At 39.7% G+C, this 72,089-nt stretch overlaps 1 pseudogene; it reads left to right on the top strand.

Moving 5' to 3' along the window:
• Nucleotides 1-51,942: 51,942 nt before the first annotated feature.
• LOC145506569 (cyclin-dependent kinase 4 pseudogene) lies at nt 51,943-52,817 on the top strand (annotated as a pseudogene).
• The last annotated feature ends 19,272 nt before the right edge of the window (nt 52,818-72,089 follow it).

The raw sequence follows: 72,089 nt of genomic DNA, 5'->3' as shown, positions 1-72,089 counted from the left end.
AAACTCAAAATACATGGAAAAGATTTCTGTCAGTGGACTTGTTAAGCTTCAAGAGCCCCAAATGTCCCAGAGGGAAACTTACACTCTAGATTTTCTGGGACCAAACCATTTATGCTATAAAAGGAAGGGGAAGCAAGGTGAATTTCTTCTGAATAAGAGGAAAGCTGGTTTTATGTGCTATGATGATGGTAACAATGACAGCCATTTCCCTAACCAAGCTGACTATTAACTCAGACGTGAGATTAAAAACTACACATTTTTTTCCCCTGAGCCCTGAAAACCTTGAAGTGAGGACTAGGGAAAGGAATGGGCTTGAGACCTGAATGTCTACAGAATGCTCTTCCAATTGTTACGTCGCTACCAACTTAATGCTCACAATGTGTGCACATTTTTATTTCAGACATGAAATAATTTAATAATTTAATTATGGTAGACAATTAAAAATGGTGACTACCATTTTCTGTTCAGAAATCTGAATTGACCAGCTGCTAGTAAGGAGATTGAATCTGTAATCAACAACTTCCCAACAAACAAAAATCCAGGACCAGACCACTTTACTGGTAAATTCTACCAACTATTCAAAGAATGTATAATACCAATCGTTCTCAAACTCTTCTAAAAAATAAGAGGAAGGAACTCCTGCAAACTCATTCACTAAGGCCAGGAGTACCCTAATACCAAAGCCACACTAGGACACCATAAGCAAATGAAATAACAGTCCAGTGAAGGCAATGGCACCCCACTCCAGTACTCTTGCCTGGAAAATCCCATGGACGGAGGAGCCTGGTAGGCTACAGTCCATGGGGTCGCTAAGAGTCGGACACGACTGAGAGACTTCACTTTCACTTTTCCCTTTCATGCACTGGAGAAGGAAACGGCAACCCACTCCAGTATTCTTGCCTGGAGAATCCCAGGGACGGGGGAGCCTGCTGGGCTGCCGACTATGGGGTCGCACTGAGTCAGACACGACTGAAGCGACTTAGCAGCAGCAGCAGCAGCATCCCTGATGAACATAGATGCAACATTGTCAACAAAATATTAGCAAACTGATTTCAACAATACATTAACAGGATCATACATCATGATCAAGTGGCAATCATTCCAAGGATGCAAAGATCTTCAACATCCACAGATCAATGTGATACACCACAATAACAAAATGAAGGATGAAAATCACATGATCATCTCAGAAATAGCATCTGACAAAATTCAACATCCAGTTACGATAAAAGCTCTCAGTGAAGCAGACATAGAAGGAACATAACATAATAAAGGTCGTATATTACAAGACCACAGCTAATGTCATTATCAACAGTGAAAAACTGAAATCTTTTCCTCTAAGATCAGAAACAAGATAAAGATATTTTGCCTACTCTCTCCAATTTTATGGAACATGGTATTGGAAATCCTATTTGGAGCAACTGACCTCCCTGGTTACTACATTACTTTAAAATTGAATTTTTAAAGTAAAGTAGTAAACCAAGGAGAATAAAAAGAAAAAAAATAAAGAACACATGTAGTACAACGATATAAAAAAACACATACATGGAAATAAGCAACTGTGGTAAAGATGGTTACCTAGCTAAATATGAGAATCAGTATAACACACTGTCTAATATAACTTCATATTTTATAATGGTATGCAGAATAATAACAGGCTTTCCTGATGGCTCAGATGGTAAAGAATCTGCCTGCAATGCTGGAGACCTGGGTTTAATCCCTGGGTCGGGAACATCCTCTGGAGAAGGGAATGGCTACCCAATCCAATATTCCTGTTGTGCCTTTGGGCCTGTCCTTTTAGTACTGTATGATTTTTTTTACAACATGCATAATATATATAATCTAGTTTAATAAATAAAAAATGTATAAATATGCAATTGAGAGAATAACAACATGAAGGAGGTGAGAAGCTCTAAATGTGCTGAGATTTAGCATCCAATTTAAATTAAGTTGGAATGTGAAAAAAGTGGTGACTACTATATTTGTGTCTCCTTAAGAAACTTACCAGTTTTCTTATCCATTTTGGCATATTGTATATGTGTGTGTGTGAGAGACAGACAGACAGACAGGACAGAAGGAAAGAGAGACAGAGGAGGAGGGTGCAGCAGGGAAAAACCTGAACGTCAGTCAGGCAACCTTCTGCCACGCTAACGGGCCAGAGAACATAAAAGAACTGAAAATATACTCTTCTAGGAACTATATGTTTTAAAATTTTCATAGCAACCCCTATTGCCTTAAACAATACAAGTTTAAGGCTTTTCTTTTGTTTTTAATTTTAACTCTTTTTTTTCAAAATAATACTTGTGCTTGGTAAAAAAATCAAATAATACAGAAAAAATCACAAACACTGATAGTTTCCCAGCCAGCTCTGGATATATTGTAATTTCTTTTAATTGTTTTTGTACTTAGTTCTTTGGCTAGTAATTTCCACAAGTATTGTTACTATAAGTATAACTATATATCCAGATTATCATTTATCTTTGTCAGTTAACTCATAGGAAATGAGAAGTTATCTCACATTAACTTCTTCTTTCCCATCATCTTGCCGATATTTAATATCTGCATTATTTTAAATTCTTCTATTAGTCACTTTTGTAATATTAAATAATACGATTACATGTTTGTTTCCATCAACTTTTGATGGTGTCATTCCAACTTGGAAAATCAGCCTACCCATCCTCTACATACTTCCCCTAACCCCACAGGCCACCTTCCACCAGGTACATATTATTTTACATCATCAAATGTTTTTTGACAGTTACATGTTGTCCTAAAATTTCACCAATATTCCTCCTGTGTCCTTGAATTGACTCAAATTTGAAAATTAAAAAAATAATGTTTACATTAGTTTAACAATGCAAATATTGTTTACTGCTTGGCTAGGTAATATATTAGGATTGCTTTTCTATAGGTTCTGTAGTTCCAGGTTTGAGCCACTATCAAGAGGCTGTCCCTAGCATCAAAGCCAAATAGATTTTCTTTTTTTACTCTAGGTCATTTGCTTAAATTGACACCATATTTGGTTTGCCTCTTATTTCACCCCACTTTTCTTACAGTTTTTGTTTTTCCTACCCCTCTTTTATTTGATAGGAAGAGGAATTTCAGTTTCTTATTATTCCTTGATTATTTTGATCCCATGTTTTATTTCAATGCCTCTTTTCTCCTGGTCCTGTCTGGGTTCTTGTTCCAGTCAGGACTGGAGCTCTCTAGATCTGCTGCAAATATCTGGAAACTCCCGTCTTGTTTTATTTGGTTGAATTAACTGTTTCTTGGATCCTCTATCTTCCCTTTTCTTTTTTATTCTAATTGTGCTGGAGTGTATCCTCCAGTAACTAAGAAAAGTTGCTTACAAATTACATTTTCTGAGTGTTTTCATGCTTTAATCTTCTCCCATTATTGGCCAGATAGAGAATTTTAGGATGAAAATAAATTTTTTTAGCATTCTCAAAGCACTGTAGCTTTTGTTTTCTAGCATCCAGCTGCTCTTTAGAAGCCTGATGACAGAGTGATTCTCATTCCTTTGCACATGAACTGTTGTATCTTTCTGAAAGCTTTGGGGAATCTTCTCTTTTTAGTGTTCAATGATTTTATGAGGATGTATCCAGGTGTAGGTCTTTTTAAATTCATTGTGCTGAACACATTACCCAGTTTTCAGTTCCAGGAATTTCTCTTCTCTTTATAATATAATTTCCTTCCTTATCTCTCCTCCCCTTTTCTAAAGTTCTTATTAACAGGACAATGGCTTTCTTGGATTGCTCTTCTAATGTCTCACTTTAAAATTTCATATATTTTATATCTCTTTGACTTATTCTACATTTTAAGATACTTTCTCCACTTTGTGGATCCTTCAGTTGAATGTCAGTCCCTTTTAATATTTGAGGGTTCTTTCTTCTTCTCTGATTGTTCCATTTTGTAGACCATCTGCGTCAACTATGGAGGTGCCCTGTTCAAATCTCCATTCAAGAAGAATCTGCTGGAAGGAGTGCTATTTACTAAGAGCCTCCAGGTGCAGTACTGATGGAGTCCACGGCAGCATTCGACCCCAGCCCCCCTTCCTGGGAAGCTCCCAGGCAATGCCTGAGCACAGTGGAGTGATCACTCACCCCAGTGGGCTGGCTGAGATCTTCTTAGATTGCACTGCAGTCTGGAAAAGAAACTCTTTCTCTCCAATCCTCTATTCTTCCCACTTTCCTTTCAAAGTTGGTGAAGGTTCTACATCACAGACTGAAGTTTCTCTCGGCTTATTCCCTCTCCCCTTTATCTTTCATAGGTGTTACCCCCACTACATCTTTTACATCAATACTTCTTACTTCATCTTGGCTTCTGCTTCCCTGAGGACTGAGGTTGGCAGAGCATCCTATTCTTGCTTTATGGATATACTATCTTCTCACAACTCTCTGAATATATTTTACTTATTCTTATAATGTCCAATACAGCTAACAGAATGCATTTTAGCTAGTAGGCTCAAATCATATGTAGTAAACTGAAATTAGGAACAAAGAAGCCATTAACACATCAAAAAAAGTAAAGAAGGGGGTTAGGTGCACACACACCCCAAGTTTCCAGAGGAGGCAAAATTTTTAATAAGTCTAAGAGAAGAAATAAAACAGCAATAGTATGTGAAAGTATGATCCTGTTCCATCTGCTACTACATACAATTTCCAGATTTTGTGGCAAGGTATGCTGGTACCTCATTCAGATAATTTTCAGCAGGAATCACGCAGTGCCTTGCACTTCTAGTTATCCCAGTCCTTGCCCATGTCTTGTCTTGCCACTGAATTTTAGAATTGTTGAAGGCAGGGACCTCATCCCCTCTTCAGTGCCCTGTAATACTAGCAGTGATTATTGTTGCTCTTAATTGTCTGCTAACCATATGCCAGGTAAGGTGGTAATATTTTACAGCCATTGTTTCAGTGAGTCGACACAAATATCCAAATTTGCATGAGAGAAACACTAAATCTCAGAGAGGTTATATAAATGGACCACATTACACTAGTCAGGAGGAGACCCACACCTGCTCCCCGGGCCTTTGCTCTCAGTCACATCCATGCAGTGAGTCTACCTGTGACCAGCACATAGAGGAAACTCAATAGCTTCACCCATATGTACAAACAGGTCATCAAAACCTCACTGAAAGCCCAGAAATAAACCCATGCACCTGTGGGTACCTTATTTTTGACAAAGGAGGCAAGAATATACAATGGGACAAAGACAGCCTCTTCAATAAATGGTGCTGGGAAAACTGGACAGCTACATGTAAAAGAATGAAATTAGAATACTTCCTAACACCACACACAAAGATAAACTCAAAATGCATTAAAGACCTAAATGTAAGACCAGAAACTGTAAAACTCTTAGAGGAAAACATAGGCAGAACACTTGATGACATAAGTCAAAGCAAGATCCTCTATGACCCACCTCCTAGAGTAACGGAAATAAAAACAAAAGTAAGCAAGTGGGACCTGATTAAACTTAAAAACTTTTGCACAGCAAAGGAAACTATAAGCAAGGTGAAAAGACAACCCTCAGAATGGGAGAAAATAATAGCAAATCAAACAACTGACAAAGGATTAATTTTCAAAATATATAAGCAGCTCATACAACTCAAAACCAGAGAAACAAACAACCCAATCAAAAAGTGGGAAAAAGACCTAAGCAGACATTTCTCCAAAGAAGACATACAGATAGCTAACAAACACATGAAAAGATGCTCAATATTGCTCATTATTAGAGAAATGCAAATCAAAACTACAACGAAATATCACCTCACTCCGGTCAGAATGGCCCTCATCAAAGTCTACAAATAATAAATGCTGTACAGGGTGTGGAGAAAAGGGAACACTCCTGCACTGTTGGTGGGAATGTAAATTGATACAGCCACTATGGAAGATGGTACAGAGACTCCTTAAAAAACTAGGAATAAAACCACCATATGACCCAGTAATCTCACTCCTAGGCATATACCCTGAGGAAACCAAAATTGAAAGAGACACATGTATCCCATTGTTCATTGCAGCACTGTTTACAATAGCTAGAACATGGAAGCAACCTAGATGTTCATTGACAGATGAATGAATAAAGAAGTTGTGGTACATATATACAATGGAATATTACTCAGCCATAAAAAGGAACACATTTGAATCAGTTCTAATGAGGTAGATGAACCTAAAACCTATTATACAGAGTGAAGTGAGTGAGAAAGAGAAAGAGAAATACTGTATTCTAACACATATATACGGACTCTAGAAAAATGATACTGAAGAATCTACTTACAGGGCAACAATGGGGAAACAGACATAGGGAATAGACTTATGGACATGGGGAGGGGGAGGAGAGGATGAGATGTATGGAAAGAGTAACATGGAAACTTACTTTACCATATGTAAAATAGATAGCCAACAGGAATTTGCTGTATGGTTCAGGAAACTCAAACAGGGGCTCTGAATCAACCTAGAGGGATGGGATGGGGAGCGAGATGGGAGGAAGCTTCAAAGGGAGGGGATATATGTATACCTATGGCTGATTCATGTTGAGATTTGACAGAAAACAGAAAATTCTGTAAAGCAATTATCCTTCAATAAAAAATAAATTAATTAAAAAAAAACCTCATTGAATGTCAAGTAACACATCCTCAATATATTTGTGTGGGATGGGAATACATGAGTAGGGCTAAGGAAGCCGCATACATTTTGAAATGATCTTCCTAAGAAGCATACTGTTTATCAATATCGAATCTGATCTCATTTGAAGTTTCGTAACCTTGTGGAGCTTGAATAATGAGTCACTTTTTAATCTTTGAGATGCAGATGCAGAACATAACAAGTCTTTTATTTTCCCTCTTCTGTTGTGTAGGGCCTTGGTGAGAGAGGAGGTAATACGTTAACATTCACATAACATATTTTCTTACAGAAAACCATCTCTTTATTTATCTGAGCTTCTCCCCATGTCCCTGGAGAAGTAACAAGACCAAATCATTAACCTCTTCTGGAGTCGTTAATAAGTCAGTTTTCTTTATATGAAAGAAAGGTTTTGGGAAAAAGAAAGTGTCACTGGTTCAGAATTAGAATAAATAAGTTTATAAAGAAAATATGCACAGGAGATTTGGCAGCAACTTTTGTGATCTTTTCCCCCAATATTCACAAGTATGAGCATTTATAAAAATAAATGTTTTCGTTTTTGTTCTTGGAATTCCTTTGTACATTATACATAGCTCATCAAGTATCGCTTGTCATGACAGTTATAACTTTGCATCGGTGTTTTTTAAAAGTTAGGATTTGCCCAGGAATTGAATATGTGTCTCCTCACTCCTGGAGTTGTATAGTTATTTGGAGGCAAAATTGCTTTTGTTTTTCCTCATAATCTTTGTTACTACCAGCCCACAATACCATAACATGTGTATTCAGCTCCCTTAACTCATCCCTTCAGAAGTTATCAGAGATTAGTAGTCATAACCCCAGAATATAAAGTGGTGATTCCAATCTTTAGAATTGAGCCATGACTTGAACAAGGGACTGGTATGCAAGGAATGCTTGGAAACTAAGGCAGGGTAGTGCCAGGGTACTATTTCAGTTGTAACCAACCTAAGGGTCCATGAAAAACATATATACTAATGCTCTCTTGACTCCAATTACTGATGTTTAGCTTGTCTGTTTGAAAGTATCACATGCCCTAATACGGAGCCAATCAAGTTTGCTTTTTCCCAAAACTGATTTAATGCCAACAAAACTTTCAAAATTTAAAAGATTTTAAAAAGTTATTTCTTTATTTTCTTTTTGGCTGTGCTGGGTCTTTGTTGCTGTGTGGGCTTTTCTCTAGTTGTGGTGAGCGGGGGCTACTCTAGTTGTGGGGCACAGGCTTCTCATCACGGTGGCTTCTCTTGTTGCAGACCACAGGCTCTAGGCATGCAGGCTTCCGTATTTGCAGCACATGGGCTTACTAGTTGCCGTGTTTGGGCTCTATAGCACACAAGCTTCAGTAGTTGTGGCAATACAGACTCAGTTGTGGCTCATGGGCTTATTTGCTCCATGGCGTATGGAATCTTCCTGGACAAGCAATCAAAACTGTATCTCCTGCATTGGCCACAGACTGGGAGAAAATATTTGCAAAAGATACATCTGATAAAGAGCTGTTATCCAAAATATACAAGGAACTTCAAATAACTAGCAGTAAGAAAATGAGCAGTTCAATCAAAAATGGACAAAAGATCTGAACAAACAATATCACCAACATAGATATACAGATGGCAACTTTGCACATGAAAAGATTTTCAATGTCATCAGATTGTTTTATTTGCAAATTAAAACAATAATTAACAGAATCACATAAAAAGTAGAGATGCTAAAGGTAAAAGGAGTATTAATAGACTTCCACAAGGAGAAGCAAGATTTTGTAGTATACAACATATTTTGAGATATGCTATAAATATATTCCTTATAGGAGTCCTTTCTCTTTGCTGTTCTCCCTAGGCATCTGACTAATTAAAGTGTAAATAAATCAATAAAACAATAATGAGATACCACTACACACCTATTAGAATGGCCAAAACCCGAAACATTGGCAACACCAAATGTTGGCAAGGATATGGAGCAATAACAATCTTCATCCTGATGGGAATACTAAAATGGAACAGCTACTTTGGAACTTTGGAAGGTAATTTGACAGCTTCTTTCAAAGCTAGACTTACTCTCACAATATGATCCAACAATTTATCTCTTTGGCATTTACCCAAATGAGTTGAAAACTAATGTCCATACAAAAATTTGCATACAGATATTTATAGCAGCTTATCATAATTACCAAAAGATGAAAGCAACCAAGATGTCTTTCAGTAGGTGAATATATAAATAAATGTGTGGTATATCCTGACATTGGAATGTTATTCAGCACTAAAAATAAATGAGGGCTTCCCTGGTGGCTCAGATGGTAAAGAATCTGCCTGCAATGCAGGAGACACAGGTTCGATCCCTGGGTCTGGAAGATCCCCTGAAGAAGGAAATGGCAACCCACTCTGGTATTCTTGCCTGGGAAATCCCATGGACAGAGGAGCCTGGCAGGCTACAGTTCATGGGGTCACAAAGAGTTGGACACAACTTAGTGACTTAACAACAAAATAAATAAATAAATGAGCTCTCAAGCCATGAAAAGACATGGAGAAAAAAGCCAATATGAAAAGGCTGCATAGGCTGCATACCATATGATCCCAAAGATATGAAATCCTAGAATAAGGGAAACTACAGAGATGGTAAAAATGTCATTTATCAATGGACATTTAAGTTGTTCCCACATGTTGCTATTACAAATAGCATTAATGCCGCAATGAGAATGAGAGTGCAAATATTTGCACTTGATGTCAAGATTCCAATTTCAATTATTTTAGATAAATATTAAGAAATGCAACTGCTGGATCATATGGCACTTTTACTTTTTTAAGGGGCATCAATACTGTCTTCCATAGGGACTGTACCATTTCACAGTCCCACAAACAACAAGGGTTAACTTTTCCCAACATACTCATCAATACTTGTTACCTCAGTTTTAAAACATACAAAGTTGTCTCAGTTGTGTCCAACTCTTTATGACTCTATGGATTGTAGCCTGCAGGGCTCCTCTGTCCATGGGATTCTCCAGGCAAGAATACTGGAGTGGATTGCCATGCCCTCCTCCAGGGGATCTTCCTGACCCAGTGATCCAACCTGCATCTCTTAAGTCTCCTGCATTGGGAGGCAATTTCTTGACCACTAGCATCACCTGGGAAGCCGCATTTTTAAAATAGGATCGCTTTTATGCCTTTGAATGGAAGAACTTCCTTGTATATTTTGGATCACAACCATTTATCAGATATATGGTTTGTATATATATTCTCCCATTCCATAGGCTGCCTTGTCATTTTGTTGTTTCGTGTGTTATACAGAAACATTTTAGTTTGATGTAGTCTCACTTGACTATTTTTGCTTTTATTGTCTATGCTTTTGGTACCATGGCCAAGAAGGCATTCCCAAGAGCATTGTTTAACATTTTCCCCATATATTTTCTTCCAAGAGTAACTTTTTCAGGAGTTCTGTTTGTCTTTAAGCAACTTTGTAATAAGTATCTTCATTAAAAAACTAAAAACGGTCCATTCTCTCTCTTGAACACTGCCCTGTTTCTGTAGCAGGGAAACCTCTGCCCTGATTCTGGCTTTTTTAGATAACCTGATTCACTTTACACCCTTTTTCCTTGATTCACTCTTGGTTCCCATTTATAAATCCTACTCCTGGTTTTAGGATCCTAACTTCAACCCTAACTCTGACCTTTAGGACGAATGTTTGCATTTGTTTACTATTTGAACTTTTATGGTACTTAAACTTGAGTATGAATCCCACCCTAGCTTTGTCCCAGGAAATCACCCCTAACAAAGTACACTTGCCTGTCACAAGGGCTATACCAACACTGGCTATCCCATAAATTAGGGGAGGGGATGGCAGGTGGGAAGTTAAGATGATTCACATTTTATGCAGAAAATATATTTATTGGCACAATAAGAGGGTTGGCATCTGGGAATGATTTCCAACCAAAGTATAGAATTTGTAAAAGAACCATTTGACTTTCTAATGTGACATGATAAGCATGCCTCCTTGTAAAAGCATTTTACAGAAAAACAGAAGGGCACAACACCAGGATGACAGTAAAGACAGTTCTGTCAATAACCACTGGAGCTATTCCACGCAGCATTTAAGAACTGCTTGGTTCAAACATGCAAATTATATATATATATCCATATATATATACATATATGGATGCAAAAGCCATACTATTGGTTGGAACACTGAGGAAAGAAGGGCATTAGGGGTACATTTCCAGCCTAAGGAGCACATGGATTTGACAACCAGAAGTAACTCGTCCTGATGTTTGGTCCTATCCAAGGTCTCTGCTGTGCATTCTCAATGTTTCCAAGAGGCAGGGGAAATGAGGTGTCATTACTGTGTTTTATATTAACAGGCAGAATTTGTGCACCCAGACATGCTTAACATTCAAAATAATTCACTTTACATTGACATAGGAAAGAGAAAAGAAAAGATTTTTAAAAAGTGAGTATGTCTACTGAATTGAAAACTCTATAACCTGGCATTTCTAGCCACTAGCATGGAAATGTATACCTTTGTATCCCTCAATATCATAGTTCTGCTTATTACTCTAGAAAATGCTTAACTTTAGACTGGTAATGTAATGTTCTTTTCTTACAGGTATATTTCCCCCTGGAATATATGTAAACCCATATATTATGAAAGCAATAAACATTTTTATTTCTTTTCCTCCTCCTCTTCTTCCCCCTACTTCTTTCTAATGAGTTGTAGAAAAATCAGTAGAAAGTGTGCTTAATATAGAGAATCAAGATCAAAAGAATACAAAGTCACACAAATTCAGTTTTGATACTCAGCTAATGATCGTAGTTATAATTAATCAACAGTTTCAAAATGCCCTGTAAATGGCCCTATGTTACTCATATATGTGGACTGGGTAATTTATTTTGCTTTACAGCTATGTCTTAAGGGTCCTCCAAGGAGCAATAGAAAAAGCCACAAAAGAAAAGATGAAAGGAAATAGCATTTACAAAATACTCATATATACCAGCCCTGTGCTAGATGTATTACATACCTTAACTCTTATTCTTCTCAGGGCCTTATAAGATGAGCACTCATGTCCCAGTGATGATGAAAGTGATGACAGTGACCACGGTGGCAATGATGGAGACAGTTACTAAGACTGTCTTTGTGACAGGCACTGAACTATCTTCACCGGACTGACACTCATTTATTCAGTGCCCACATTGTGTGCCAGGCACTGTTTTAGGCACTTGAGATACATCAATGTACTAAACACACAAAAGTCCTGCCCATCATGAAGGTTTACTTGGGGGTGAGAGTGACGCTGGAGACGTCCAGGCAAGACACAGATACATAGGGAAGTAGAGAGTGTGTTAGAAGGGGAAAGTGCTTTGGAAGAATGATAGATCAGAGTACAGTGGGCCAAGATTGTGAGTGTGGGGTTCAAGGTACAATTTTAAATCAGATGTTGGTTGTGGTGGTAGGCTTACTGAGACCATGACACTTGAAGCATCTGAAGAGGCTGGCCACGTGAGTAAAAGAGGACTCCATGCAGAGGAACAGCCGATGTAAAGGGTATTTGGAATGTCCAGTGAACTACAAGGAGACTAGTCTGTCTGGGCAGAGGAGAGCAGTCCCATAGGCCAGATCCTATAGGGTCCTGCAGGCCAGCAGGAAGAATTTGACTTTTACTCTGAATGAACTGATAAATCACTGGAAATATCTGAGCAGACAAGTGACGTGGCCGAATATAAATTCTGGCAGAATCGTTAAAGTTGTCATGCTGAGAATATACTCTACCTTACAATAGTTCTCTGAGGTTTCTAGAATTCCCACTTTACAAATGCTAAGTTGAGAAGTGGAAAACTCAAGTAACCTTTAAGTGAGTGATAGAGCCAAGGATCAAATCCAAACCAAGCACTGGCTGTCTTCCAGACCTGGGCTCAGTTTAGGACCACCCTGAAAGAAGAGCTTCTAGGTTCATGTCAGTTCAAGTTCATGATGACTGAAATATAGGTTTCAGGTATAGGAAGAGGCTGTCTGATCTATATGGCCTGGTAGACTGAAGGCCAAAAAAAGAAAAAAGTATTATTTCAGCAAATAAGGGGTTGAGTTCCTATGTTTTAGTCACCATGTGAAGGCTAGGAGACACAGACTTAGCCCTTAGGTGGATTTTGGTCTGAAAGGGGAGAGATGGACATTAACAAATACATGCAAAAAAGTATTAGAGGAATCATTTAAAAAGAATCTACAAGCTGCAGTTGAGACCAAGGTGGAAGACTAAGTGGGTAGGCATACTGTGTGGCTCTTGGCAGTTGTCAAAATCCTTTCTCATATTTAATGTTTTGTATTGTCTCATTGTCTACTGGCTCTGAGTTTGGTTTGAATAGCTTGAGAAGAAAGATTTCTTTTTTCTTGAGGGACTTTCCAGGAAAAAAAAAAAGTGGAGATTTTCTCATTTAAAGCTTCCTCTCTGGATGCTGCCACTTGCTAGGTTTTCAATTTCAGTCTGTTGAATTCTTCTGTCTGGGATACACTGTAGACTGCTGGAAATTGAGAAAACAGAAGGGAACGGAAGGCTGTCTGAGCCTTTGATGTCAGTGAACTCTATTTCACGGTATGTGTCTGCATGTCTGTTTCAGGGAGTGTGTGTGTGTGTGTGTGCGCACGCGTGCATGCACGCACCCACACATGCACATACATCTCAGATTCTTAGAGTATGCCAGGGCCGAGCAGTCCCTCCATGGGTCTCCCCGAGGAAATTTCTTGGTTTAAGAAGCTTAATTGGTGTTACATCACCATTTGGGAGCTGGTGCTCTGTTGGGTAAAGCATTCATGTTACCTTTCCAGTTACCTCCAAGTGAATTCTTGACTCTTTGCTACTTTTCCATCCTGCTGCCTTGGTGATGCCTTCGGATATAATTCTTCCAAGATTCCCAGCCAAGGCAGCACCATGAAATGGAAGCAGGATGGCTTGTGGACCCCTGGTCTATACTGGGGTAGAATTTCCAATCGCGAAATTTATTAAACTTGATGACAGGGAAACCCATGTACCCTTCTCATCTGTAATTCAGACATGAAAGTGCCTACTTCACAGGGTGGTCTTAAATAAGATAACCCATGCAGTGGGCTTGGCTCAGTGAGTGTTAGCTAGTTGTAGGATCATTTCAGGGACAATGTCTTCTCATTTATGAACTGGCGGCAGTTCTGAGCACTGGATCATACATAGCCTTGGCTAATAATAATAATAATAATAATAAGCTGTCCCCCTGAGCAGGACTTCCAGAGGGCTGGCCACTGGCTTGACTTATCTCCCTGCTGGAAGGGAGCAGGTAGAAGGCAGAGGAACCACAAGCCCCCCGCTGAGATTTCACCTGGGCTGCTTCCATCAGTAGCTTCACCCCAGGGATTGTAGAAATATTTTTGTGTTCCCGGAACCTCGTTCTGGGCTCCATCCCGAGAGAGCTCAGTGTCTAGAATGCTGTGGAGCTCTGATATTACAAGGCAAGAGAACTGCAGCAGTGGAGGGGAGCCTTCCTTGGAGTGTTTCAAGGGAGGGTATGAGGAGACCATGGACACAGTCACTGACACACACTTTGAACGTGTCCTTCCTCTGCGTCAGTTTACTGGGTGCCGAAATTGTCCAGTCCTTGGAGTCAGCTTAGTGCCTACTTACTCCCTGCTCCATTCTGCGGTAACAGTTGCTTAGATAGCATCCCTTTACCATGAGACAGCAGAGACAGTCATCGACCCCAAATGTCTATGATGGCTGCTCCCTGGAAAAATCAATCACCAATTCATGGGCTTGAGGATGAAGCAGAATCCAAAAGCTCCGTACAGGGAGTGCTTTCTGTCTTCCTAGGATGCACCCGCGGGAAAGCAGAGTAGAGGCACCTAGAGGTGGGGGTGGGGACCCACAGAAGGGGCTTTCTGGAGCATGCATTCATTCCACAAACAAGCATAAAATGGACCATCCCCATTTCCTTCAAGCTATGGAACTTCTAGCCTGGAGTGGGGAGGAGGAGCGCAGCAGGTGAGACAGGTAACTGGGTACAAGCCAATGAGATACATATAGCGACGATAAATAAGATGCTCAGGGAACACAGTGGAGGGCCTTATAGGAAGGTAGCTTGATAGGATCTAGAAAATAAACAGGTTTCCCCATTGATTTAAAAATTGCTGACTCACAAACTCCTGCAAGGGCAAGGCTAAAGCATCTGGAATTTGCTTTGTATCTTATCTGCCATGGAGTTGAAAGCACATGAGCAATGAATGTGGAGGAACTGCCTCAACAGTGAAGAAAGAGGCATTGGCTGGCAGTTGTGAGCAGAGCAGGGGAGGGGTACCCTAAGTATGGAGTGATTGGCTCAGTGCCAACTAGGGATAAAGTGCCCTTTCTTCCCTCCAGAATAATTTTCATCCATCTTCATAGGTGATTCAGGCTAAATCAATTTAACTTTGGATTTTAATCTCTCTAACCACAGAGTGGGAATTTGGCAGCCTTCCCTCCCCTCCAGAATTATCAAGGAGACTTAGAATGGTTCTTAGAAAGGTGCTTTGTGTTTCCAGAAAGAAAGATGTTTTGAGCATCTGAGGTGTTATTCTCTGCAAGGCGTGCTCACTAAAGGCATCATTACACTTGGGGAAGAAAATCAGACCTGAGACACGTGAGTCAGGAAAGCAGGTTCCAGCATGTCAGAAATAGACCAGAAGGTCATCCTCATAAATAAACCCCTGGAGCAAGCAGAGTACTGGAATGGATCCCTAGAATGTAGGAACGCTAAAGCAATCTTGTTTATGCTCAGATAACATCGGGTCCCTCTGGGGTCGTGTGTCTAATCCCAGGAGCTTCAGAGAAAGGGCAGCAGGAATTGGACAGGCTTCAGAGCAAAGTTGTCAAGATGATTGAAGGGCTGGAAAAGAAGACTTACCAGAAAGGTTAAAGGAGGTAGATCTGGTACCAAGCCAATGGCACCCCACTCCAGTACTCTTGCCTGGAAAATCCCATGGACAGAAGAGCCTGGTGGGCTACAGTCCATGGGGTCGCTAAGAGTCGGACACGACTGAGCGACTTCACTGTCACTTTTCCCTTTCATGCACTGGAGAAGGAAATGGCAACCCACTCCAGTATTCTTGCCTGGAGAATCCCAGGGACAGCGGAGCCTGGTGGGCTGCCATCTATGGGGTTGTACAGAGTCAGACATGACTGAAGTGACTTAGCAGCAGCAGCTGTGCCACTTCAAAGTCACTTCAGTTTCGAGGAGCTCCATTCCCTCTTCTTTGAAATGAGGATGGTGGACTGGTTGAGCACTCAGGACCTCCTAGGTTTCACAATACTTTTGTAGTCCAGAAGGAGAGAGAGAGAGAGCTAGGCAGTAACTTAACCATTCATTTGAATTGTATGCTACTTGTTACACATCTCTGTCTTCCTTACAGAAACCGAATAAGAGAACAAAGTTTGAGAGGGCAGAAAGAGAGATGCAAACAGAGGGAACAAACTTGTGGACCCAGGGAAGGAAGCAAGGAGTGAGACAAGTCGAAAAAGTGCCATTGACATATATATACATTACCATGCATCAAACAGATAGCTAGTGGGAAGCTGCTGTATAGTACAGGGAACTCAGCTTGGTGTTCTGTGATGACCTAGAGGGGTGAGAAGGGGGCTTAAGAGGAAGGGGATATATGTATACACATAGTTGATTCATGTTGTGATACAGCTGAAACTAACACAACATTATAAGGCAATTATACTCCAATTAAATAAATGAATATTTTTAAAAGATACTTTGTTGAAACAAAAGCAAAGCAGTAGAGGGATTTTCCCAAACATAGCAGAATTCAGAAAAATAAATGGAGTTAACCTTTGAAGTTTTTGTTTAAAATAACCTTGCAGTTCTCACATCTTCAGAAATTGTAAGCCAATTTTCTCACATAGAGCCCTTTCCCCTTGCCCTAACCATGCTGCCATGAGAGCTTCCAGTTACCTCTGCGTGGGTCAGGTGAGACAGGAATTGATCTTTTATTTACTCCCAAACAGATGCCAGTCTTCTGTGCCCACAAGCAGAGACCACAGGTCAGCTTAGGGCAGGAAATCCCTGTAAAAGCGAGAAGGGAAGAGCTCCTACAGGAAAACCTTGCCCTTCCTTTAATGGTGCTCCCACAGTCAGAGGCCGCCTGCTCCCTGTAGTCAGCACGCCTCATGGCACTAGCCTCCGAATTCTACCCCCATCTCTATCCTAATCTGTCCTTCTGTCTGGAGGAGCTGTGGACTGGGAGGGAGAGCAGGAGACATGAGGGAAAATCTGAGACCCAATGGAAAACTAAACTCTAGGGCCTGCGGTTCCTGCTCACCACTGCCTAGGGCGTGAGTAACTCAACCTGATGCGAAGGCTCAGGGTCATGTTGCCTGGAGGATGGAGCCCAGGCCGTGCTGACTGGGGCCAACACCCTGGGTCCCACTGTCCACCTACTGGTAGGGCTCTAGGTCAGAACGGTGTTCAACCTTGGCTGCATTCTGCAATCAGCTGAGGAGCTTTTTAAAAATACTGATGCCCAAGCCTATTCGGAGATGAATCAAATCAGAATCTCTTGGATTCCAGGAGGAATTGCCTTACACTATAGACTGGACCATGAACCACTATATGCTTCCAGTGGCAAATGAACTTAAAACACGCAAAACATCAGAAGAATCAAAGGAATAGAAAATCCCCAGTTTATAATGTCCTGTTCTTAACATATATGTAACACTCCTTTAAAAATCCTCTTCTGGAGAGGTTATAGAGAAAAGGGAACCTTCTTGCACTGTTGGTGGGAATGTAAATTGATACAGCCACTGTGGAGAGCAGTGGAGAACAGAGATTCCTTAAAAAATTAGGAATAAAACTACCATAGGACACAGCAATCCCACTACTGGGCATAAACTCTGAGAAAACCATAATTTTAAATGACACATATGCTTCAATGTTCAATGCAGCACTATTTACAATAGCCAAGACAGGGAAGCAACCTAAATGTCCATCAAAGAAGATGTGGTACATCTATACACTGGTATATTACTCAGTCATAAAAAGAAATGAAATTGGATCATTTGTAGTGATGTGGATGGACCTAGAGTCTATCATACAGAGTGAAGTAAGTCAGAAAAACAAATATCATATATTAATGCATATATATGGAATCTAGAAAAATGGTGCTGACGAACCTATTTGCAGGACAGAAATGGCAATGCAAATGTAGAGAACAGACTTTTGGACACAGAGTAGAATGGATAAGAGGGGACAAATTGAGAGAGTAGATATACATACTATGTGTGAAATAGATGGACAGTGGGAAGTTGCTGTATAATATAGGGAGCCCAGCTCAGTGCTCTGTGATAACCTAGAGGGGTGGGATGGGGTAAGGGGTGGGAAGGAGGCTCAAGAGGGAGGGGATACATGTATACATACACTTGATTCACATTGCTGTATAGCAGAAACTAACACAACAGTGTAAAACAATTATCCTCCAATTAAATAGCCTCTTCTTGCGGAGATGCCATATTTGTTATGCCTATGAAAAGCATGCTTTTACACACTATCCTGTTATTAGCTTTGATTATCTGATGAACATATGCTCTCAGCGAACTGTCTGCAGAAATAATTGGTTGCAGACCAGTCTTGATAACCACTAACTCTGTTGCTTTTTCCCAACGAACGTGATTTCGTCATACAGCCTAGCACTTAGTAGGAACTCAGTATGTTCTTGATAACTGATGAGCAGTTCTTGATCCTGCTCCTGAAAAATCTCAGCTCTCTAGGCGCTTAGATGCTATTAGGGTAATTTATTCAGAACTTAGAATGGTGGTAGCACTAAATCAATATTTCATATCCATAGGGGCTACTGGCTGTAGTGTAGATTTACAGAATTTCATTTCCATCTACAGTTTTCCTGCCCTATCTCATCTATCAGACAAAGGGCTTGCATTTGTATTCTCCCAGCAGGATGTTTTCACCTTGTCTGTATATGCATCATTAAATAGTTCAAGATCAATTGCAGAAGAGGTAAATAGCAATCTTTCTTGCTGTTTATGGCAAATTTCAGAGCTGGAGTCTTTGATTCCACTTAAACCTGGTTTTTTGTTGTTGTTGTTGTTATTAAACATTCCTTTTCAGCTCTCCTGTAGGTGCTAGATGATGGATAGAGCCAAAGTACCATCTATCAAAGCATCCTGCCGGCATACAGATTGCAAAACCTGTTACGCCCATCATTGGCACCCACTTGGAACCCCTGTTTCTCAGCTCTATTCATCTTCGTTCAAGCTTCTGTCTCTTGAAAGGCTTCATTCACAACCACCCTCTTTGCCCCACCATCTCCTGATCATTCATCTTGGTACCTCCTTTCAGAAAGCCTTCCTTAGGAGGTTTTATCCTGGTAATATATGCTGTTGCTCCCTAGGACCAACCTACCACTGAATTTGAACTCATTGAGGACAGAAATTGCACTTATTCACTTATCAAATGTCTAGAATCTGCTAAGTTTTTGGTTAATATGTACACCCCATATATAATTGTTTAGCCATTGTGCAAAAATACCATCTTCTGAGAAAAAAACATTTTTTTGTCTCCTAAAGATAGAAACCAGTCACTATTCTTTGCTATGAAAGTCCCCAGGCTGAAATGGTGGTTCCTCTCTGACTCCCTTCTCTTGCCATAGCGAGCCCATCCTTCTTTTGGAATGCCTAGGAGCTGTCCCCAACTCACCACACAATTCCCCACCAGCCTAGCCTCATCTTCTTCTTACAGTTCTGTTTGGGATTAACTTCCTCACTTGCCTTCACTGTTGGTAGTCTCTCCCACCACACAATTTTGCAACCAGCTTTCAGCTAATCTTTACAAAGGAAAAGGCTTGCTTTTGCTTCACACTTGCTCGAGAACCTATAATGGCTCCCAGTTTGTGTTTGGTTTTCTCTAGAATTCTTCTTTTATTCATTGTCTGATTTCATTCAAACCACTTATTCTAAATCTGGGTGCTCCTCTCCCCCTTGCTTCTCCCACCCAACACAGACCATCCACTGTCCACTCCCGTTCAGTGATTGTCTTCTGTCCCCTCCTGTCAGCCACCCTCCACTCACTCTGACTTGCATCCTGGGAAGCTGTGTTCAGTTCCTCCCTCAACATGCCATGGCCTCAGCTCCGCTGTGTGCCTGAGAGCCCACCTACCCTTAAGGCTCATCCCAAGTCCATCTGTTGCAGGACACCTACCCTCACCACTCCAGTCCCCACTCACCTCTCTCCCTGGTTTCCTTTTGCATTATTAGGTGGTACCATGGCTGTTTAGGTTTCCCTAAATATTACGTAGGTTTTAGTATCTTTCCCTCCACCACATTCTAAACTTCTGAGATCATGTATAACACTTCTGTTGTGTTCTTCACTTTGCCTGTCATAGTGGATCCAACAAACTTATCGATGCTTATCATCTCTTGGTCAGTGTGATTGGTGGGAATTTTAGGAGAGGTCAAGCTGAAAAGGTATCAAACACCAAGAAACAAACTCTGAATTTGTGTGGGGAAAATGAAATTGGTCCATGTAGGTTATTTTTTATATGATTGAGATACTTATCGGGCCAATTATTTTGATGGTGCTAATCCTCATCCTAGAAGCCGAAGTTCCAATACTTTGGCCACCTGATGTGAAGAACTGACTCATTGGAAAAGACCCTGATGTTAGGAAAGATTGAAGGTGGGAGAAGAAGGGGATGGCAGAGGATGAGATGGTTGGATGGCATCACTGACTCTATAGACATGAGTTTGAGTAAGCTCCGGGAGTTGGTGATGGACAAGGAAGCCTGATGTTCTTCAGTCTATGAGGTCGCAAAGAGTTGGACATGACTGAGCGACTGAACTGAGTAAGCTATAACCATTATTTCAATTTAATTGAACACACATGGCAGCATTTAATGAGACTACACACTGTGCCAGCCTTGTGGTGGGGAAGAGCTAGGGTATCCCCAAATGAATAAGCTGTAAGCAGATAACAAGAACACTGGGTAAACTATGGGTAAAATTATAATGGGGTAAAAAAAATGTTTAAACATATTTTGGCTTATAGTTTACAGAAAAACTCAAGGACTTAGGGCATGGATATAGGAAGTAGGAATTTTAAGGGAAGAGAGTAGCATAGTGGGGACTGAGGGAGGAGCAAACTGCATAGAATTTGACCTTTCAGGATGCTTTTGGAAAATCGTTGGTTAAATGCCATTTAGTTTGAGCATAAGGTATTGGAAAAGAGATGGAGTGGCAGAAAATTTGAAGAGTGAAAATGTTCATTGGTATCAGGTTGCATGGGCTTCAAGGATTTGGACTTTTCGTGTAAGAAAAAAGAAGCCACTGAAAGATTTTGAGCAAAGTACTGATTGCAGATTCTTACAGAATTCTGTGGCATAATCCCTTTAGGATGTTGGAGAAGTAAAAGTTTGGCCTAAGGCAATGAATTTCCTTTTTACTTGAAATGCTAGACTTGAAAGAAATATGTCATATGAAGCTGGAAACTGTCGAACATCTCAGACAGCCAGGAGTTTGCTCTCTAATATGTGGGATTTTGCTAAATGTATAATATTTGCATGTTTCCAGGGTTGTCATAGAAGCAAATGGCATGTTTTTGAGAACGTAGCTCTCCTGTGGTGTTTCCTGGCTAGGACAGGATGTACTTTCATTTGGAAGGTTGGATATCTGGAGCCCAAACTGGGGCAGACTTTTACCTTCCAGAGTTGAAGCAATTGAGTTGAAAAGTGGCCACCATCTCCAACGTGAACCATTCTTTCAATCTTTAGCAAGAGGGCCCCACTAATGGAAAAGTACATCAGGGAAGCTGAAGTCAAAAGGACTTCATTTTCACCAGCAATTTCGTTTGCACTCATTTGTTCAGAATTAATATTTGCTGGAAGTGGAAACTTGTGCTCATTTTCTTTGGATCGTTAAAATGTGCTCATCTGAGCCATAAACAAAGCCAGCCATGCCCAGATATCCACTAGAACAACTCGATTAGTGATAATTGACTCACAGCTCTCCTGTGTATTTCACGGAGGCTCACTTGACTACAGTTACTAAACACAGTCTTGGCAGGTGGAGGGGCTGAGAAAAGTAGTTTCCACCTTCAGACAGATTTGACCAGGAAAGGGTGCGGCCATACAACTGCTCACCCTCAAAAGCATTTCAATACCTCTGCTAGGCTGATAAGGAGAATACAATAATAGTTTAACCATGGTAAATTTTTAAAATTTGCATTTTAGCTATTGTTTATGGAAATACCCCCATAATAAAGATCAGAGCCTTTGAGATAAGATATAAAATTTTGAGGAAAGAGATAGGATGCTGTGGAGTATTGGGGAACGCAGAAAACGGTGGAGTAGATTAATAATGTCATGATTCAAGGAGCAAATGACATGGGATTTGAAAGCATAGGATAAAAAATAAGCAATCAGAAAATGTATAGTTATTGTCCAACTTTAAGCATGAACACTTTAAACAAGGAACTGGTGTCACCAATTGGAGTCCCACGAATTGTATTGTGAGAGCTATTTCTCGTGTAACTGATAAACAAAAACCAAATTGGAGAACTCTGATAAGTCAAGGAGAGGTGAAAGGATGGGTGAGAGATGACCTACGGGCTCGTTTTGGAGAGAACAAACCCAAAGAGTCTGGGCACTCAGCGCTTCTTGGAATGGAGCACTGTTGGTCTTGACTTTCAGATTCTGGGCTGTAGATCCTGAGACATACCCTCTTTCTGTGTGATCACTGAACCCGTCAAGGCCATGCATACAGCATGTGCTCAAAGATCCTTTGCTGAACCAATCCCCACAGATACTTCAACCTCACACATTTAAGTGAATCTGACCGAAGGCAGGAGGAGAAGGGGACGACAGAGGATGAGATGATTAGATGGCATCACCGACTTGATGGACTGGACATGAGTTTGAGCAAGCTGTGGAAATTGGTAATGGACAGAGAAGTCTGGTGTGCTGCAGTCCTTGGGGTTGCAAAAAGTGGGACTCGACTGAGTGACTGAACTGAACTGAACCTGAGTGAAGAGCTCTCCCTGTTTCTCAGGGTCCCTGCCCTGTTTTCAAAGGGCACAAAGTGTGAATTTCTCTCTCTGTTGATTTGTTCATAGTCGTTATCTGTTTTTTGAATGTTTGTTTTCCCATGTTTTTGATAAAGCTGAATTGATTGCAAAGGTAAGATAAGAACTTCCTTTCCCCAGGGCTATATTCATTCTTCCAAATTGAGCTGGAAAACACTATTATTAGTTTTACCAACACTTGAAAGAACTTCTCCCTAATATATTGTTTCCAGGAGACACTGGGAAATTCTTAAGCCTGGGTAACCACTATGAAAGATCTGGAAAGAATCAAGAATAATGAGAATGTCTGAAAGAATTTGGTCTCTTGAGCAAACTAGCCTATTTCTAATAATTTCATTATTTTTACTAACATGATTTTTTTGAACTTCTAAAATAAATGTGTACCATAGTCATCTCCCAGAGAAGGCAATGGCACCCCACTCCAGTACTCGTGCCTGGGAAACCCCATGGACGGAGGAGCCTGGTAGGCTGTAGCCCATGGGGTCGTGAAGAGTCAGACACGACTGTGTGACTTTACTTTCACTTTTCACTTTCATGCACTGGAGGAGGAAATGGCAACCCACTCCAGTATTCTTGCCTGGGGAATCCCAGGGACGGAGGAGCCTGGTGGGCTGCCGTCTATGGGGTCGCACAGAGTCGGACACGACTTAGCAGCAGCAGTAGCAGCATAGTCATCTCCTCTCCTTGGGGCTTTGGAAATAATATCCACCATTTATGGAGCATTCATTATGTTCTGGCCACTCAACACAGATCTAATTTGACCTTTACAGTAATCCTATGAGAAACGTGCCAGAAACTGAGGATCAGAGAAATTAAATGATTGGGTCACATCTACTACGGATGGAGAAGGGATTTGAACTCAAGGCAGAATGAAGCTAAAGCCCATTTCCCCACCCTACTGGGCTACTTCCCTAAGACACGAGTACACTGTTCTGTAGCCCAACAAAAATTGAACTCAGTTAAAAATAAGCACACAGGCCAAAGACTTATCTCTCTCAGGGTAGATTGCTCGGTGTCTCTCAGAAAATTTCAGCTTAACACCCTGAGATTAGTTAGCCTTGCATCTCTGATCCGTGGAGGTCTGTTTAATTCAAGTCACATGTGGGCATTTTGACTCCAATTATAACGTCAGTTCTAAATCTGTTGGTATGTCACAGAGGCGCAAGTTAAAACCCAGGAAAGAACTTGAGCCGTTACTGTTCCCAAGCAGAAACATCCTTGGAAGCTTATCTGAACAGAAGGCCTATCTGAAACCTTGGAGCTTTGCCCAGCCTTGGTTTCCTGTCTAACTGAAAGCAGAGAGACCCAGACTTGGAGCCAAGAAGTTCGCACTTGTGGGATCAGCAACCTAAATTTGAGGATTTGGACCTGTAAGGCCAGATGCAGCCTGCAGCCAGGACCTTGCTGGCAGCACCATTGCAATGCACCCAACAGTACAAGGAAAAACTTGCAGAAGAAGATGTCATAAATGAAGTTACAATACAGCAACACAAACCAACCTCCCAACTGGCAGAGAGGGGAAAACACATCCCCCCACCCGAGATTATTTTTATAGATTATTTGGCTGTCCTTGGCATCCAGAAAACATCTTTTGCTATCTGTGATAATGCTGGGAACTAACATGTACTGAGCACTCGCCATGTTTGTGATGCTCTACTTAGCACCTTACACATGTTATTTTAGTGGTGAGGGATTACAAAGAAAGTGGCTGAAAAGCCAAGTGTGAAACGCAAGGGTTTCTACAGAGGGTATGTTTTTGGCACAATCTTTGCTGAGAAGGAGCCAGTTCTGTTTTTAGAGCTGCACCACCTCACCTGCACTGTCTTCTAGACCCCAGCCAAAGGTCACTTTGAGTCAAGATGCTTCATTGTCGTGCTGCGGCCATTACTGCAGGAATAACCCCATCACCTACTTTGGGAAGCAGAACCTCTGAGGCATCCAAGGTCCTTCAGCAGACATTTCCGGCCACCTCCCAGTGATGCTTCCTGCTTTGGCTTCACTTAACCCCACAATCAAACTGTATCTCTTCCCTGCTGAACACTCTCCCTTGGATTAGAGGAGACGTGGCAACATCTGTGTGAGAAAGGGGGACATTTCTTCATGTGTTGTTTTCTTAGGAGGGAGGAAATTTCCTGGATATTTCACAGGAGACTTCCTGTCTCATTGACCAGAATTTATCATGACTTATTTCTAAATCCAGCCTTCACAGGAATGTGATTATCTTAGACTCATTGGGATCTACCAATGAGCTGAGGGTGGGAGTGACATCTCCAGAGTCATATGAGCAGAGGTGAACACCATAATAAGTGGAGGTTGGAAAGGGAGAGCCAAAGGGACGAGACCCTGTGTAGCAGCCACCTGTGTCCTACCCAGGCCTCCATATTTCACACCCGGGACTGTCCTTCTCACCTCTGCCCAAGACAAAGTCTTACTTTCCTTTGAGTATCACCACTACAGAGCTGGGTCCTGCTATTCCTTTTTTTTCCACTGACGTATAATCACCTTACAATGTTGTGTTAGTTTCTGCTGTACAACAAAGTGAATCAGTTATGTGTATATACACAGACAACAACAAACACATGAAAAGATGCTCAACACCCCTAATTGTTAAAGAAATGCAAATCAAAACTACAGTGAGATATCATCTCACACAGGTCAGAATAGCGGTCATCAAAAAAATCTACAAACAGTAAATGCTGGAGACGTTGTGGGGAAAAAGCAACTGTCTTCATTATTGGTGGGAATGTAAATTGGTAGAGCTGCTATAGAGAACAGTAGGGAGATTCCTTAAAAGACTAAGAATAGAGGTATCATACGATCCAGCAATCCCAGTACAGGGCATATACCCTGAGAAAACCATGTTCCCACTGTTTTTAAGGAACAGAAATCTGTCCCTCTATATTTCCATGCCGTTCTGTACCCTCGTGAGCTTTCCTTGTGGCTCAGCTGGTAAAGAATCCGCCTGCAATGTGGGAAACCTGAGTTTGATCCCTGGGTTGGGAGGATCCCCTGGAGAAGGCAAAGGCTACCCACTCCAGTATTCTGACCTGGAAATTTCATGGACTGTATAGGCCATGGGGTCGCAAAGAGTCAGACAAGACTGAGCGATTTTCGCTTTCACTGTACCCACCTCTATCACAGCACTTACATCTTCTTCTTTTTTATAGATACCTTCTTTTTTTCCACTCATTCTTTTTTTTAAATTTATTTATTTTTAATTGAAGGATAATTGCTGTATAGTATTGTATTGGTTTCTACCAAACAACAACATGAATCAGCCGTAGATTTACCCATGTTTCCTCCCACTTTAACATACCTCCCACTTCCCTCCCCACCCCACCCCTCCAGGTTATTACCAAGCCCCAGTTTGAGTTCCTGAGTCATACAGAAGTTTACTATTGGCCAGATACCTTCTTTTTACACATATTTCTTCCAGATGGACTAGGAGCTCTCTGATCAAAAAAGCCATATATTAGTCAATGTTGTATTTCCAGCATCTAGTTGAAATAAAATAGGTGTTCGATAGATGCTGGCTTGAAATGATTTCTGAATCTTCTCTGTGAAAGTCTATTTCATCATTACTTAGAATGGAGGGTGGGGGTGCAGGCTTGATTTAAAAAGTGGAAGAGAATAAAGGATGACTCTGTTGTTGGTTTGTTTGAAATAATTTTTAACCTGCTTAATTAAAAAAAAAAAAAAGAGGTAAGGGAGCAGGGGTGCCAGGTATCATGTATTGTGCCTCATGGCACTGTGCCTGTATGCCCCACAGCACACAGGAGAGGGTGGGCTACAGCGATTCAGGCCTCATCCGTCTATGCTCAGTTTCAAAGACGGACACATTTCCTAACTTGCCCAAGGCTCTGGCAGGGAAAACTCAGCTTCCCAAACTCAGGTCATTCTAGTGCAGCAATAACCAGCTGGGTTTTCAGCAACTTGGATGGAGCCATCTGTTTTCCCAGCCCACATAAAAATATGCACAAGAAAGGTACAAATCAGCAAATCTACAGCTTCCAGGGGACCCAGCTGGGATGCACCCTCCCTTTGGGGACTGTTGCAAGGTAAATCCGGTGCTGGAAGACAGAGGGCCAGCAGCAAGGCTAAGGGTGCTAAGCCAATACAGACTCCAAGGTCATCCCTTTCCTGCCCATGCCTAGAATAGAGCCCATCTGGCTCCCTGGCCACGTGGCCATTGTGCCTGTGTGAGGGGCACCGCTGAGCTTGCTGAGAGCCCGGAAAATTACCAGCGGCCTCATGCAGTTCCCACCAGGCTACCGGGAACTGGCCACAGAGGAACTCCCTTCTCTGACACTCCTGGGTCCTCTGACTGTCTGGTCAACCCTCGCGTTCCCACATAACCAGCTTGGTGAGCCCAGGTGGTCGAGAACAGAGGGGCTTTTTGTGTCCTGGTCTTAGAGAAGAGAGCGCCTTAGCTTTTCCCATGTATCTCCCTTCCGTGGCTGCGGCTTCTCCTTTCTGACCACGCCACATCACAGAAGGGGATTTAGAGCTGTCTTGGCTCTCCGGCAAAGCCACAGAGAACAGTAGATTCCACATGAAAAACGGAATAAAATGGGGGTGCTGTTAGCCAGCCACCCAGGTGCAGGCAGCTTTTGGCAGCCCAGGACCCGGCAGTGATTTAGAAGGGTCTTTCTCCAAGTCATTACAGTTAATTGTCACCAAGTTACAGATTCATCGGCAGGCAAAGAGCCAGCTCCAAATCCCCAGGGAATTTCAGATGGATTAATAAGCAAAGTGACATGCGTGTAAGGCATCTGATCCTCTATAAAGAAATGATTTCATTATTTCTTTATTCCTCACTCCGGGATCCCGTGCTTATTATATGTCCTCCTCCACATCGTGGACAGCATCTGTCCAACAAGGCTCCGGGTCAGGGGAAATTACTGTGCTCCTTGTTTCTAATTTAGCAACACACTTCCACCACGGGATTTAGTGCGTTTTTCACAACTCCTGACTCATCTGAGAAAGATGCGTTTCAACCTAATCACTTTGTAGGCTCAGCGGTATTTTGCTGTTGAACCAAAATTCTGCGTAGAGACACTGATGCAGTCCTAACAGAGAGCATGAATGGCATCGCCACAATTTGCGTATAGAAAGCCCTGTGTGCAGTTGGGAGCCCAAACAGTAGTTTAATTGACATATACACAGAAGCAGGGGATCTGTTAACTGGAGCGGGTGCTAAACAAAAAAGACGTGTACTGAGCTTTGAACATAACTTCCTCTTACAGTTTCTTTTTCTTTGATTTTTGTGCTGTCTCTATCATTACCCCTGAGAAAGGAATCTCAGAATTATCCAGAAAGTATACTGCTGTTTGGCATAAACCCCTCCTGGCTCCCTCTGCCCCACGAACCCTGCTAGTCCAGAGGTGAGGGAGAGAGTTGTGTTTTGGCTAAATTCCACTTCATGGCAAATGATTGGTGCCTGGACTCATCTTTCTTTGCTGCTTGTGAATTTTCACTCTAAGCCTTCTCTCTGTCACATTAACACACTAAGCACAGATTAAAGAAAAAATGAAGTTCAGTTCAGTTCAGTCGCTCAGTCGTGTCCGACTCTTTGCGACCCCATGAATTGCAGCATGCCAGGCCTCTCTGTCCATCACCAACTCCCGGAGTCTACCCAAACCCATGTTCATCAAGTCGGTGATGCCAGCCAACCATCTCATCCTCTGTCGTCCCCTTCTCCTCCCGCCCCAAATCCTACCCAGCATTAGGGTCTTTTCCAATGAGTCAACGCTTCGCATGAGGTGGCCAAAGTATTGGAGTTTCAGCTTCAACATCAGACCTTCCAATGAACACCCAGGATTGATCTCTTTTAGGATGGATTGATTGGATCTCCTTGCAGTCCAAGGAACTCTCAAGAGTCTTCTCCAACACCACAGTTCAAAAGCATCAATTCTTCGGCGCTCAGCTTTCTTCACCGTCCAACTCTCACATCCATACATGACCACTGGAAAAACCATAGCCTTGACTGGACAGACTTTTGTTGGCAAAGTAATGTCTCTTCTTTTAAACATGCTATCTAGGTTGGCCATAACCTTCCTTCCAAGGAGTAAGCATCTTTTAATTTCATGGCTGCAGTCACCATCAGCAGTGATTCTGGAGCCCAAAAACATAAAGTCTGACACTGTTTCCACTGTTTCCCCATCTATTTCCCATGAAGTGATGGGACCAGATGCCATGATCTTAGTTTTCTGAATGTTGAGCTTTAAGCCAACTTTTTCACTCTCCTCTTTCACCTTCATCAAGAGGCTCTTTAGTGCTTCTTCACTTTCTGCCATAAGGGTGGTGTCATCCGCATATCTGAGGTTATTGATATTTCTCCCAGCAATCTTGATTCCAGCTTGTGTTTCTTCCAGCCCAGAGTTTCTCATGATGTACTCTGCATATAAGTTAAATAAGCAGGGTGACAATATACAGCCTTAATGTACTCCTTTTCCTATTTGGAACCAGTCTGTTGTTCCATGTCCAGTTCTAACTGTTGCTTCCTGACCTGCATACAGGTTTCTCAAGAGACAGGTCAGATGGTCTGGTATTCCCATCTCTTTCAGAATTTTCCACAGTTTCTTGTGATCCACACAGTCAAAGGCTTTGGCATAGTCAATAAAGCAGAAATAGATGTTTTTCTGGAACTCTCTTGCTTTACTTTATAAATGAAACATATGAAGCATTCTCAAAAAAAGCAGAAACAAAGAGAACTAATATCTGTACTGGAAAAAGAAAAGTTTGTCTGAATTGTTTAAGAGTAATGATTTAATGACCGTGTTGATACTTGAAGATATTCATCTTTTGCTCATTATTGCCATTTCTTATTTAAGTTTTTCAACGTGACTAAGGAGTCTATCATACCAAGCCCAAGTTTCCAGTATTTAAAAATTGCATGATAATAATGTAGATAATGATCTACTTGTTCCCAGCTCATAAACTAGTCAGGCGAGACTGGTGGACTAATACTTTATGGAAGGAGTTGGCAGACTTTTTCTTTATAGAGGGCCAGAGAATAAATATTGTATGTTTCATGGGCCATGCAGGTTCTGTTTCGGCTGTTCCACTCTGTCCTTGTTAATACAGAAGCAGTGATACCCAATACATGAATGAATGAACGTGTCTGTGTTTCAGTGAAACTTGTATAAAAACAAACCACAGACCAGATTTAGCTCCTTGGTCATAGACACCAACCTCTGCTTCATAACAAGGCCCTAATATATTTTCTTCTTTGGCTAAACAATGATGGGAGCTTGCAAAATCAAAACCATTCTGAGAGGATAACATATCTGCACATGAGATGGTAGCCAGCACACACAAAAAAACTGGATTTCTTCCTTCTACTTTCTAACAATAATAATAACTGACAATTTAGCAGCTGTTTTCAGCTTAGAAAGTACATATTATCTACTTGAAATGCAATTTCTGTGAGATATTAGTAGTTCATCATGAGATATTAGTAGTATCATTGTAATGCAGATTGTATTATGGAATGTGGTCCACTGGAGAAGGGAATGGCAAACCACTTCAGTATTTCTGCCTTGAGAACCCCATGAACCGTATGAAAAGGCAAAAAGATAGGACACTGAAAGATGAACTCCCCAGGTTGGTAGGTGCCCAATATGCTACTGGAGATCAGTGGAGAAATAACTCCAGAAAGAATGAAGGGATGAAGCCAAAGCAAGAACAACACCCAGCTATGGATGTGACTGGTGATAGAAGCAAGGTCCGATGCTGTAAAGAGCAATATTGCACAGCAACCTGGAATGTTAGGTCCATGAATCAAGGCAAATTGGAAGTAGTCAAACAGGAGATGGCAAGAGTGAACATCGACATTCTTGGGATCAGTGAACTAAGATGGACTGGAATGAGTGAATTTAACTCAGATGACCATTATATCTACTACTGTGGGCAGGAATACCTTAGAAGAAATGGAGTAGCCATCATAGTCAACAAAAGAGTCTGAAATGCAGTATTTGGATGCAGTCTCAAAAACGACAGAATGAGCTCTGTTCATTTCCAAGGCGAACCATTCAATATCATGGTAATCCAAGTCGATGCCCCGACCAGTAATGCTAAAGAAGCTGAAGTTGAATGGTTCTATGAAGACCTACAAGACTTTCTAGAATTAACACCCAAAAAAGATGTCCTTTTCATGATAGGGGACTGGAATGCAAAAGTAGGAAGTCAGGAAACACCTGGAGTAACAGGCAAATTTGGCTTTGGAGTACAGAATGAAGCAGGGCAAAGGCCAATAGAGTTCTTCCAAGAGAATGCACTGGTCATAGCAAACACCCTATTCCAACAACACAAGAGAAGACTCTACACATGGACATCACCAGATGGTCAGCACCGAAATCAGACTGATTAAATTCCTTGCAGCCAAAGATGGAGAAGCTCTATACAGTCAGCAAAAACAAGACCAGGAGTGAACTGTGGCTCAGATCATGAACTCCTTATTGCCAAATTCAGACTTAAATTGAAGAAAGTGGGGAAAACCACTAGACCATTCAGGTATGACATAAATCAAATCCCTAACGATTATACAGTGGAAGTGAGAAATAGATTTAAGGGACTAGATCTGATAGAGTGCCTGATGAACTATGGACAGAGGTTCATGACATTGTACAGGAGACAAGGATCAAGACCATCCCCAAGAAAAAGAAATGCAAAAAAGCAAAATGGCTGTCTGAGGAGGCCTTACAAATAGCTGTGAAAAGAAGAGAAGTGAAAAGCAAAGGAGAAAAGGAAAGATACACCCATTTGAATGCAGAGTTCCAAAGAATAGCAAGGAGAGATAAGAAAGCCTTCCTCAGTGATCAGTGCGAAGAAATAGAGGAAAACAATAAAATGGGAAAGACTAGAGATCTCTTCAAGAAAATTAGAGATAGCAAAGGAATATTTCATGCAAAGATGGGCTCAATAAAGGCCAAAAATGGTATGGAACTAACAGAAGCAGAAGATATTAAGAAGAGGCGGCAAGAATACACAGAAGAACTGTACAAAAAAGATTTTCATGACCCAGATAATCACGATGGTGTGATCACTCACCTAGAGCCAGACATCCTAGAATGTGAAGCCAAGTGAGCCTTAGGAAGCATCACTACAAACAAAGCTAGTGGAGGTGATGGAATTCCAGTTGAGCTATTTCAAGTCCTCAAAGGTGATGCTGTGAAAGTGCTGCACTCGATATGCCAGCAAATTTGGAAAACTCAGCAGTGGCCACAGGACTGGAAAAGGTCAGTTTTCATTCCAATCCCAGAGAAAGACAATGCCAAAGAGTGCTCATACTACCACACAATTGCACTCATCTCACATGCTAGTAAAGTAATGCTCAAAATTCTCCAAGCCAGGCTTCAGCAATACATGAACTGTGAACTTCCAGATGTTTAAGCTGGTTTTAGAAAAGGCAGAGGAACCAGAGATCAAATTGCCAACATCCACTGGATCATCGAAAAAGCAAGAGAGTTCCAAAAAAACATCTAATTCTGCTTTATTGACTATGCCAAAGCCTTTGACTGTGTGGATCACAAGAAACTGTGGAAAATTCTGAAAGAGATGGGAATACCAGACCACCTGACCTGACTCTTGGGAAATCTGTATGCAGGTCAGGAAGCAACAGTTAGAACTGGACATGGAACAACAGACTGGTTCCAAATAGGAAAAGGAGTACATTAAGGCTGTATATTGTCACCCTGCTTATTTAACTTATATGCAGAGTACATCATGAGAAATGCTGGGCTGGATGAAGCATAAGCTGGAATCAAGATTGCTGGGAGAAATATCAATAACCTCAGATAAACAGATGACACCACCCTTATAGCAGAAGGCGAAGAAGAACTAAAGAGCCTCTTGATGAAAGTGAAAGAAGAGAGTGAAAAAGTTGGCTTAAAACTCAACATTCAGAAAACAAGATCATGGCATCCGGTCCCGTCACTTCATGGCAAATAAATGGAGAAACAGTGGAAACAGTGGCTGACTTTATTTATTTATTTATTGGCTCCAAAATCCCTGCGGATGGTGACTGCAGCCATGAAATAAAAAGACACTTGCTCCTTGGAAGAAAAGTTATGACCAACCTAGACAGCATATTAAAATGCAGAGACATTACTTTGCCAACAAAGGTCCATCTAGTCAAGGCTATGGTTTTTCCAGTAGTCATGTATGGATGAGAGAGTTGGACTATAAAGAAAGCTGAGCGCCGAAGAATTGATGCTTTTGAACTGTGGTGTTGGAGAAGACTCTTGAGAGTCCCTTGGACTGCAAGGAGATCCAATCAGTCCATCCTAAAGGAAATCAGTCCTGAATGTTCATTGGAAGGACTCATGTTGAAGCTGAAACTCCAATACTTTGGCCACCTGATGCGAAGAGCTGACTCATTTGAAAAGACCCTGATGCTAGGAAAGATTTAAGGCAGGAGGAGAAGGGGATGACAGAGGATGAGATGGTTGGATGGCATCACCGACTCAATGGGCATGAGTTTGAGTAAACTCTGGGAGTTGGTGATGGACAGGGAGGCCTGGTGTGCTGCAGTCCATGGGGTCGCAGAGTCGGACACGACTGAGCGATTGAACTGAACTGAATGCAGATCGCTTATTGTTTGGACTTCCGGTTTCTGGGACTAGCAGGTAGGTTAGCCAAACCAATTTTTCTATGGAAAACAACTATGGAAATGCTGAGTATAATACAAAAAGCATCAATCTAAATGCATGGAAGAGCTAACAAGGTAGGAAGCAACTACCAGGCCTAAATGGAGACAAAATATCAAGCTAGCATGAAAGCAACTTTTGTGCTAATAATATTTACTGATCCTGGCAAAGTTGAACTTTCCTTTTGGTGACTTTATCAGATGATCAAGACAGAAATCAAAGCCTAGGTCCCATAAAAGCTAGAAAATCTACTGAGAAATCACTGCTACAGTAAACATGAACCTCAAAGGAATAATCCCTGGGGTAAGAGACCCAGAAGTGAAGCACCCTTCCTGAAAATTAACAGATTCCGCATCCCCAGGTAGATCAAAGACCCTGAAGACAAGAACTTGGTTTAAGGTGATAGTTCCTCCAGCCATCTTTCCAAAGCAAATGTAAATCATATTTGGAAGAATACACATATAATTTATTCTGGGCCTCAAATTACTCCAACAATTTTCCAAGTACCAGGATCTAGCATATGTCAAGAAAATTAGCTAACAGTTAAAGCATCAGCACATCAACTAAAAATAGATTTGTCAATACTTCAGCTATGAGAGTTACCGGAGACAGTTTAGAGAGGAAGAGTATTCACTATTCTTAAAGAGAAAAAAAAGGGCAGGCTTGATAGCCGAAAACTATAAAAATGACAGCATACATTTTTCTTTAAAAAACCAATTGAATATCTAAAAAGGGAGAGTGAAATGAAACTTACTAACAGTTTTTAATAGCAGATTAGACATACTAAGAAAGAAAATCAGATGTTAGTAGCCTCGTATTTGAAGGAGGGGTACCCCAATATCCCACAATTAGCAAGTGCTCAAAAATGATGTTGATTTCTTTGGATCGGAAGTCCCACTAGCTTTCCAGTATGGTGCCAACTTTGTTGTTATATGTGTTTATATCACTAAGAGAGAGAAAAAAACTTATCTTCTTCTCTTGCCACCTTAAACTGATAATTTTCAATCCAGCTTTGGAGCCTCATTCTGCCCCCAACAACAAACTCCCCGTCGGGTCACCAAGACATTGATCTTTTTGTCCTATCTAGGAATTTTGGTCTTGTGAGCAAATTCACTTGATCTGCCACAATGGAATTCAAGTTCTTACTTTTAGTTTTAATTTGTTCTAAATAATGAAATGAAAAAAGAATAGCCCGCTTCTCATCAGAGGGCCCTCGTGTTTAATAGCATGCATGCTCAGTTGTGTCTGACTCTTTGCGACCCATCAGTCTTCTCTGTCCATGGGATTTCCTAGGCAAGAATACTGGATTGGGTTGCCATTTCCTCCTCCAGGGGATCTTCCTGACCCAGGGATCGAACCTGCATCTCCTGTGGCTCCTGCATTGGCAGGCAGATTCTTTACCACAGAGCCACCTGGGAAGTCCGCTTGTGTTTAATAACCAAACATTTAAAAGTTGGGAATTGAGGAAAAAGCAATGAAAGAAATGTTAATAAAGTATTTCTTCATCTAAAATTATTTAAAATTCTATCAATGAGAGTGTTAGATCTACTGGTATTCCCACAGCCGAGAGAGAGGGCTTTGGAATCTTGTAGTCAAACAGCCCTTGACACTGCCCTTAGCCTGATGCTCCAAAGATCCCTTGACCCCTTTTGTAAATAACTTTACTGTGACTGAACTCTGCCCAGATGACTTCACAGGGATCACAAAGTCTTGGCCAAATCAATAAGACTGAGGGTTTTTTGGCTTCCAATAACAGATGATGGCTTACCTGGTGGCTCAGAGGGTAAAGCATCTGCCTGCAATGTGGGAGACCTGGGTTTGATCCCTGGGTCAGGAATGTCCCCTGGAGAAGGAAATGGACCCACTTCAGTACTCTTGCCTGGAAAATCCCATGGATGGAGAAGCCTGGTGGGCTACAGTCCATGGGGTCGCAAAGAGTCAGACACAACTGAGCCACTTCACTTCACTTCACTTCAAACTAACAATAACGCATTGTATTTATTGTCTACTCTTTCTGTGGCTCCTCATTCCTTTTGGGACTTCTGCGATAACTTTCCTCCTGTCCAAAGAGTTCCCTTTAGCATTTCTCTTAGTGTAGGTCTTCTGGTGGTGAATTCTGTGTTTTTATTGGTCTAGAAAAACACTTATTTCACTTTCACATTTGAAAAGTATTTTCACTGGGTAATCAATTCCTGGTTGATATCTTTGTTTTTTCTTTTGCACTTTGGAGGCATCATTGCGTTGTCTTCTGGCTTTTATTTCTCTTTTGAGAAAATAACTATCAGTCTGATTGATGCTTCTTTAAAGGTAATGGGTCAGTTTTTTCTGGATGCTCTTAAGACTTCGGTTTGCAGAAATTTTACAGTCACAAGCCTAATTGATTGTGACTTCTTTTGTTCTTATCCAGCTTAGAGTTTGTAGTACTTCTTTGATATATTTCATCAGTTTGGGGGGAGGGGGAAAACTTAGCTCTTATTTGTTTCATATATTGCTTCTGCACTGTCATCTCTTTCATTTCTTCTGTGACTCCAACTTTATGTACATTGAATCTTCTCTCGATGTTCTGTGTATCTCTTATGTAACTTTGTGCATTCTTCAACCTTTTGCTCTCTGTCCTTCAATCTGAATATTTTATCATCTGATTAAATACTAAATCATCTGATAAATACTGATTTATCATCCAGTTAACAAGTACTCTTTTTCATGTTCAAATATGATTAAATCTTCTATTTTCATCCTAATTCCAGTTACTATTGTTTTCAGTTGTAGACATTCCATTTGATGTTTTTATAGACTTTAGTCCTCTGGTGAAATTCCCCCTTTGACATCTATTTTTCTCAAATATATTAAACAAGTTTTTAAAAAATCCATGTCTCATAATCCTGATCTAGGGGCTTCTCTGGTGCTCAGATGGTAAAGAATCTGCCTACAATGCAGGAGACTTGGGTTGGACCCCTGGGTCAGGAAGATCCCTTGAAGAAGGGAATGGCAACCCATTCCAGTATTCTTGCCTGGAGAATTCCATGGACAGAGGAGCCTGATTAATATATTAATCAGGTTTTTTAAAAAAAATACATGTCTCATCATCCTGATACCTAGGTTAACTATGGATCTGTTTCGATTACGAGATTTTGCTTAGCATTCTGTTTCTTTGTATGTCTAGTAATATTTTATTGACCATACAACATTGTTTATGAAAAATTGCAGATTTTAGGATGATGTTATCTTTCTCCAAAGGTGATTTATCCTATCCTTTGGCAGACAGCCATAGTAAACAAGAAACTGGGCTGATTCACACAGCTTGTTGTCTCCATAAGTCTTTATATACCTCAGGTATGTAAACTGAGAATCTGGGGTATTTACTAGTGAAACCGACAGTAGTCATCAGTTGGATCCATTAAACTATTAACAATAATTAAGTTGTTATTAATAAATAATAAACTGTAACCTGCCTTCAATGATCAAGCTCACTGCAGTTGTTTTTGCAAAAAAAATATATCCTCCAAGTGTCATATAGTGTAAACAATAAGATGTTTGCTGGTTATTTTTCAGGAACTTGGAATCAGCAGTGTCCAGGTCAAGCTCCAGCCTATAAAACTGGCTAGAACCACCAACCTACCACATGGGCATGTGTGAGTTCCTGATTCATGACCTTTCTGTTTTGAGGGCCCAAAACCCCATCCTCAAGACATGCTAACACTACCATTTTCTGAATATGCATCCCACAAAGAAGCATGTATCTTAGCTATGTCTGCATGGAAAGACTGCCTCATCTTTCTCTCACCTCCAGTCACCTTTCCCCTCCATGCCTCAGACCACCCTGCTTCTCTATCCCAGAAATATCCCCAGCACCTCACCTACAGGGAGGTAGATACAAGGTTGGTTCTCCTATCTCCTCACTGGGATGCCACATGAATAAACCTTTTCTCTGCTGCAAAACTCAGCCTCTCAGCATTTGGTGTGCAGCACGCCAGGCAAACGAGCGTGGTTCTGGAACACAGGAAGTCTTCCCAAGCAGATCTTGACCTCCAGGTTTTATCTTCTCACCCTCCCAAAACTGCTCCAAACTCCCTTTTGCTTTTAACCTGCTTTCTGCTTGACTTTTTAGCCTCTTGCCGGTACACCTTAAGAGTTTAACAAATGCCTCTAGATGAACACCACAGTACCCTCTACATCTCTCTTACCTCAGAAGACCTTGGCCTCAGGTCTTATCTTCCTAGGCAATCTTGAACTCCAATTTTTGTCTCCCTAGCTGTGTGAGACTGCTGGAAGCTCTGACGGATTCTCTGCCTCTTAGTGTCTACCTTCTGCCCAGTTCTCAGCTTTTCCTTCTATGCCCAAAATTGGCAGATTCCCTGAATGTGGCCAGAGAATATTGTGCATGTTAGTTGCTCAGTCATGCCTGACTCTGCAACCCCTTGGGTGTAGCCCACCAGGCTCCTCCATCCATGGGACTTTCTAGACAAGAATACTGGAGTGGGTTGCATTTCCTTCTTCAGGGGACCTTCCTGACCCAGGTCTCCTACATTGCAGGTGGATTCTTTACCAGCTGAGCTACCAGGGAAGCCCAGAAAATATTGGATTTATCTTAATAATTTCTCTCCTTCTGGGATCTTGACTCCTCAGGTCCTGGATATTTTGGTTGCTTTCAATGTCTTATAAAAAAATGTGTACTTTGTGTTTTTATATGGATTTTCTAGGTCTTTTCAAAGGAGACTTGATCAGCTGTGAGATACTCCATTATAGTCAGAAGTAAGATAAGTTTCCTATAATAGAAACATAAAATTTTTCTCTCTCTGTTTCACCTTTGTGCTTATATCAGGTACAAGAAAATTAGGCTCTAGATCCCTTTTCAGATATATTAGAATCTTCTTCCAACACCACTTAAATGTCTTATGGCCTCATTACTTTAGGGCTAAGCCTACTTCGTTCATGCTTCTGAATATACCCAGACCTTCAAGTAAGAGAATGTATCTATTACTTGTTTCCTGAGGTGTGGGCTTCTAGCTCAATGTTGGGGCAGTCATAATTTCCTAATCTTTGTTTTCAAGCTTTAGGTTAATCTCTGCTAACTTCCAAATTTCTCTAATTTAGTGAGGTTCTTCTTAATGTCTAGAGACAGGATTTCCTTATTTGTTCTGCAAAAATTTACTTGGCCCTAATAGCTTCTTGGTCTTTTGCTTGTTGAGCCTATATATTCATTACAAAATACCTCAAAAGGAAGAAAATATGAGACAATTCTATGTAAATCTGTTCATATGCCATTGCTATTCTTCCATTTCTTTTGTGACTCTTTTTTAAAAAATATCTTTTAACTATATTTAGAATCCATCCAGCGAGGTTCATTTATTACAATCCCATTAGTCATTATTAAACCAATTAAAATATATCATTCAGTAGACATTGTATTGAGCCTCATTTCGAATGCATATGTTGGAACCATAACGGTTCACTGTGTTGTCAGATATGGTGGTTTTTCATCTGTTGATAAAGATGAAACTGTTTTTTGAAAAGTAAAAGCCATCTGCAGCTGCTTTGAAAGTCAATTGACATTTTGTTAATTAGCATTTATTTACAGTAGTTGAATAACAATATCAAACTACAATAAGAAATGAGCAGTTAACATTTAAAAAAAAAAAGCTGGTGACATTAAGTTTCATCATTTGGCATCAAGTTAAAAACACAAATTCTTTCAGAGACTAAAAGGGGTTTCGCTGAAGTCTGTTTAAATGTAAAATAAACTAGAAAGGGAAGGAGAGATCTCACAGAGGTGGAGTTAAGGTGTAGCTCTTGGGTCTTAGAATGGAACAGATGAGCAAATCCCTGGTTGAGTAGCCAGTTAATCCAAGGGGGAGGATAAGAAGCAGACAAAATTATTTCCTTATTTAGTAGCTTTTAAACACAAGCCAAATTATCACTGGAATTTTGGCCGAGAGCAGATTCCAAATGACTTGATGATCAAGTTAAGATGTCACACTCAACTCAGGTCCTGAACTGTTACCATCAGCCTCTGGACATGAAGCGGTTAGAGAGTGAGAAGAAAAGAGAGGGGCTGGTTTTGTCAGGAACACTTTGACGTGTTAAAATTAGTCATCAGAAAAAAAATGCCCACAGTTTTTTTGACTTCTTGCTTGTTTTGTTCCCTTCGTATGATTCCTAGAGCATGGTATGAAAGTCAAAACTGAAAGCAACGAGATATTTCATAAGAGATAGCCAGTGCTATGTTATCAACAAACAGATCACAATTTCACCAATAATCCATAGAGACAGACATTTGCCTCTTCTATAGTCATCCCCATAACTGGCACCAATACTAAATGTTCACTGAAGAAGGAGAAAAAATAAGTTATTCTGCTGTTTTATCTTTTAGGAATGTTAATGTACTTTCTAACACAGGTCCAAAGTGTCTAAACTTTTGTACTGATAAACAGGGTTGTTCGCTGCTTTTTCTTTCTTAAAAATGCTGGCTTTGCCTCACAATTTTCTTTTTCCAGAAGGCTAACAAAATAAAGTGTATTTTCAGTTAATGATTTCTATGATTGAAAGCACACAAATGGCTATGCATTTATGGATCTAGACATCCATTCTCTCCTACCTCTGTAAGTTTCATATAATTTTGCTACCCAACCATGATTCCAACTCCGTGAAATAGAATGGATAATTAGTGATTTGGGAGAGTGCCTGTCAGTACTGGGCAGAATCTGTGATTCTGCCTATCTTAATGGTCATGAACCAGTTAGGAATACCAATATAGAACATTTTAACAGAAAGAAAAAAGGCATCAACTTTTCCACCCCCCAGCTCACTCCAGCCAAGTGACACTGATGGATGAGCTCTGGCCAGGAGTTCAAACTAGTTTTTTAAACCACCCTCATTTACTGACAAGCAACTGATGAAGAGACCGTAAAGGCCAGTTACTCAGAGAATTTTCACACCACTGAAGGCAATAACTGTAGCTTAAAAAGAAGTGGTGGCTTTATACTTTAATTATTAATCTCACTTTCAGCAGATGTGTTCTAAATCTGGCCACCTATCTGCTGGCTTCAGCCAAGTGAATTATTTTCCATTTTATGCGTGCAGAATGCTAGTAAACAAAATATTGGTACTATGAAGTATTTCTCTTATAAATATGATCAGCTAAGACCCATTAGTTTTCCTAAAGATGTGAGGTAGGGAGATTAAAAAAAAAAAGCCTGAAGTGTGATATGATGACAGGGGCACCATCTTATTTCATTCACTGGCTTTCCATTTAGTATTAATATTATTCCTGTTACCTTTTCACTCCAAAACATGGAAAGGTTTGATTTTTTTTTTTTATTCAGTATTTCCTTTCCTTATCAGTAACTTTATTTGAGATCTAGATAGCCCTGAACTTGCTTGCCCTTGGTGTCTCACGGGAAACCAGTTACATGAAAAATAAAGCATCTTGGGACTTCCCTAGTGGTCAAGTGGTTAAGAATTTGCTTTGCAATGCAGGGGGTGTGCACTCAACCCTTGGTCAGGAAACTAAGAGCTCTCCACACACCACGGGGCAACTAAGCCTGCACCCACTAGAGCCCTCATGCCAACTAGAGAAAACCTGTGTGCCAAAATGAAGAGGTGGCCAAAAATAAAAAAGCATCTTTTTTGTAGTGTATTACCAACAATTTGATATTAAATTAAAGTGTGCCAGGCACTCTAATATATATCTTCTTCTTTAATGTAATTCAGTTCTTCAATAATCTTATACATTAGGCATTATTATTCCCATTTTATGTGTTAAGAAAATGAGGCTCAAAAACGTTAAGAGAGGAGTTCAAAGTGACACAATTGAAAGCAGCTAATGACAAATCAAACCTCATTCCAGGGCTTCATCTATCTTAGAACATTTGGCTCATTTCATGAAGACAATCAGAAAAATAGTTGATGCTATTAAGACGATGCCCTTATCCCTAAGTTTTTAGCACAAATTTGAACTATCCTATCTTTTATTTCAATTAGATCGCTTTTCTATTAAAATTCAGAACTAATGCCAAATGCTCCATTATCATTAGAATATCCAGAAAAGGCTGGCTTAGTCTTCCGCTTCACCTTTTGCCAGTTTAGGAATAAATTAGGCATATCTGCTACTGAGCTTTCAAATTCAGAAGTCACAGTAAGAAACCCAAAATGATCTGTGGAAGTTGACAGAAACTTTCTTATCCTTGAGCTTCCCTGGTGGCTCAGACGGTAAAGAATCTGCCTGCAGTATGGGAGGTCTGGGTCTGATCCCTGGGTTGCGAAGACCCCCTTGAGAAGGGAATGGCTTCCCACTCCAGTATTCTTGCCTGGAGAATTCTACTGAGGAGCCTCCTCGCCAGATGAGCCTGGCGAGCTAAAGTCCATGGGGTCACAAAGAATCAGACATGACAGAGTGACTAACACTTCACTTTCTTATCCTGCCCTAGATCATCCATCTCTCTTGTTTTGTTTTAGGGACCATTTCTTCCTGCTTTCTCTTCCCACAGCTGAGTAGTATCTGCTTTTTCTTAGATGTTCCTCTGTCTGGAGTTATGAGTATTTCAAACTCAGTGAAAACTGGCCCTTTAAAGAAAGTATTGTGTAGAAGAGAAGATAGGCTTTGTCACAGACAGACTTGGCATCAAATTCTTTATGTGATGATGAAGAATAGACTGTAAGAATAGGCAAGCTAGTGACTGTTGAGCCTTGGTTTCCTGATGTTATTTGACCTACAGAGTTTTTGTGGAATGAGATAACATTAACTTAATATCTGAGATAGCAGGAACCCTTTACTGTAAAAATTACCCCATTTCCCCGTGTTAGTTTATCTAAGGCAGCTTATTTTTTATAAAGCCATTTTCTCCATTGCTGCTCTTTCTGGCCAGGACAGGTAATTTTATTGTTATCGTTGAGAAGTTGGTGGTGGTGGTGGTAAAACACACATTAACATAAAATTTACTACTGGGACTTCCCTGGTAGTCCAGTGATTAAGATCCTGTGCTTCCACTGTAGGGGGTGTGGGTTCAATCCCTGTTTGGGGAACTAAGATCCCACATGCCATGTAGCATGGCCAAAAAAATTACTCTTTTAACAATTTTTAAGTCTACAGTTCCGTGGTATTAAGTACATTCACATTGTTGTACAGTCATTACCACCATCCACCTCCAGAACATTTTTGTCTTCCCACACTGAACCTCTGTACCCACTAAACAGTAACTCCCCATTTCTTCCTCCCTTCAGCCACTGGCGGCCATCATTCTATCAATACTTTCTGTCTCTATGAGTCTGACTACTCTAGGTACCTCAGGTAAGTGGAATGTAACAATATTTGTCCTTATTTCTCTCAGCACAGTGTTCTCAAACTTCATTCATGTTGTAGCATGTGTGAGGATTTCTTTCTTTCTTAGAGTTGAATAACATTCCATTGTATGTACAGACCACATTCTCCACACATGTTCATCTGGACTGATAATTTTGATAGCATGGATGCTTGGACAGAAACGTGACTGAGACCGTCTTCTTTCAGAAAGGATGTATAGCTCATTCTGGGGTTGGAGAGTTTAAGAAAGAAAGGACCCCTCCAGAGAGACTAGCATGAGGTAGGTTGTCCTCAGCACCTCCCCCTCCCTTTCTCCTCTTATTATTCAGCACTTTTTGCTTATTATCCTTCCCTGCCTCTGTATTTGTTGCATCATTTAAATATCAATAGCCTAAATTAGAAGGATGAGATTAACATATACACACTACTAAATATAAAATAGATAACCAACAAGGACCTACTGTATAGCACAGGGAACTCTACTCAATATTTTATAATAACTTATACGGGAAAAGAGTCTGAAAAAGAATATACATATATATGTATGTATGTGTACATATATATGTGTGTATGTATACACACACACACACACACACACACACACATATACTGAATCACTGTGCTGTACATCTGAAACTAGCATGTAAATCAACTATACTTCATTTTAAAAAAAGAAAGATCAGTGGTCTAATCCAAGCCCTAAACCCATACTGTCATTTCAACAATAAATTAAGAAGCCACCCATTGTGAGGGCAAGGTAAATAATATTTTCTTTGAGTTTGAAAATCTCCCAAAACAAAGCTTGGATATCTATAAATCAGGATTTCTATGGCTGCAAGATTAGGAAAGAATCCATTTTCAACCATCTCTTTCTCTGTCCCCCTTCTCTCCTCCCTCTCTATCTTTCTCTCCTTGAACCCTCTTTCACTTCCTACCTTCAAGATATTTCTTTTGCTTTTGTGATACATTCGAGTCTATGTTCTTTCCCTGAAATGGCTGCAAAGAAACATAGTACTAGCCTAATTAAATATTTGTCTAGTTCAAAAATTCTAAGAAATTCTCCCTCTTTTGTGCATTTCAGTTTGTATCTCTGGACCTCCAAATCACAGGAGAAAGAGAAAAGTGAAATGCTAAACACCATAGCATGATATTGAGTAGTTTAATGGGAATTTAAAATAAAGGAAAATCTGGTACAAACACAATTTGCTATATCAAACTTCCAGGTTTGTCCTCAAGACATATATCTTTTTAAAGAATTGTTTCTACCTCAAACCCTCTGTGAGTAAAAAGAGCACATGGGACATCATCTTTCTCTTTAGAAAATGAAGAAATATAAATCAATCTTAGTTTCTTGCCTTCAGAACATTGTGAAAAAGCACTGTGGGAAATGTGTGTTTTTCCCAACCTTTGCAGCTCTCTAATTCTCTCTTTAATAAAGGGAAAAAGTGATTTTGATCAGAAGCTCTTTAAAGACCGTCTAGCAAAGCAAAAAAATTTTAAATCAAACCATCTCTAGAAACACATCTACCACAAACACTGGATGGTTTGGTGCCACAAAAAGAACTGTAGAATTTTAAAGTTGAAAGTATCTTGGTCCAAACCCCTAAATGGATGCTTCTTTTCTAGTCCACAAAATGGAAGAAGAGACAGCATCATAAAAGTAAGGACTATGGCTTGTGTGACCTGTGATCACTGTAGAATGCTGGAAGTAGGTTCAGTGTATCTGTGCAACATGAAGGTGGAGGAAAGAAAGGAGAGAAGGGGAGGAAGGAGGGTGAAAACAGAGAAAACAAGGCAGGGAGGAAGGAAGCAGAGAAAGAGAGATAGGAGTGTCAGTAGGTAAGTATATTTATTACATACACATATACATACATATATACATATAATACACACATGTATTTTATATACATATATGTGTGTGTGATATATATATATATATAATTTTTGGCCAAGAGCTTTTACTGTTTAGATTAACTAATTGAATTATCTCAGCAAACCACTAATAAAGATATTAATATCCCACATTTAGTGTTGAAGAAGTTTAAGTTCAAAGAATGTAAACTCATATATTTCTAGCACATTGCAGAAAGGAGGCACTGATGAAAGAGGCAGAATTCCTCTTGAAGGGGACACAGGGTGAGAGAAAGGCAGAGAAGATGGGTGTGGTAGATCCATACTTATAAAATGCTTCCTTATGCTTCCCATAAATCCATACTTATGAAATAATACTGTAATGAAGAGATTGTGGCCATGCCCATGAGTTACATAGACCCTGAATTAATATTGATGATAATTAATCTCCTCCGTCTTTGTCAGATATGACAAAAGAAAAGGCGACAGTAGGATTTGCAATGTTTTCCTTTCTTCAATTTCTAGTACACCACTAATGTCTCCATGAACCTCTCACCAACTGCGGTGTATGCAGGGGTGCTCAGTTGCTCAGTCATGTCCGACTCTTTGCGACCCCATGGACTGTAGCCCGCCAGGTTCCTCTGTCCATGGAATTCTCCAGGCAAGAATACTGGAGTGGGTTGCCATTTCCTACTCCAGGGGATCTTTCTGACCCAAGGATCGAACCCAAGGTTCTTTCCTATCGTGCATTGGCAGGCAGATTCTTTACCACTGCGCCACCTAGGAAGCCCACTTGTGGTGCATAGTACATTATAGAAACCTAGGAGGAAATGGCCTAATACCAGTATGCAATGCTAAAAAGGAAGAAAACATCACTTTGATCCAAGCATTTTGTGCCCCAAGATGTGGGTTTTAGTTATTCTGATTTCAGCTTCTATAACAAAGGGTGCTACAACCAACTGGGCTAATAACTCATTTCAGAAGTAGAGGGAAGACCCTTGAAGCTCACTGCATCTGATTTGGAAGCAGGCCTTTGCTGACACATTACTTAAATAATTTAGGGAAAGTATAGGGCTCTCAAATTCACCAGAGACTCCAGCCTCAAGGTACACAAATCTCTTTTCAGTGTCTTAAATGTAATGCTCTAAGGCTTCAGGCAGATTTCTCTGGCAAATCATTTAACTTCTGTACATCTCAGTTTCTTCCACAATAAAACAAGAAAGAGAGGCTGGTCTCCAGGGCCCGTGCCAGCTCCATCTTTCTGGGCACCCGTGATTCCCTGTGCATGGAGTGTTGTCTATATACAGAGTATTGGATTCACTCTTGAATATTCTGTACCAGTGGAAAGACTTAAACACAAATTTTCATCACCACCATTGTCATCCCAGTAATCTTCACAGAGTATGCTAAGAATTATTTCTATTTCTGATTCTTACTGTAAAATCCTTAAAATAGGCATTATTACCTGCAATATAATGATGAAGAAATTACACTCACTCAAGAGTTATCCTATATTAGTGATTAATTTAGAGTTGCTGCAGAAGTGCTGTAGGATGTTTTCAAAGTTGACTTGTCAAAACAGATTTCTGTTTGTTTGCTTTGCTTTGTTTATTTTGCTTAATTCTTTTTCTTTATTTAAGACTACTTCCTCAGGCTAGCCTCACAAGAGAATAATTGTATTTTCAAAGGTACGAAGGTCAACTCCTCTTCAAGGCAGCAGAAATCTCACTCAATCAGATAGCTCTTGAGTTTAACTTACCACAAACCAAATGGACCACCTCTTCCTTGATGTCCTTTCTGGACGCTGAACATATTTCTGTCACAGCACCTGTAACACTTTATCGAATTTAATCACTACATGCCCATCTCTCCTTATCAGATTCTACCTGTGAGTCACTAAGCCGATTACTTTTATCCTCATTGGAAGAGGATTTTTTTATCTTTACTGTTCCATCAGTTCAGTAGTACCTGAGACATAATAAGCACATAAAAAATATTGACTGACTGAATGAAATGTTAATAAATTAGCTTTCACAATATTGTATAAATTTAAAATACACGCAAAAAATGTGTGTGTTTTATCTTTTCTCTATTTGCATCAGCGTGGTGGGTGGGCAGGAAAAATGCCCTCTAGGCAGTCTTTCCTTTCCTGAACCCCACCCTCTCTATAAAATTTTCTTGTAATTACTCTCCCTTCTAGTTCAGAACCCTGGAAATGCTCTCTGATCTTCTAACTTGAAACCACACAATGTCCAGAGTTTCTGCTTCATCCCTGTCCTGTGTCCTCCCTCTTCACCTATCACCTCACTATTGACAGCTAGTTGGATGGTTAAGTGTTGCTCTACAGTTTTTTCACTTGTTTGTTTGTTTTTTAGAGTTTGCTTATTTTAAGACTTTTTGGTAATATAGACCATCTTGAAGTCTTTATTGAATTTGTTACAGTATTGCCTCTGTTTTAGTTTTTTGGCCTATCTTAGCTCCCTGACCAGGGATTGAACCCGCATCCACTGCAATGGAGGGCCAAGTCTTAACCACTGGACTTCCAAGGATGATCCTGCTGACAGTTTCCAGTTTGTCTCGTTTATGACAAGATCGTAAACATTGAAGAAGGAGATGGTTAACACGATTCTTTGATTTATACTGTTATTTCTTGATTGATCAACATTAACAATAGATCAGTTATTGGCTCTCTGCTGAAGTAGGCCTGCAATACACCTCTTGTCCCTCCTTTTCACTACATGCTTGTGATCGTTAATTTCACATGTCAACTTAAGTGGGCCATGGGACATCCAGATATCTGATTAAACATTATTTCTGGGTTTGTCTCTGAGGGTGTTTCTGGAGGATATTAGCATTTGAGATGGTGGCTTCAGTAAAGCGGATGGTCCTCCGCAACATGGGTGGCCATCAGTCGATTTGTTGAGGGCCTAAACAGAACAAAAAGGCAGAGGAAGGTTGGATTGCCCCCCACCCCACCCCCCCACCTACCTGAGGGCTTGAGTTGAGGCATTGTTTTTCTCCTGCTCTCAGGGTTCCTGGTTCTCAGGCCTTCAGACTACATCATCAGCTTTCCTGGGTCTCCCACTTGCAGACCGCAGCTCATGGGATGTCTCAGTCTCCATAACCACGAGCCAATGCCTCACAATAAATCTCTCTCTGGAACATGTATATCCTGTTCGTTCTGTTTCTCTGGGGAACCCTAGTATAGTGTTTATTTTTATTTCCTCTATTGGACACATCTAAACTTATTTTCCCATCAGTACCGTTTCTTAGTTATACCCTCAATCTGTTAAGGAGCACGTTGTCAAGTAAATTCCTAAGAAGGGTGCATGGGATGTAGATGTTCAATATACTGATATATTTGAATATGTTTTATTATTGGAATGACCGTTTGGTTGAACAATCTGCTCTCGATTGAAAATAATTTCCCTCATACTTCAAAGATATTCTTTTAGCATCACTGTTATTGTTTAAAAAGTTTGATGTCAGTCTGGATCTATCCATTTGTATGTGACCACTCTCTTACCCCTGTAGTCTTGCCCCCACTGGCTGGAAACTTCATGATCTCACATCCAGAATTTCACACAGGTATGTCTAGGTATGTAATCATTCACTAACCTTTCTTGGCATCTAGTAGACTCTTTTTAAATAGGAAATTTATGATTCTCTAGGGTCTCAAATGTCACCATCTGACCACTCAACTATTTGTGTCAATAGCATGTATCAATCTCCAAAATATGGGATAATTCCCTTACCTTTTTTTCCTCTTCTATCACTAGAATGTAAGCACCAAGGAATTTTGGTCTTTTTTTTATCACTGTTGCATCAAGAACTGTGCCCAGCATCTCATGGGTATTTAATAAATACTTGTTAAATAAGTCTTTGTTTCATATTTAAGAAAGAAGCAATGAAAATTGCATCTGCCAATGTAGGTCTTGTCAACAGGCAGACTTCGCTTTAGACATACGGGCAGCTGTCCACCAGGAGAGCCAGCCATTGCACTAGGAACTCTCAGGGAAGAGATTGGAGAGGAATTTATACTGGGGTATAAACACCCAAGTTCTTTCCAGAGACTAAATTCTGAAAAGTAATTGTGATACAAAATTTTATTTGAAGTATTAAACAGATATCTTTAATAAGGATGGAGGCTACAGAGAGAGAAAGAGAATAGAAATCAGAAGTAATTCCATTTAACAGATGATAGGATTATTGATGATCATTTTTACCTCTGTATTTTCCAAAATCTTTCAGTTTTTTCTCTGTGTTAGAGAAATTAACAAAAATCAACATAATATGTTTACAAGATGCTCTAATGAGGATTATCTGATTATCTGATTTCTGTACGATGTGAACTGTTCATGTGAGTATCTATTCAGGACTTCCTCTTCATCCCAAGTTAACACCTGATTCTTCTCTTCAGTTTTCCCCACATCCTTTTAACTCTTTAACCATTGGGAAATATCACTTTAATTTAGGCACAGGTTTATTTAGAAATCTTCTATCTGATAGAGTTGTTAGCAGTTCTGCTACCTAGGCAACAAAGCATGGTTCTATCACTAACATCTTTTCATTTTTAGCAAAGTGAAATCTTACACTCTTCTAACAAACTTGTAGAAATCAAAGCCAAACTTAAATATATTCCTCTCTTTCTTAAAGAAAAAAATGGGGAGTAGAGATAAGTGTAAAGAACTGCATATATGACTGTGTTTCTTGGAGAAAGCGGAATGAGTTTGGAAAGAGACATAAGAGTATATGTTTCAAAATAGAAGAAAAAAACTTGTGGAAATATCAAAAAATCCACTTCTAATTTCCAAAGTGTGATTAATGTCTTAAAAAGCATATTGAATGACTACATATTTTGTACCTTAAATACATAGACCCACATACACTATTCTTTTATTATGGAAGTGATGCATTTTATTATAGAAAAAAGGAAGTATTAAAAATGCAAATAAAGATTCCGGTTGAAATACCCTACCCTAAATCCTAGAGCTAAGTTCTCGAGGATGCACTTTTGAATTCCACACTTTTATTTTAAAATTATGTTGTGAACATTTGTATATCATTAAAGTTCTTCAAAAGTCAGAATTTTTCAGAACCCTCAATGTACAATAATCCACCATTCCAATACAATTTTTCATTTAACTTTGTTCCAGTTTTTTATACCATGAATAGAAAGTAAAGAGCATCCCTGTGCAAAAAGTGTTGTCCGCATCTCTTTCTCATTTCTAATGACAGAATTCTAGAAGAATCCCTGGGTCAAATGACCAGAGGTTTTTAGGCTTCTGAAATACATAGCCAAATACCTCCCAGGAAGATGATAATACTAAACATTCCTTCCAGGTTACTTAACAGCATCCATCACCTGACCATCTCTCACCCTGAATTGGCAAAGGTTTAAAATGATGTTTAATAAGATAGATAACAATAAAAACCTACCATACAGCACAGGGAACTTAACCCAATACTCTGTAATTTCTTATATGGGAAAAGAATCTAGAAAAAAATGGATATGTATATATGTATAATTGATCCACTTTGCTGTAGACCTGAAACTGATACATTATAAATCAACTACACTCCAATAAAATTTTTTAATAAAATAAAATGATATTTAGATTTGTGCATTATCAGGAAAGTTGAACTTTCCCCCATCTTTGTTGAACATCTATAATTTCTCTTACCTGTGTCTTTTCACCCAGTTTTTTTTCTATAGATGTGTTTGTATTTTGCAGATTTATAAAAACTCTTAGAAAAAAATGTTACCTCTTTGCCTATCATCAGTGGTAAATGTTTTTCCAGCATTGTCATTTCAATGTGTCCCATGGTATTTTCTTTTTTGTTTAAGAAATGATAGTTTTAATATACAGTGTTTAAGACTTTATGTCACCAATTCTATTGCTCTTGCTGAAAGATTTCTTCTCCTGTGAGTCATTTTTATTTGCTTCTAATATTTGTGTTGTTTGATTTACTATATACATTGTTTTATACAGCCATCTCTAGAATTGATTACTATGTGTGACATATGGGATAAGGTAAGGACGTCGTCTAATGTCTTCCACATGTCATTTATTGAGTAATCTGTCCCTTACTTTGTTCTGATGTCACTTTTATAGCATCTCAAGCCATTGTACATCAAAGGGTGCTTTCTTTTTTGAGGGCTTATCTCTTTTATTGATCCATACTTATGCAAGCACCACTACTGTAGTTCGGCAATATATCTTCTACCTGGTAGAACAAGTTCACCCTTCCTCATTAACTTTCCTTTGCAAATTTTCTTTTGCTATTCTTATGTGATGCTGAAGCTGACGTTCCAATACTTTGGCCGCCTGATGTGATGAGCTGACTCTTTGGAAAAGACCCTGTTGCTGGGAAAGATTGAAGGCAGGAAGAGAAGGGGAAGACAGAGGACAAGATGGCTGGATAGCATCACCAATTCAATGCACTTGAGTTTGAGCAAACTCCAGGTGATGGTGAAGGACAGGGAAGCCTGGCATGCTACAGTCTGTGGGGAGGCAGAGTCAGTCATGACTGAGATACTAAACAACAACAGCAACAAATTCTTACATACCTATTCCTCCAGAAAAACTACTGAAGAAAAAATCCCATTGAGAATGTGTTGGGTTACATTAAACCTTAAAATTAATATGGATAAAACTGATATATTTATAATAGTCCACACAGACACACTGCATGGCTTCCTATTTATTTAAGCCTTATTTTATGTTTCTTGGTATAATTCTATGGCATTTTTCACAAAGGTCTGACATATTTTTTATTAAGCTTGTATTTCTAGGTGTTTTATATTCCTGTTACTATTGTGAAAGAGTTTCGTTCCTCATTATACTTTCTGATTGTGCCTGGTGTGTTTGAAATCCACTGACACTTATATTTATTCACCTTGCCAAACTTGCTTATAATTATTTTTTAGCTGGTTCTCTAGGGTTTTCTAGATATATGATGATATCATCTGCAAACAATGATAACTTTGTTTTCTTTTTCTGGTAATCACACTTCTTATTTTTGTTCTTTGCTGCAAACAAAACTTACAAAATAATAATTAACTGTAGGGAGGAGAACAGACATTCTCGGTTTGTTCCTGATGTTAATGGAAATGTCTCCATTTGTATTTTCCTAATAAATTAAATGAGCTGTCAATATGAAAATATTCCTTAATGTGTTAAGGAATTATTCTTATATAGATAACAAAAAGATTTTTCTCATTAGAAATGATTGTAGGGCAGCTGGTCACACAGTGAGGGGGTGGTTAAAGGGGGCCGCTCTAGCCTGTGGCCTCGCTCTGTGGCTGGGCTGGTACCGTCCAGCGGCCCAGGACAGACCTGAAATGTATGGTGCTGCAGGAACCTGCTCCAGGGTCCGGATAACCTGCCACTTGAGTAGCTCCCGACCTCCAGAGACCCGCAAGAGTCTCCTCTGGTTTGAGAATGGCTACCCCTCCATATGAGCCAATGGCTGAACTGGTGTCGGGGCCTATGGGACAGTGTACAAGGCCCGTGATCCCCACAGTGGCCATTTTGTGGCCCGCAAGAGCGTAAGAGTCCCCAGTGGAGGAGTGCTGGAGGAGGCCTGCCCATCCACACAGTTGGTAAGGTGGACTTCCTGCCATGTCTGGAGGCTCTTGAGCATCCCAGTGTTGTCCGGCTGATGGACGTTAGTGCCACCGCCTAAAATGACTAGGTGGCCAAAGTGACCCTGGTGTGTGAGCGTGTGAACCAAGACCTAAGGACGTATCTGGACAAGGCACCCCCACCAGGTTTGCCAGAGGAGACCATCAAGGATCTGAGGGGCTGGTATCTAAGAGGCCTGGATTTCCTTCCTGCCAACGGTATCGTTCACCGAGAACTGAAGCCAGAGAACACTCAGGTGACAAGTGGCGGGACAGTCAAGCTGGCTGACTTTGGCCTGGCAAGAATCTACAGCTGCCAGACAGCACTGTACCTGTGGTTGTTAACACTCTGGTACCGTGAACTCCAAAGGTTCTTTTGCAGTCTACCTATGCAATGCCTGTAGACGTGTGGCACGTTGGCTGTATCTTCGCAGAGACACTCTGAAGCTGACCAGATAGGCAGAATCTTTGACCTGGTTGAACGGCCCCCAGAATATGACTGGCCCCAAAACGTGCCTCTATCTCCAGGAGCCTCTTCCCCCCTGAGGGCCCCGACCAGTGGTACCTGAGACAGAGGAGTCTGGAGCACAGCTGCTGCTGGAAATGCTGACTTTTAACCCTCACGAGTGATTCTCTGCGTTCCGAGCCTCACAGCACTCTTATCCACACAAGGCAGAAGGTGACCCCGAGTGAACAACAAAGTGGCTGCAACAGAACCAACAGGAGAGACACCGACGACGTTTCCCTTCCTTTGAACACTTGAGTGGAGAGACCCCCACTGAGAAGGTGACCTCTGTCTTCATCTCTGAGGCTGTGGAGACTCCTCCTCCAACTTTTTACAGAGAATATTTTGCTGCCTTAATGACATTCCCCTCCCACCCCTCCTTTTGAGACTCATCCTTCTCCTGCCCCGCTCTGTCCTTACACAAAGGGGTACATCCCTTGTTCTCCTCTTCCCTATGCCTTGATATTGGGATCCTTTTTCATACAGGAAAAACAACAAAAATGATATGATTGTTATATTTTATTAACACCTTTCAAAAACTAATGATCTTATGAGTGTTTTTTTTAATTTGACCTCTCAATATGATACAACATAAAAATTTTCTGATATTAAACCAAACTGGGGCTTTTCTGGTGGCTCAGTGGTCAAGAATCCGCCTGCCAATGCAGGAGACATGAGTTCAATCCCTGATCCGGGAAGTTCCCACATGTCTTGGAGCAACTAGCCATTGCCACAACTGTTGAGCCTGTGCATTAGAGCCTGGAAGCCACAACTACTGAATACTATGCACTCTAGAGCACGAGCTCTTCACCAAGAGAAGCCACCGCAATGAGAAGCCGGCACACGGTAACTTGAGAATAGCCCCTGCTTGCTTCAACTAGAGAAAAGTACTCGCAGCAACAAAGACCCAGCACGACCATAAATAAATAAGATTATTTAAAAAAAAAAAATGGATAGCTTCTACTTGGTTGTGGTAGATTATTCTTTCCAAATAGATTTTTAGTCCCATTGGCTATTACATTATTTAAAGTTTTGAAATATATGGGTCTTTTTCTTCTTATCCTATCTTTGTTAGATTTTATTATTAATAATAATAGCAGTTGTGATCATTTTGTACACTCATACCATGTTTCAAATGTTACATTTTCTCCTGTATCTTCTTACAATGTTTACAAATGAAATACAGCATTACATATATTTTGCAGATAAGGAACCGAGGCTAAGATTACACAGCTTGAGGGAGGAGCCTGTCTCTCTAGGCTCCGCTGCATAGTTTTGAAGAGTTAAAAATGAGTTAAGGAGCTTTCCATGTTCTGGAATAGATTATATAGAATAGAAAAAATCTGTTTCTTGAAAGAATGAAAAGACTGATTCATATATGCACAGAAAACAAAATGATGCTGTGAAAGTACATGGGGTTTAAAGCCAGACAAATGCTGGTTTGAATTCCAGCTCTGTCCATTACTTAGTAACCCTGGATAAGTAGAAATGATGGTAGTTATAAAAACGTCCTGTCCTGAAGACTTCTATGACAACATTTTCCAGTTGTGCCTGGGTCTTTTTCTGATATTTTTTTCCATAACACCTTGTTGCCCCAGGAAATCATGTATTTCTTCTAGATAATGAAATATATTTTTTCATAGTCATATGTACTACTCTCTTATATTTTAGAAGGCCAAAGCCTTATCTATTAGGCGACTGAGGCTGATACTGTCTTATATTTTAAAATCTCCATATAAAGATATTTTATATCTTTTATTATAGTTCCTGTTGGTCTTTGGTATTTAACTGTGTGCTCCCTTTTGTCCTAGCTAGATTTTCTAAATATTTGTTTGTTATTTTTTGAAAATAAGCTTTTAATTTTAGAGTAGTGTGCATGTATACATGCTAAGTCACTTCAGTCATGTCTGACTCTGCGACCTTATAAACTGTAGCCCACCAGGCTCCTCTGCACATGGGATTCTCCAGGCAGGAATACTGGAGCAGGTTGCAGTGCTCCCCTCCAGAGATCTTCCCAACCCAGGGATTGAACCCGCGTCTCTTATGTTCCCTGCATTGGCAGGCAGTTTCTTTACCACTAGTGCCACCAGGGAAACCCTTAGAGTAGCAGAGTATAAGGAGAGATTGAAGTGATGTGGCCACAAGTGAATGAATGCTGGCAGTCTCTAGAATCTGGAAAAGACAAGGAATGGAATTGCCTCTAGAGCCTCCAGAAGGAACCAGCCCTGCCACCTCCTTGATTTTCACCTGTCTAAGATTCCTTGCTGGATCAGTGATAAAGAAGTCACCTGCCAATGCAGGAGACATGGGTTTGATCCCTAGGTTGGGAAGATCCTCTGGAGAAGGAAATGGCAACCCACTCTAGTATTCTTGCCCAGAGAATTCCATGGACAGAGGAGCCTGGTGGGCTACAGTCCATGGAGTCACAAAGAGTCAGACACAACCTAGCAACTAAACAACAAGACTCATTTTGGACTTCTGACCTCCAAAACTTTTAAAGTTTGCATTATTTTAAGCCAATAGATCTGTGATAATTTGTTACAGCAACAATAAGACACAAACATAATTTTAGAATGACAGAAAAGTGGCAAAGATACTATAGAATTTTCATATGCCCCATCCAGTTTCCCCCATCGTTACTATCTTACATTAGGATAGTACATTTGTCACAATTAATGAACCTATAAGACACCTTATTATTAACTAAAGTCTATACTTTTTTTTTCAGATTTCCTTAATTTTTACTGTGTGCTCTCTTTCTGTTCCAGGAGGGCATCCAGCTTCCCATATTACATTTAGTTGTCCTGTCTCCTTCAGCTCCTCTTGGCTGTGACAGTTTCTCAGACCATGTTTTGGATGACCTTCACTGTCTGAAGAATACAGCTCTGATAGTACTTCGCATGCCCCTCAGTTGGGATTTGACTGCTGCTTTTCTTATGAGTAGGCTGAGATGATGAGTTTGAGTGACGAGGACCACAGAGATAAAGTACCACTCTCATCACATCATTCACGGTTATATATTATCAACATGACATCATTGTTACTGTTGACCTTGATCACCTGGCTTAGGTAGTGTTTGTCAGTTTCTCTACCATAAAATTACTCTTTTCCCTTCCTTTGACTCAATTCAGTTCAGTTCAATTCAGTCGTTCAGTTGTGTCCGACTGTTTGCGACCCCATGGACTGCAGCACGCCAAGCTTCCCTGTCCATCACCAACTTCCAGAGCTTGCTCAAACTCATGCCCATAGAGTCCGTGATGTCTAGTGTTTTTCTTTCTTTTTTTTTTTTTGTCTAGTGTTTTTCAAATAAAGAACTTTAAAAATTTGTCAGTTCCACTATTTTTTTGTTTTATAACTAATTAATGTCTCCTTTATGTTAACTACTTCTGTCATACTTGTGGTTCCTTTTATATTCTTTTTCTAATTTCTTAAGTCTTAGGTTGACTTATTTGTATTCTTTTTTAAAAGATACATAAATCATTTAAGGATAATGATCTCCAGTTGGCAAGGAGTTGTTTGTTTCTTTAAATGCTTAAATATTTTATATTGATTTCTGTGTTCATAGCATAGTGTTAAAAGAATATATGTTATATAAATTTTGCCTTTTTGAACTTTGTCAGTTTTTATTTTGTTCTATTATATGATTACTTTCTGCGCTTTCTGAATTTTCATAAAGACTTTGAAAGGAGTTCTATTTTCTATTTGCAAGGTATAAACCAAATTCTAAATTTTGCAGTGGGTAGGAAGATATTTGTTTTGATTACCTCTGAATACACAGCTTCTCAAATAGGGCCTAATACACAGTAGCAGTTCACTAAACAATTTTTAGTAAATGACTACAAAAATATCATGCTCTTGGTTGGGACCAACAAAAATGTCTCCAAACATGACCAACTGTCCCCTTGTGAACAAAATCACCAAGTGAACCACTGCTGTAAGATGGTGAAGTTATCTACATAGAAAATTTGAGAGAATCTGCTCAAAAAGTATCAAAATTAACATTTGGTTTCAGCAAAGTTGGTTGATAGATAAAAAAAGTCAATATTAAACTACGTTCCTATGGTATAGCAGTAATAAACCTTTAGAGAATATAGTTTTAAAGTAAGTATCATCAATGATAGCAATACAAATTAAAAGACTAAATCTAATAAAAAGGTGTGCAAGAGCTTTAGGAAGGATATTATAAAATACAATGAAAGATATTAAAGACATAAGAACAGAGAAATTTACAAGAATCACTTTTTTTTCTTCCCAAACTGATCTATAAATGTAATGCAAGTCCAATCAAAAGCCAATAGGGAGTTTTCATGGGATGTGACAAACTGATTCTAAAATTTATATTGGGGAATATGGAATAAAGCTAGCTAAGGTACTTTTACAGAAAACTAATTTAGGAGCCATGCTATATCATGTATCACAGTTTACTCTAAAGATACAGTGGCCAGCAAGTGCAAGAAAAGATTGCTAATTTGTAGAGAAATGCAAATCAAAACTACAGTGAGGTATGGTGACCTCACATTGGTCAGAATGGCCGTCAGCAAAAAACCTACAGTCAGTAAATGCTGGAGAGGATATGGAGAAAGGGGAGTCCTCTTACACTGTTCCTGGGAGTGTAAGTTGCTACAGCCACTGTGGAGAACAGCATGGAGGTTCCTCAAAAAACTACAAGTAGAGCTACCACATGACCCAGTAATCCCATTCCTGGACATATACCTGGAGAAAACCATAATTCAGAAAGATACATGCATCCCAATGTTCATTGCAGTACTATTTACAATAGCCAGGATGTGGAAGCAGGCTAAATTTTCAACAACAGAGGAATGGATAAAGAAGATGTGGTACATTTTGGGTTGGCCAAAATATTGGTTTAGGTTTTTCCATGAGTTGTTACAGAAAAACCTGAATGAGGTATATATATATACACACACACATATATATACATATGTACATATACATACATGCATATATTATATATATAATGAAATATTATTCAGCCATGAAAAGGAATGAAATAGTGCCATTTGCAGAGATATGGCTGGAACTAGAGATGTCATACAGAGTGAAGTAAGTCAGAAAGAGAAAAACAAATGCCACGCATTAACGCTCGTATGTGGAATCTAGAAAAATGGTACAGATGAACTTATTTGCAAAGCAGAAATAGAGACACAGATGTAGAGAACAAACATATGGATTCCATGGGGAGAAGGGGGAGTGGAATGAATTGGGAGATCGGGATTGACATATATACACTACTATGTATAATACAGATAACTAATGAGAATCTACTATACAGCACAGGGAACTCTACTCAACACTCTGTGGTGACCTAAATGGGAAGGAGATCTCAAAAAGAACAGATACACGTATACATATAACTGACTCACTTTGCTGCACAGCAGAAACTAACACAACATTGTAAAGCAACTGTACTCCATAAAAATTAATTTAAAATAATAAAACTATAGTAATCAAGAATGTAGGCAAAACTAGGCAAATAGAAATAGGAAACAGAATAGATTATATTGTTTATAGAACTACAGATACATGGAAAGTTAATATATGACAGAGGAGGCTTTCAAAACCATTGGCAAAGGATATAATATGCTAAGATAACTGACCTTGTATTTTGAAAAATCATTTTTATTTATTATCTGTCTTTTTCCACTACAAAAGAGGCTCCATGAGGTCAGGGATTTGATCTGTTTACTTCACAGTTGTATTTCAATGTTGCCTCAGATAACCATTGTTCAGTTACATCAACATAAATATTTTGTTTTTGCTTTTGAATCTTTGTGGCTTCTAGTCTCAAACATTCCCTCTCATTGTGGTAATTCCAAAGAACAAACTGGTCCACATTTAGTTCTCCTCCACTGCTTTCTGACTGGGTAACCATGGTTCTTGTCATTCTTAAACAGCGGCACTTTATGCTACTGAGCAGTTATGTCCACCTACAGGTCTTTGGCCAGGCTGGCTAGAGCCTGGCTGTCATCAGGCCTGCCCCAGATTGAGCCTCTAAATGGTCAGTCACTTAATCCAGAGGAAAGATATCCACAGTCACACAAAGTGCCTCATCCAGGCCCCTCTCTCACATGTAGGGGTCTCAGAGAGTTTGCCTAAGAGAACCAAGTGATATAGGTAACTCTGGATTAACCCTCCAGGAAAATTAAATAAATCTGCCTGCCTCTCAGACATCATTCATTCATTTACCATGAATTTGCGAGCCCTATTACTTGCTAGGCCCTAGCAAATAATTAATACTTCTGAATCTGAGTTCTCTTTTCCATTATAGGATCTGGACTCCTCAGCCAACTGACTTATCATGTTCAAGATCTGAAGCAGTAAGTAGTAGCAAAGTGGCAAAGTGGCAAAGACTTTTGCCAAAGTCTTGAAACAGTTCTCTGAGCCTTTCCAGTGGAGAACAACACCTAGTATTCAAGGGCCTTCTTCATCTTGATCCAACAAATCTCCTCCCCAACACACACTGCACAATAGACCCCTCACATGCCAATCTCTCCAACCCATCACTATCTAGCAAACAGGCCAACATGCCTCTTGGCTCTTGGTCCTTACTTTTACCCTGATACTCTCTCAGTCTGCAAAACCCTCTGCATCCTCTGTACCCACCCAAATCCTACTTTTCTTCAGGGCCCAACTGCTCCGATCAGTGTATCTCCCATTGAACGTAGGACACTCTGATGGCCTAAGTGTGGAGGTTGGCAACTCCACCTAGACGTCTGTCTGGGATTGCTCTTTCAGTGCCTCATGGGTTGGTCTAAAGATGATATAGAATGAAAGTCTAGGAAAGAAACTTCTGTATTTTATAGTCTAAGAAACTAAAGCATGGGATGACTGAGTGACTTATTCTAGGAAACAGATTAATACACTAGAAATATAAGGTGGTAGAACACAGTGGAAATCACTTGCTTCTCTAAAGTTAGAAACATCAGACTGTGAATCCTGCTTTGGCAATTTACTGGCTAAGTGACCCCAGGCAAATTACTTCACCTTCCTGAACCACTGTTTCCTTACATATATTGGGTTCGCCAAAAAGCGCAGGTTTTTCCAGAAGATCCTATGGAAAAACCCAAACAAACTTTTGGCCAACCCAATACATTGGGGAGGATAATATCTTCTTTGCAAGATTGTTGTGAAGGTAAGAGATAAAGTGCATAAAATACCTGACATCATAAATTAAATTGCAGGTTTCCATTCTTTCTTAATTTTATTATGCTGCCTCTTTCTACAAGACCAACCTCCTTGAAAGTAGGTTCTATGCCTTGTCAGTGCCCATATTCCCCATGAGGCCAACACAATTCAGAGCATACAGTGAGGGTTTCAGAAACACTTGATTAAGTTTAAAAAAAATAAGACTTTTTTCTGAAAGAACAATATTCACTTAAATGAACAATGAATTTAAATCTAGATCTCTTGTTTTTTCCATTCTTATTACTCTGGTATGCTCTTATCTTTTACATATATTCCCATATGTGACAAAATATTGCATAAACAAAGAAATTGTTAGTAGTAAATGAGATTTATAGTGTGTAAGAGAATAGTGTTCTACAAGATTTTGTGTTAATCCATGAAAAATAATGAATTATTCCCAATGTTAATTTATATTTTAGTATAAAAACTCCAGATGTCAGAACTGAAAAGATTTCCAAAACCATGCCAGAGGGTAGTTTCTAAGTTTATTCTGGCTTGATGCCACTTAAAGGGTGAGAAAAAGTTCATGATTTCCCATTGTGTGAAGTCACACGTCCAAAGTCCTTTTGTCCAAGTGGCCTTGTCATGTGACATTGTTAAGTATTTTTCACTTGGCCTTCTAATCACATCCAAAATGTCATACCCCTAGAAGCAATTTGATGTATGAACAAATGGAAATTTGAGGTGAGGCTCAGCGGGGTCACCAGAATCGGACTGTGACTAGCAAACCAAATGCAGACATCTCCGAGTTTACTTAGAACATGTACAAGGTGAAGAAAATTCAAATCAAGAGTCGAAGTCTTATCAGGGCTCAGAGGTAAAAAATAGATGGGTCAGGTTATTGGAGGACAAAGAGTGAGTGAGTTTCTTTTGTTTGAGAATGGAGTTTACATCAGGATGGAGTTCACAGCATTTGAAGACTTGTTCATTCTACCAAAAGGAAACAAAAGCAAACTGATGACTTGGCAGAAAATAGAAGACAAACGAATTGGGATTTAATTTCTCAGATGGCATGAATACAAACACATTACATTTTTCTTGTTTTGAAAAATCACCAAAGGGTTCTTTGGCAGAAATATTATTTTTAAATTCCTGATTTGAACTATTCATTTTTACCTTCTGAAGCAGTCTTTGTCTCTTACGCCAGACCCAATTTCCCTATTGCTGTTAAATCACAGGCACCCACAAAAGCCTGTGTCTGCTTGTTTCATTCTGTAGATTCTCAATCAGCCCTCATGAATGCTTGTTTTGACACTGTCCTGTTAGCAATTCTGTGTGCACTCTCTGGGCTCCTCCTTTCCTTCAATAACAAATCTTCATTAGACATTAGTTTTTCAGCCATTGAAACCCTGACTACACATTTTACAATATTATCTAGATCATCTATTTGCCAAAATTATATGGTAACTTTGTCAGTAAAAGATCCGATTGTTGTGACATATCTCTGCTGTTTATACATGTTAAAACAATATTCTTCTAATGACAATATTAGCACACATTTATAAGATTATTGGGTGGGAGGAGTGTTATTTTCTTTAAGGATTTCTTGAGAAGGAGCCATGTGCCAAGTCTGAATTACACTCTCTAACAGAAATAAATGAGATGAAAAGAAATTGTAAGAGGATGGGATATTCTTCTAGAGGTGTTAGTTACGGAAATGAATTCTCAGGCACCTGATAAAATCTGCTTTTTTTCATTTGCTTTCCTGGCTAGAAAGGTCAATAGGTCTAAGACCACTTTAATAGAATATTGCTCAACTATTAAAAAGAATGCATTTGAATCCGTTCTAACGAGGTGGATGAAACTGCAGCCTATTATAAAGAGTGAAATAAGTCGGAAAGAAAAACACCAATACAGTATATTAACGCATATATATGGAATTTAGAAAGATGGTAACGATGACCCTATATACGAGACAGCAAAAGAGACACAGATGTAAAGAATAGACTTTTGGACTCTGTGGGAGAAGGCAAGGGTAGAATGATTTGAGAGAATAGCATTGAAACATGTATACTACCATATGTGAAATAGATTGCCAGTCCAGGTTCGATGCATGAGACAGGGTGCTCAGGGTTGGTGCACTGGGATGACCCTGAGGGATGGGATGGAGAGGGAGGTGGGAGAGGGGTTCAGGATGAGGAATACATGTACACCCATGGCTGATTCATGTCAATGTATGGCAAAAACCACTATGATATTATAAAGTAATTAGCCTCCAATTAAAATAAATAAATAAATTTTTTTTTAAAAAAAGAGTTGAGCAAAGGAAACACAATACAGGTCTTCTACAAGTTTCCAAAAGGGCTTCCAGCATCCCAAATCATCTAGTTCTTTGCCATTACTCAGGAGTCTTAGGGAACCCTGATTCTCCTTTCATGGTGCCCTTGTGAATACTGGTCTTATTGATTTAAAAATGATGGCACTGGAATTCCTAGAGTGGTGGTCTGGGGACTTCCCTGGTGGTCTGGTGGTTGACTCCAGACTTCCAATGTAGGGGACAGGGGTTCCATCCCTGGTCAGGGAACTAAGATCTTGCATGCCATGCAGCGCAGCCCCCCAAAAAAAGACTTTGGTTTTTTGTTGTTTTTTTTTCAAAAAAAAAACCAGTGCTCTGGATAGAGAAACTGACATTTTTCAAAGCTGCACAAATGTACAGTAGATAACATGTTTATCCTTTTACCAAACTAAACTTAGCTTAGACAACTAAGGCTTGGGAGGTTTAGAAATTCTCCAGATCACTTTCCCACTTTCTGCTTGACAAGGCCCTTTCTGACTGCTTCTCCATGTGAGACTTTCGTTTACAATGGTTTCCCTGGTGTGGCAGGCTGAATAATAGCCTTCTAAAAACATCCACATCCCAACCCCCAGAACCTGTGAACACCTTAACTTACATGGCAAAACGGTTTTGCAGCTGGGATTAAGTTTAGCATTTGGGGATGGGGAAATGCTCTTGGATGACCCACGTGAGCCCAGTGTAATCACAGCGTCCTTATAGGAGAGAATCAGGAGGATCAGAGTCAGAGGAAGGAGATGTAAAAATGGAGAGGGTCAGAGAGGAGAGAAACTGCTACCCTGCTAGTTTTGAATACGGAGAAGAGTCTAGGAATGCTGACAATCTCTAGAAGCCTAAGGAGAGAGGAAGTAAAGACAAGAAAGCAGATTCTCCCTGGAGCCTCCAGAGAGGAATGCAGCCTTATCAACATTTTGATTTTAGCAAGGTAGGACCCATTTTGTACTCTGACCTCCAGAGAACAAATTTCTGTTGGGTGAAGCCATTAAGTTTGTAGCAGTTCATTACAGCAGCAAGGAAATTAATATACCTGGTAAGGCTCTAGCAGTCCCCAAACTTTCCTCTAATCCTTGTGTCTATTATTAATGATATCACCTGTGGTTTTATTTTAATACTGTTGATCTATCACAGTGTTACCTGTACATAGTTTTCAGTACTATTGAGAGCTCCACAAATTTTTAGTTTCTTCAGAAGACAAATGGACAAGTGTGGATGAGAATGTGGAGACGCTGGAACATTTGCACACTGCTGCTTGGAATATAAAATGGTGTAACCACTGTGGAAAACAGTTTGGTGGGTTTGCATTGTTAAAAATAGGGTTGCCCATGACCCAGGAATTGTACTCCTGGGTACACACCCCAAACAACTGAAAACAGGTAGTCAACAAAAACTCCACACAAATGTTTATAGCAGAGCTAGTCACAACAGCTAAAAGGTAGAAACAAGTCAAATGTCCATCAACTGATGAGTGGGAAAACAAAATGTGGTCTATTCACCAATGGAATATTATTCAGTCACAGGAAGAACTGAAATACTAGGACTTGCCACAGGGTGGGTGGACCTTAAAAACGTGCTAAGTGAAGGAAGACACTTTCCAAAGGCCATATATTATTCGATTCCATTTATAGGAAATATCCAGAATCAGCAAATTCATGAAGACAGAAAGCAGATCAATGGTTGCCAGGCAATGGAAGGAGAGGAGATGGGGTGACTTTTTAATAGGCAGAAGATTTCCTTTGGATCAAAGAAAATATTCAGAGACTGAAATAGTGATGAGGGTTGCACAACCTTGTGAACATACCTAATGTCTCTAATGATTAGTTTTATGTTACATATATTTTACTACATTATTTTTTTTTCACAGAGACAAAGGGAACTAAATAAAATTTAAATCAAAGTGGAATAAGCTTCCAGATCCATGCCCCACTGATTTCTAACTTCTAGTTCTTCAGTCCAGAGCCTTCCAGTTTAAACTATTTGGCTTGGGGTAACTAATTATTTGGATATTTGCTACACATTTCCAAATAACATGCTTACTGTGCACTACACCTATTGGTTTATACATTTTGATATTATCTATCGACTTCCAACTATAGTGGATGAGTCTTTAGCTCTATTTTCAGAAATTATATGTTTAATATCCAAGAGCTCTTTCTTATTCTCTGATTTTGTGTTTTTACAGTACACTGTTCTTCCTAATCAACCCAATATCATTCTTCTCTCTCTGAGAATGTACACTGTAATTATTTTACATTCTATTCTGCTTCCTGCTTTGCCATTTTCATTCAAGTTCTTTCTTCCTATTTATTTGTTTTCTTCTCTGTCCTTTATATTGAAGACTTTCTTCAAGTGTCTGTGATCCTGAACTGATTAATCACGTTTAGGAGTAAGGCACTAAAAAGTTGGTTGGCAGTTGATATCATTGCAGAGTAAAAGGCCACATGAAACTTTTACTAGGGAAATTCATCTGTTAAAGTCTTTTCTCTGGGAACCCTTGGTTTCCGCTGAGAAAAATTCTTTCAACTCCAACCTGGTTTATATCCCTGTATGTGGAAGGAGTGGGGTAATGTATCTACTTGCTGAGCCTCTAGTGTTCCACCATGAATTATTTCCTTTGCCCTCCCCTGCACAACTTTTGTGGTTCAGGTTCTCCAAATAATGAACTACTGGCCTCCTGTGGTCACCTGGCTGCTCCCAGGCCAGAGCGGGGCCAGGAGTTTATCAGGTTTTCCCTCAGTCTCTAATTCCAGGCTAGGCTTTGTCCCCACCTGCCCCAGACCCTGGTGCCTTTCAGCCTTCCCCTTCCTGGAGGTCTGCCAGGCAACGGAGTGTCTTTCTCAGTGACATTCCCTCTGCTAGAACCTAAGTCACCACTTCATTGCTTCCTTTATCCTCTATCTACCAGCAATTGGCTGGCTTTTTTTTTTTTTTGGCTCACATTTTTATTTTTTTACTTTAGTGGAGTTTCTCTAACGAGGTAAGATAACTTTATACATTTAATTCACCATTTAAACTGGAAATCAGATGTGTTTACTTCAGGTGAGATATATAGCACTTTTACTTATCCTGTCTTGTGCGTTCCTCACAAAAATTATGTAAAGGTGGGTCATGTGATTGTCAGTAATTCTGTAGCTAAGCAAAAGGAAATTAACTTGCCCACTACCACATGGCTGTGACGAACCAGGATTTGAATGCAAGTGTTTTAACTCTGCAAGTCTTTAACTCTTTAACTCAAGTCTTATTAATAATAATACAAAGAAAGGCTAATTTTCTATAACTATGTATGGTAGGTAGAATAATGGTCTTCAAAGATGCTCATGTCCTAATCCCTGGAAGGTGTGAATATGTTATGATACATGGAGAAGAATTAAGATTGCAGATGGAATTAAGTTTGATGATCATATAATCATCTAGGGAGATTATTTCAGGTTATTTGGGCGGCCCAGTGTAATCACAGGATTCCTTAAAAGTGGAAGAGGAGGATACAAAAGGGGAGGGTGTCAAAGAGAGATCTGACTGCAAAAGAAAGACACAGAGAGATACATTGTTTTTGGCTTTGAAGATAGAGAAAGGGGGCCCACAAGCCAAGAAATGTGAATGTCCCTCAGAAGCTAGACAAATTCCCTCCAGCCAGAGTCTCCAGAAAAGAACACAGCCTCAACAGCAATTTAGTTTTAACCCAGTGAGACCTGTGTCAAATACTTGTCCTGCAGAACTGTAAGATAATAAATTTTATTGTTTATGTGTTTAAGTTTCTGGTAATTTGTTATAGCTACAGTAATAAACTAATATAGTACATTCCAGGATTTGTTTAGCTGCTTTTACATATATTAGTTTATTTAATCTTTATAAAGATGCCATGTAGTATGTATAATTATCTCATTTTCTTTTTTTTTCAATTATTTTTCTGGTGAGCAGACTGAAGCATGGAAAGAATTAAAAAACATGTCCAAAAAACTTGAATAGACTCTTTACAGAAGATTAAAGTGTTAATGGCATATAAAAAGATCCTCAGCATCAGTGCTTATAGGGAAGTGCATGTTAAAATAATAATGAGGTACACACATATGCATTTGAATGGTTAAAGACAATATTAAGTGTTGATAAGGTTATTGAGCAACTGCTGCTCTCAGATTGGTATGGGGTGCAGTATGATAAAAATCACTACGAAAACATCTTCACAATTTAAGGTAAGCCTATATTTAGTGACACCCAGCATTCCCACTCACAGGAATTTGCTGAAGAGAAGTAAAAACATATAAATACTTATATACAAAAGTTCCTAGCAGGATTTTCACAATAGCCTAAATTGGAAATAACTCATAAGTCCATCAGTAGATGAATGAACAAATTCTGGTATATCTATATAATGGAATACATCTGGAAAATGAAAAGGAATAGCGAAATGTGCAAAAAAAAAAAAAAATGCATGAATCTCAAAACCATGCCAAGTGAAAGAAGTTAGATACAAGAGTACATACTAATGATTCCATTTACATAAAACTCTAGAAGAGACAAATCTAATCTATAGTGATAGAAAGTAGATCAGTGATTGCTTGGATTAGAGGTTTCAGGTTAGCTGAAAAGTAGTACAAGGAAGTATTTTAGGGTGATGGAAATGCTCTTTATCTTGATAGTATTGGTGGTTATACAGGTATATAAGTTTGACAAAATTTATAGAAATTCACACTTAAAGTGAGTACATTTCACTGCATATGAATTATATCTCAATAAATCTGATATTTTAAAAACTTACAAAGTCACAAACCTGAAATCATAAGGCTTGGATTTGAAACCAGGCAGTTCAACTGTAGAGTCTGTGTTCTCACCTCCAGAAAATACTGCCCATCAGTGCTACTTGGGTATTGTAACAGCACAAGTAATTGTCCCCTATCATGTGGGTTAAAATTCCTTGACATTCTTCCCACAAGGAGGTAGAGTCTAATTCCCCTTCCACCTGTGATTTTGGGCTGCCTGTCAACACCTTGACCAATAGAGTAAAGCAGAAATGGCATTACTCCAGTTCTGGGATATTCTATGAGAGGCTGGCAACTTCTCCGTTGGTCTCTTGGAGTCCTGGGATGCCTTACAAGAGGCTCAAGTACACTGCTTGAGAGACCAAAGGGAGAAGCCCTGAGACTGCAGAGAGGGGAAGAGGAATCCAACAGAGACCAGCTTCCTGCCATTTTCCAGAAGACACCCAGATGAGAGTGAAAATACCTTAGACCCTCCAGACCAGACAACTCCTGCTCGAGTACTACTGAACAACCCCATATGACACCGTATGGTGTAGTAGAATTGCCCAGCTGAGCTCTCCCTGAATTCCTGGCTCATACAATCATGAGATTTAATGTAGAAACTAAAAGTTAAACACTTAGTTTTGGAGCAGTCTGTTGTGCAGCAGTTAACTGGAAAACTGATCAAAGGGATTATTCCCGTTTCTGTTGCTGCAGAGGTTTTTCTGTGCTTCATGGAAACTTCTCTCTCCAGTATTCCAGATGTGATTCTATAATTGTCCCACTCATGGGCTTAAAATGAACATGTGGCTGAAAGAATTATGGAGGCCCATCATCACTTGTTACAGCAAGTTTATAAATAAAGGGGAATGTGAAATTAGAATCACCAGGATCCCCTCCTCATCTTTCACGCTGGGCTGCTGGTGGTTCTTCATTGTATTCACGGTGAGGTATAGGTGATCCATGGGCTTCCCACGTGGTGCAGTGGTAAAGAATCTGCCTACCAATTCAGGAGACATGGGCTCAATCCCTGGGCAGGGAAGATCCCCTGGAGAAGGAAATGGCAACCCACTCCAGTATTCTTGCTTGGAGAATCCCATGGACAGAGGAGCCTGGCAGGGCTGCTGCCTGTGGGGTCATAAATAGTCAGATATAACTTGGCAATTAAACAACAATAGGTGATCCGTAGCACTCCGAACCCCAAAATTAAACAACCTCAAGCTTTTGCTCAGTAACTAGATATTTACATAATTCTTCTAAGAAAGGTAACCTTTTCTGGGACACTGCCTCATCTACTGGATACAGAGACTCCATTGAATGCAGCAGAATGAAGATTATTTTCTGAAATATTAGGCAACATGTGGCTTCAGCATCTGTGTTAATGTAGTCTGATAAATATAAAGCACTGAGGCGTCCCTCTATGGGCTTCACTACAAAATGCCAGCTGTCCCTAGGCTCCAATTGCATACTACTCAAGAAAAGTCAATATACAGAAAAGAACTATGCCCAAACTGGCAGAGAAACCCTTGACGATACTGCAGACTCAAGAATCATCAGGACTATCCTAATGCCGCTAAGCTAAAAATGCTTCCACCTCTTTTAATTTCTGAGCACATTCTCATAGAATCAAAGTTTTATGTTTGTTTGTTTCATCTTATGTGTGTGTGTGTCTTTACAACATCTCAGACTCTATCCACAGTCTGAAAAAAACAATCTTGAATGCTAATGCTTAAATGATCTGCCAATACTATTAGTAATGCCAGGTCACATCCCCCCCAGCGTAAAAGCCCCTAAGAGCCACTAACTGAAAGCTATTCATATTTACCTGAAATAAATATCCATATTAAACTGAAAGCTATTCATATTTAAGCTGGATTTAGAAAACTCCTGAGAAATTTGTATGCAGGTCAAGAAGCAACAGTTAGAACTGGACATGGAAAAACAGACTGGTTCCAAATCAAGAAAGGAGTACGTCAAGACTTTATATTGTCACCCTGCATATTTAACTTACATGCAGAGTACATCATGAGAAATGTTGGACTAGATGAAGCACAAGCTGGAATCAAAATTGCCGGGGGAAATATCAATAACCTCAGATATGCAGATGACACCACCCTTATGGCAGAAAGTGAAGAAGAACTAAAGAGCCTCTTGATGAAAGTGAAAGAGGAAGAGTGAAAAAGTTGGCTTAAAGCTCAACATTCAGAAAACTAAGATCATGGCATCTGGTCCCATCACTTCATGGCAAATAGATAGGGAAACAGTGGAAACAGTGACAGACTTTATTTTTTGGGGCTCCAAAATCACTGCTGATGGTGATTGCAGCCATGAAATTAAAAGACACTTGCTCCTTGGAAGAAAATGTTATGACCAACCTAGACGGCTTATTAAAAAGCAGAGACATTACTTTGCCAACAAAGGTCCGTCTAGTCAAAGCTATGGCTTTCAGTAGTCATGTATGGATGTGAGAGTTGGACTATAAAGAAAGCTGAGCACCAAAGAATAAATGCTTTTGAACTATGGTGTTGGAGAAGACTCTTGAGAGTCCTTTGGACTGCAAGGAGATCCAACCAGTCCATCCTAAAGGAAATCAGTCTTGAATATTCATTGGAAGGACTGATGCTGAACCTGAAACTCCAATACTTTGGCCACCTGATGAGAAGAGCTGAGTCATTTGAAAAGACCCTGATGCTGGGAAAGATTGAGGGCAGGAGGAGAAGGGGACGACAGAGGATGAGTTGGTTGGATGGTATCACTGACTCAATGGACATGAGTTTGAGTAAACTCCGGGAATTGGTGATGATCAGGGAGGCCTGGCGTGCTGCAGTCCATGAGGTCGCAAAAGTAGGACTCGACTGACCAACTAACCTGACTGATTCATACTTACCACAGCTGAAAAATTCTGACATGACCTTCAATGCCAACCTCTTTCACCTGTTGTTGTCTTTCCCCTCACTGTTTTCCAGTCACAGTGTCCCTGCTAATATAGGCACATCCTGCTTTCTGAATTTCATCACTTAAATGGTAGAAAGTTTATGATAGCTAATGACTTTGAGCATCTTTTACTTGTCATAGCACTTAAGGTCTCCCCTTTTGGAAATTATCTGTTCCTGGCATTTGTCTGTTTTTTCCACAATGATTATTCCACTTGCTGATTTTTGCAAAAGCTCCCTCCTAGTACTGGATATAGCTGCTTGATTCATGTTAGACAATGAAAATATTTTCTCCCAAACTATCATCTGTCTGTTAACTTTATCAATGTTATATCTTGTTGAACTGCAATTTTTATCTTGACAAAATTGAATTCAGTTTTTTTCTTTATGAATTATGATTCTGATTTTTTTTAGGAAGTCATTTGTCACTACCAAGGGGCAGGTAATAGGGCTTTTTGTTTTTCCCTTCCTATGCTTACAGCTCTTTTTCCCTATCTCTTATTGCTTGAAAAAGACTTCCAGTTTATGTTACATAGTAGTAATGATAATATTTTTTTCTTGTTCCCAATTAGAAAGGAACTGCGTCTTCAGTTTTTCCATAAGTATAGTTTTTGTTGTGAGTTTTCAGTTAAAGTGAGTCCCTGCAATTCCTTGTTTCCTGATAGACTTAAAAATAGATATTGACTTATTTATGTTTTGTCAAATAATTTTTCTACATCAATTGAGATTAATAATATTTTAATAAATATAAATGTTTTATGTTAGTCTACTCATTGGTGGATTATGTTGATAAACTTTTCTCCTGTTAAACCATCCTTTCATTCCAGGGTTAAAAGGGATAATTAATTTTTTACATAGTTTGGCATTTATGATCGTAAGTGAAACAGACCTATCATTTTCTATTGCGTATTTTTTTGTGTTATTCCTATCTCCTGAAGTCACTACACTGGCCTCACAGAATAATCTGGGCAATTCATTTCCTATGATCTGTAAGTACTTTAATAAAACAGAGATAGATCCTTCCTTGAAATGTTAGTAACACTAATGTAAAAAACCATCTTTGCTTGAGATCTGAGGGGATGGTTTGCCTTTTAGACACCCTTTCAGCTAGCAATAATTGATATTTAAGTACTCTTGGTATTTAATTGATATATCTAAGCTATCTATATTGCTTTGTGTCAGTTTTGACATCTTGTAATTTCTTGGTGTTTGTCATATATAGGTTTTTAAATGCTATAATATTCTTTTATTATTTTTTAAAGTCTTTCTTTAGACTGACCTTATTTCTTTTTAATTTTGATTCTTATTTGCATTCTCTTTTGTCTTTATTAAGTAAATATGTTACTGAAGTGTAACATACATAGAAAAAATTAGAAACCATAGATGTATAGCTCTATGAATTTTTGTGAGGTATATATCTAGGAACAGAAATTATGGATCAAGCAAACGTACACAAAAATACATGTACAAAAATATTATAGTAATATAATTTGTAATTGCCAAAACTGAAAATAACTTAAATGTTCATCAGTGATAGGCTAGATAAAGAAACATTGGTATGTTTATATCATGGAATACTATGCAGCAATAAAAATATAATCTACTACCACACACAAGAACATGGAAAAAATGCACAAACATAACTTTGGCAAAAGAAATGACACACAAAGTGGAGATACCCCATATGACCTTGGGCTTCCCAGGTGGCATTAGTGGTAAAGAACCTACCCGCCAGTGCAGGAGACCTAAGAGACACAGGTTCAATCCCTGGGTCAGGAGGATCCCTTGGAAAAGGGAATGGCAACCCACTTCACTATTCTTGCCTGGAGAATCCCATGGACAAAGGAGCCTGGAGGGCTACAGTCCATGGTGTCTCAAAGAATCAGACATGACTGAAGCATCTTGGCACGCATGCACACACTGTATAACATCTTTTGTATGAAATTCAAAACAGGCAAAACTAAATTATGCTTATGGGGGTCAGAATGGTGGTTAACTTTGGGGGGTCAGGGACTGGGAGTGGCTTCAGGGAGGGTTCCGAGGAGCTGATATTGTTCTATATCTTGATCTGGGTAGTAGTCACAGACATGTTCACTTTGTAAAAATTCTGTGAACTATATGCACTTATGATTTATGCACTTTCCTATGTGTATAATATACTAAAAATTACACTCCATAAAAAGAGTGCTTGCTAGAATTTAATGTGAGTATATAAGTAAAAATTTTGGCATGGTGGTCAACCCTAAACATAACTTTATCTAGAAGAAAGCAAAAGTTTTATAATTAAGCTAACTT

The sequence above is a fragment of the Giraffa tippelskirchi genome, chromosome 5 (genome assembly GCF_054371585.1).
Source record: "Giraffa tippelskirchi isolate mGirTip1 chromosome 5, T2T-mGirTip1v1.2.pri, whole genome shotgun sequence".
Classification (NCBI taxonomy): domain Eukaryota; kingdom Metazoa; phylum Chordata; class Mammalia; order Artiodactyla; family Giraffidae; genus Giraffa; species Giraffa tippelskirchi.
The sequence above is the reverse complement of the archived record's forward strand: the minus strand, read 5'-3'. Positions and strand labels throughout refer to the sequence as shown.